This window comes from Schistocerca piceifrons, chromosome 1 (assembly GCF_021461385.2).
Source record: "Schistocerca piceifrons isolate TAMUIC-IGC-003096 chromosome 1, iqSchPice1.1, whole genome shotgun sequence".
Classification (NCBI taxonomy): domain Eukaryota; kingdom Metazoa; phylum Arthropoda; class Insecta; order Orthoptera; family Acrididae; genus Schistocerca; species Schistocerca piceifrons.
In genome coordinates, this window is record NC_060138.1 from 1081265020 (window position 1) to 1081337108 (window position 72089).

Consider the following 72089-nt stretch of genomic DNA (forward strand, 5'->3'; position numbering starts at 1 on the left):
TATTATTTCTCTTCTTATTTCCCAATTTAATATTCATTGTCGCACTGCCACCTATTTTTCTGTGGATTTCGCATATCTTGCACCATTTTGTATTGTCGAACTGTTTTGTTACACACATCAAAGACCGTTTTTCATCACCCCGGTTCCCAGAACTCCTGAAGACAGACGTTGACTGTGGCTATTTTATCACACACACATACTCCCTTTGACTGTTCAGAGATGTCACTAAACCCGTCCAAAGATGTAAACAACCATGCATAAGCAGCGTTTATTGGACGGAGGGAGTCCGACAGTCCGCAGCTCGTGGTCGTGCGGTAGCGTTCTCGCTTCCCACGCACGGGTTGCCGGGTTCGACTCCCGGCGGGGTCAGGGATTTTCTCTGCCTTTGATGACTGGGTGTTGTGTGATGTAGTTAGGTTTAAGTAGTTCTAAGTTCTAGGGGACTGATGACCATAGATGTTAAGTCCCATAGTGCTCAGAGCCATTTGAACCATTTTTGGGTCCGACAGCCGATCAGTTCCAGTCATTCCGCCAGGAAGGAGGTACACGGCTCGTGTTGTTTGTATTTCAACCGTGCCTAGACAATCAATACCGCGGTTCGACCGCGTCCGCATTGTTACTTTGTGTCAGGAAGGGCTCTCAACAAGGAAAGCTTCCAGGAGTCTCGGAGTGAACCAAAGCGATGTTGTTCGGACATGGAAGAGATACGGATAGACAAGAACTGTCGATGCCATGCCTCGCTCAGGCCGCCCAAGGGCTACTACTGCAGTGGATGACCTCTACCTACGGATTGGCTCGGAGGAACCCTGACAGCAACGCTACCATGTTGAATAATATTTTAGTGCAGCCACACGGCGTTGTGTTACGACTCAAGCTGTGCGCAACAGGCTGCATGATGCGCACCTCCCGACGTCCATGGCGATGTCCATCTTTGCAACCACGACACCATGCAGCGTGGTACAGATGGGCCCAACATGCCGAACGGACCGCTCGGGACTGGCATCACGTTCTCTTCGCCGATGAGTGTCGCATATGCCTTCAACCAGACAATCGTCGGAGACGTGTTAGGAGGCAACCCGGTCAGGATGAACGCATTCGACACGCTTTCTAGAGAGTGCAGCAAAGTGGAGGTTCCCTGTTGTTTTGAGATGGCATTATGTGGTGACGAGGTACGCCGCTGGTGGTCATGGAAGGCGCCGTAATGGCTATACGATACGCGAATGCCATCCTCCGACCGATAGTGCAACCATATCCGAAGCATACTGAAGAGGTATTCGTCTTCATGGACGACAATTGACGCTCCCAACGTGCACATCTTGTGAATGACTTCGTTCAGGGTAACGACATCGCTCGACTGGAGTGGCCAGCATGTTCTCCAGACATGTACCCTGTCGAACATGCCTGGGGTAGGTTGAAAAGGGCTGTTTATAGACGACGTAACCCACCAGACACTCTGAGGAATCTTCGCCGAATCGACATTGAGGAGCCGGACAATCTGGACCAACAGTGCCTTGATGAACTTGCGGATAGTATGCCACGAAGAATACAGACTTGCATCACTGCAACAGGACCTGCTACTGGGTATTAGAGGTACCGCTGTGAACAGTAGTCTGGATCACCACCTCTGAAGGTGTCGCTGTATGATGTACAACATGAAACGTGTGGTTTTCATGAGCAATAAAGAGGGCGAAAATTATGTTTATGTTGATGTCTATTCTAATTTTCTGTACATGTTCCGGAACTCTCAGAACCGAGGTGATGCAAAACTTTTTTGATGTGTGTAGATATACAAATTCTATGAAAGTAACTTGATTTTGGATGGTTCTTTTGCCTCTCCTAAAGTAAAACTGATCTTCGTCCAAACAATCCTCAAATTTCCTTCATATTCTTCTGGATATTATCCTGGTCTGCAACTAGCATCCTGTCAGACTGAATGTGCAGTTAATCCCCTTTTCTGTCCTTGGGGCTCTATGAATGGTATTGCTCCCAAAATTTTGGTTCCCCAAAGCGTGGTAGTGTGTCTGTAGCACTGTGCAGGATGACCATTATTAAGACGGACAAACTGCAAGGACGGATTCCTGGCTGGAAATCGAGGGAAATGATCCTGTGAACATGTGCCCGGAAATGGACAGTGTGCTTGCATAGACAACAAGTCGTCCCGGAACAGATCACAGAGCAGCATCACATACACATCACTACAGTTTCTCATAGTGACCTCCATGGGATGTACGCATTCACACATCGCATTATGGTTTGCCACCTCTCTCCGAATAACATCATAGGGTTCCTGAACACGCTGTTGAAGGGCCTGCACTTCAGGAACTGGTTCAGAATATAAAAATTTTAGACAGCATTCTGTAATTGGAGCACAGCGGTTGGTATAAAATGCTAAAAATCAAATAATAACGGCCTCGACCGTGTTTTCAGATTTTTTACTTGTTAGTAACCGCTTTCATCAACATCTACATCAATACTCCGCAAGCCACCTGGCGGTGTGTGGCGGAGGGCACTTTACGTGCTACGGTCATTACCTCTCTTTTCTGTTCCAGTCGCGTATGGTTCGCGGGAAGAACGACTGTCTGAAAGCCTCCGTACGCACTCTAATCTGTCTAATTTTACATTCGTGATCTCCTCGGGAGGTATAAGTAGGGGGAAGCAATATATTCGATACCTCATCCAGCAACGCACCCTCTCGAAACCTGGCGAGTAAGCTACACCGCGATGCAGAGCGCCTCTCTTGCAGAGTCTGCCACTTGAGTTTGCTAAACATCTCCGTAACGCTATCACGATTACCAAATAACCCTGTGACGAAACGCGCCGCTCTTCTTTGGATCTTCTCTATCTCCTTCGTCAACCCGACCTGGCACGGATCCCACACTGATGAGCAATACTCAAGAATAGGTCGAACGAGTGTTTTGTAAGCCACCTCCTTTGTTGATGGACTACATTTTCTAAGGACTCTCCCAATGAATCTCAACCTGGCACCCGCCTTACCAACAATTAATTTTATATGATCATTCCACTTCAAATCGTTCCGCACGCATACTCCCAGATATTTTACAGAAGTAACTGCTGCCAGTGTTTGTTCCGCTATCATATAATCATACAATAAAGGATCCTTCTTTCTATGTATTCGCAATACATTACATTTGTCTATGTTAAGGGTTAGTTGCCACTCACTGCACCAAGTGCCTATCCGCTGCAGATCTTCCTGCATTTCGCTACAATTTTCTAATGCTGCAACTTCTCTGTATACTGAGCTTTCCTCATACCACCTTCAGGCTTTTCACCTCAATTATGGCTGCTGGCGGCGGCAGACCGAGCGAGATCCTTAGAAGTACAGATAAATACACAACGCTTCTCAGATGCCCTAGAGGTAAAAATACATGGGCTTTAAATATGGTGATCCAACAGGCCATGCTACAGGGCCTTCGCATCATATTCAACGCTCTTGGAAGATGTTGTCGAGGCGTCGGCAAACTGTAATGAGGAAGTGAAGTGGTGCTCTCATGCGGAAACCACATAGCTTGCATTGCCAAAGGCACAGTCTTAAGCATCCCAGGCAGAGTATAGCGTACTACGTACAGGTAAGTTTCTCCGCTATGGCGTTGTGGAATAATAACCTGTCCAAATATGTGGTCGCCAAGAATCTCTGTCCACACAATTATGCTGAACCCAAGCCGCTGAGGCGCCTGAATCATTGTCCGAGGATTGTCTCTAGCCCACAGATGACGATTATGCAGGAAGATGATGCCAGTTCTGGTAATCTACATCTACATCTACATCGATACTCCGCAAGCCACCCAACGGTGTGTGGCGGAGGGCACCTTACGTGCCACTGTCATTACCTCCCTTTCCTGTTCCAGTCGCGTATGGTTCGCGGGAAGAACGACTGTCTGAAAGCCTCCGTGCGCGCTCTAATCTCTCTGATTTTACATTCGTGATCTCCTCGGGAAGTATAAGTAGGGGGAAGCAATATATTCGATACCTCATCCAGAAACGCATCCTCTCGAAACCTGGCGAGCAAGCTACACCGCGATGCAGAGCGCCTCTCTTGCAGAGTCTGCCACTTGAGTTTATTAAACATCTCCGTAACGCTATCACGGTTACCAAATAACCCAGTGACGAAACGCGTCGCTCTTCTTTGGATCTTCTCTATCTCCTCCGTCAACCCGACCTGGTACGGATCCCACACTGATGAGCAATACTCAAGTATAGGTCGAACGAGTGTTTTGTAAGCCACCTCCTTTGTTGATGGACTACATTTTCTAAGCACTCTCCCAATGAATCTCAACCTGGTACCCGCCTTACCAACAATTAGTTTTATATGATTGCTTCATCGGTAAAGAGGACTGTTGGTGAAGAAACCGTTGACAAAATCCTTCCCGAAGAGTGAATTCGCTGCTAGTAATCCTTTCACACGTAGTTAGTGAAAGGGATAATAGCGGTTATAATGCAACATACACAAAATGGTAATTTGGCTTACACCTTCGGGTGCTGTGGCCGAGCGGTTCTAGACGCTTCAGTGCGGAATCGCGCTGCTCCTACGGTCGCAGGTTCTAATCCTGCCTCGGGCACGGATGTGTGTGATGTTCTTAGGTTATTTAGGTTTAAGTAGCTAGTTCTAAGTCTAGGGGACTGGTGACCTCAGATGTTAAGTCCCATAATGTTCAGAGCCATTTGAACAATTTTTGAGCTTACGTCGTGTTGGCGGCCACTTGCCTGAAGCTTTTACTACGGTTCGTCTCTGTATCTTGAAGAACACGGTACTCCAACTCTTGTGTACACACAGTCCGTCGCCTCCCTGCACAGATTGTCTGTCTGCAAAGACCTATGATCACAAAAACACCCAAAAAGGGATTAAAATGTCACGTGATGTGAATTGTGTCTGTGATGGTACTAGTTATGGTACAGCCGAGCTGCCTCCAGACCATTTCCAACTTCTTGGCAGTACAGAGACACCATCTCAGCTTGTTCCCGACGTGAACACCTGTCTGTTCTGCTGCTTGGAACAAGCTGCGTCAATCACACTACCTGCAGTGCACAAGGAACACGCTTCACGGTGTCAAAGGAACTTTCATTCGTCAGCGACATCTACCGTACAGCGACGCATTTACGGACACATGTTAATGCGACCTTTTTTCTTCCATTTCCAGTCAGGAACCCGCCTCTACATTTGTCGATTTTATAAATGATCACCCTGTGTATTAGTTAGGTTGCTGCTTCCTTACAATAATTTTAGACTTTCGGTCCTTCAAATTGACACCCATTTCTTCCTATCACATTACCAGTGAGTTTCATCAAGTCGCAGGGGCACTCAATGTGCTGAGTCCACTGAATAGCTCTTTCTCCTCCGCATCTGACAGTGGAATTTCCTTCACACTCTAAATGCTGACACCTTACATTTAAATTATCAATCCATATTTTTATTTTTTTATGCTTAATCAAACCAACCTACGATTATTTCTTCACATTTTTTCCACAGCCATTTCGCTTTACCCTCCCTGCAATTCCCGTTTATTTTCTTTCCGAGTCACTTACATTGCTATATTTCTGACTTTTCTGGATAGTTTTGCACTTCTGACTTACGTCGAACCGTTGCTGTATGTCTTATTTTACCCACAAATTACCCACAAACCAGTAATCACACACAAATACATCGAGATCTGGACTTATTGAGATCAATCTCTTGCTTTTGTTTTTTGGACACTATGTCTAAAATTATCGAGCAAAATATAAACAACCTGTGGAACCACCGAACAAGGTTACCCATGCGGCTCCAACTGTCTAACTGCTACCGGTCACGATGAAAGCGGAAGAAATGTGTGAAACTGCACCTTCACATAACCTATCTTCGGACTGCACCATGCGAGCTTCTCCGCTTAACATCTCCATTCGATGGAGGGATTGTGTTTTTAACACAGCCGAGATTTTTGTGATTGACCCTACGATACTGGGTTGAAGCTGTACATCCGTAAATCTCCTTTCGTTCCGAACGAGACGACTTGGAAAATTCATCTCAAATGTTGATCATCCCAGTTGAGCTGCACTACTGTACTAGTGTTTGATGCATGCTACCTAAGTCACACTGCAATTTATTTCCCTTTGTTTTATGTATGCGCATAGAAAAATTCGTTTTGGAGGAGAAAACCTCTTACAGTGAGTCATAAAAAATCCAAGGACCATTTAATCACCTTTTTCAAGGGCCTGTTGCTAAGTATTTTAGCTCTGACAAACATGCTCACTGCAGCTTTCGTTATAACGAATGAATAATCCCATGCGCAACCAATGCTATTTGTTTTAGAGCTACAAATAAATTAGATTGTCACTAAACGAACCCCAAAAAGAAAAAAAGAGGTTCATATTATACAAAATAAGCTCCACCGTACTGGAAACTTTTGCCCATTTCTTCCTTTGTTTTCAATACTTCTAGTTTCGTTATTTTCTAGTAATACGAAGCAATTTTTTGGTATTCTGTTATCTTCAGATCACATACTAGCGTCAGCTAGATGTCCCGATTTTCCTGTATCACTTTTATCATCGGCATACTGTTATCGGAGCTGAAGTACTCAAGTCGTAGTAAATTTATTGTGTTTTTGTCACGTTACACCATGACTACTAAAAAATTTGTCCCGCCACTTTACTCGTAAGCTTTGCTGAAGGCACCATTGAATTAAGCTTCAAAACAAAACAAAAAAAAAAAAGAAGAACTACGAAGGAATTATTCAAATTATCCGAATGCGACGGGTATTGGTAGATGTGAGGTACATGTACAAACAAACAGATGATTAGAGTCTCAGATAAATTGAATGATTTATTAACGGATAGAGTTTCACAAATTGAGCTAGTCAAAAGTTTGTTGGTCCACCTCGGTGTTTATGCAAGCAGTTGTGCGGTTTGGCATTGATTGACAGATTTGTTGAGTATCTTCCTGAGGGGGAGCGTGCCAAATATTGTCCAATTGGTGCGTTAGATCGTTAAAATACCGAGCTGCTCGGACGGCCCCGCACATAACACTCCAAGCGATCTCGAGTGGGTGGAGATCCGGCGACTTTGTTGGGCAAGCTAAGGTTTGCCAGACACGAAGACAAGCAGTAGAAACTCTCGCCGTGTGCGGGCAGGCATTATCTTGCTGCAATGTAAGCACAGGATGGCTTGCCATGAAAGGCGACAAAACGGGGTGAAAAACATCGTCGATGTACCGCAGTGCTGTAAGGATTCGGTGGATATAACCAAATGGATCCTGCTATGAGAAGAAGTGGCACCCCAGACCATCACTCCTGGTCAAGTTGGTACCCCTTCACTGTCTGGGGTGTCTCCAGACACGTCTTCTCTGGTAGTCGGAGCTAAGTTCGAAGTGGTACTCATACCTGAAGACAATTCTACTTCAGTCAATGAGGTTACAGGTCGAATATGCCACGAAGAGCGTCTCAGTACACGTCTTCCACCAAAATAACACAACAAAATTACGTATATCCATCATCATGTGAGCTGTTCAATTTAGCATCCCAGTTTGGGCATTTAAAGGCTGCCCGTTGTGTATCTGTCTTACACGCTTACCTCAGTTATCTACAGGTGCTTTAATGGTTCATGCATAAACCATGGACCTTGCTGTTGGTGGGGAGGCTTGCGAACCTTAGCGATACAGATAGCCGTACTATAGGTGCAACCACAATGGAGGGGTATATGTTGAGAGGCCAGATAAACGTGTGGTTTTTGAAGAGGGGCAGCAGCCTTTTCAGTAGTTGCAGGGGCAATAGTCTGGATGATTGACTGATCTGGCCTTGTAACATTAACCAAAACGGCCTTGCTGTAGTGGTACTGTGAACGGCTGAAAGCAAGGGGAAACTACAGCCGTAATTTTTCCCAAGGGCATGCAGCTTTACTGTATTGTTCACATCGAGTATAAAGTGTCGGGAAGTCGTTCCTGAAAGTATTCATATGGGGTGTAGCCATGTTTGGAAGTGAAACGTGGACCATAAATAGTTTAGACAAGAAGAGAACAGACGCTTTCGTAATGTGGTGCTACAGAAGGATGCTGAAGATCAGATGGGTAGATCACATAAGTAATGAGAAGGTGCTGAATAGAATTGGGGCGAAGAGAAATTTGTGGCACAACTTGACTAGAAGAAGGAATCGGTTGGTAGGAAATGTTCTGAGGCATCAAGGGATCAGCGGTTTAGTATTGGAGGGCAGCGTGATGGGTAAAAATCGTAGAGGGAGACCAAGAGATGAATACACTAAGCAGATTCAGAAGGATGTAGGTTCCAGTAGGTACTGGGAGATGAAGAAGCTTGCACAGGATAGAGTAGCATGGAGAGCTGCATCAAACCAGTCTCTGGACTGAAGACCACGACAACAACAATAACATTGATTAATGTCATCATCGCTGTATTCCGTCTACTTGTGAATCTAAATTGTTTTAATATTTCTACTTCAGTCAATGAGATTCCAGGTCGAAGACGTCTCTGAAAACGTCCGGGACAGCAGTAGGATATCAAACTGAATGCCACGCGCCATACGCCTCGACAATCAGGAGTTCTAGGGTCCATTTCATTTCATAGTTGGACCTCTGTGGCTGTCATCTGTGGCAGCTTTACAGCAAAGCGGCCCGTCGATGATATCTAAGCCCCATTTTGCTGCCCTTCATGGCAAGCCAGCCTCGGCTTACATCTCAGCAACACAACGCCCAACTGCAAGTGGCGCGAGTTTCTACTGAATGTCTGCGTACTTGCCGCACCCTGCTTTGACGAGCAAGGTCGCCGGGTCTCTCCCCAAACGAGAACGTTGTCACCATTGTGGGAAGAGCCCTCCAACCTTCTCGGAATTTTGATGATCTAACACGTCATCAGGACTGAGTGATTGTGTTGAGAAATAAATACACTACGCCAAAAAGAGAAGATAGAAATACGACTCACCATGGAAGAATTATCAGGGTGGGATGCACATACAGCATAAACAAGCGATTACAATTTCAGAACAATTGCATGATTTATTCAAGGTAACGAGCTTCACAAACTGAATAAGTCAGTAATGAAATCGTCGATCTCTGGTCCTGATGCAAGTAGTTATTCGCGTTGGCACTGACTGACAGTGCTGTTGGACGTCCTGAGGGATATCGTGTCAAATTCTGTCCAACTGGCGTATTAGACAATCAAAATCGAGAGATGGTTGGAGGGCCCTGTCCATAATGCTCCAAGCAGGTGGGCATTATGTTGCTGAAATGTAGGCCCAGGATGGATAGCCATGAAGGGTAACAAAACGCGGACGTATCTCTTCGCTATAGAGGAGCAGCGGATGACATCGAAGGAAACGCTGACATGAAAAGAAATGCTAACTCAGACCATCACTCTTTGGTGTCGGGTCGTATCGCAGGCGCCAGTCCGGTTGGTATCCCACAACTATCCAGGGAGTCTCCGGACGCGTCTGCGACCTGGAACCTATCGGACTGGAGTAGACTTATCTTCACGATAATCCCTGCTTCTAAATGAGCCCTGATGACCACACGCCTCGGACAGTGTTGGGATACTATCCTCAATTTTCAAATAACTTCCGGGAATTCAGCCAGGTAACACTTTCAGCGACCGCCGATATTTCGGTGGGAGAACACCCCACCATTTTCAAGGCAAACTGCAACGGACAGACGACGTACACGCAGATTTAAAACCTCGGTTCTCGGACTGATGCAAGAAAGATAACACACACACACACACACACACACAAACGCACTGAACACTAGTGCCACCAAAGATGGCCAAAGTCAGAGCTATCGATAGTGAGTCTACCAACTCGCAAGTGAGGCAGCATTGACTCTGTCCCTGTGTTTTTTGACAAGGGAGAGAGCCAGGTTACAAACAGAGTTTAAACAAAAACCTCCATCCCTGTTAACGAGGTTGCTCGCTAATTTCATCTCAACTGCCTCCTTAATAACACTGCCCCAATAGCTGGACGTGCATGCCAATATCTCAGTGTTATTATATAACATGGGGTGTCCACTATCCAAGCAAAGTTCGGCAATAGCAGCTCTAAGTGGCTGCTGTAATCGTGTGTGCCGTTTATGCTCAGTACATCGGACCTCAGTAGATCGGACCTCCACTTTTGACCAATACATGCCATTCCGCAGGTACAAGGAATTCGATATACACCCGCCTGACGCAGACCTAGATCGTCCTTAACAGAACTCAAAAGCGCTCTAATTTTAGATGGAGGTCAGAAAACACATTTGACATCGTATTTTCGTAAAATACGACCGATCTTGTTGGAAGTATTTCCTACGTAAGGCAAAAAGGCAGGAGACTTATGTGTCGACTCAGAATTATCATCAATCACCCGATAGCGCAACGCACGTTCAATATGTTTATCATTATAACCATTTTGAAGAAACGTAACTTCAAGATGGGACACCTCAGCCGGCAAAGATGCAGCGTCAGAAACGACATGTGCATTGTCTACCAAGGTACGAAGTACCCGTTCACGCTGAGCCGGATGGTGACAACTATTTGCCGGTAAGTACAGTGCGGTGTGAGTACGTTTCCTGTAGACTGCATGTCCCAATGATCGATCATCCTTCCTCCTAACCAACACGTCAAGAAAGGAAAGGCTACCATCCTCTTCCACATCCATCGTAAAACGATGAGTAATGTAACAGCAGCAGAGAGGGCTACTTTACGCTCTCTCAGAGTAGATCCTGATATTGTTACTTTACCTGTGGACAAGGGTAATGCCACCGTTGTATTAAATAAACAGGATTATGTACAAAAGATGAAACGTTTACTACCTGATTCAGCGTATCGCAGAATCTATGCTGACCCCACAAAAAGTGTTGAGAGAGAGACCAACAGCCTCCTGAAGAAGGTTTGTCGTGGAACACTATCAAGAGTCTTAACACCTATAGTGCTATTCCCCCTTGGTTATATGACCTTGCGAAGGTTAACAAGGAAGGGGTTCCTTTCCGTCCTATAGAAGGTAACATCGGCGCTCCGACATATCTTGTAGCCAAGCATCTTGCTTCTCTATTGAATCCACAAGTAGGTCCGTGTGAACATCATATCAGGAAGTCAGCTGATTTTTTACGTCGTTTGGAGGGGCTGCGGTTGAGTGACTCTGACATTTTAGTAAGTGTCGATGTGGTCTCTCTCTTAACTCGTGTTCCTCTGTCTGATTCGTTGTGGTTAATTGAGGCTAGGACTGGGGCTGAATTAATTAATCTCTTTCGGCATGTGTTGACATCCACCTATTCTTTATTCAGTGACCAGTACTACGAGCAGACAGATGGAGCCGATGGGTAGACCGTTGTCTCCTGTGATCGCTAATTTGTTTATGGAAGACTTCGAGGAAAGTGCATTGGAGTCGGCGCCTTTGAAACCCGCCTGTTTCTTTAGATATGTTGACGATAGCTTTGTTGCTTGGCCTCATGGTAGGGAGAACTGAATGCCTTTCTAGAACATCTGAACTCGATCCACCCTAACAATCCTATTACGACGGAGGTGGACGAGGACGAGGATGGTTGCCTTCCCTTTGTTGACGTGTTGGTTAGGAGGAAGGATGATGGATCATTGGGATACGCAGTCTACAGGAAATGTACTCACACCAACTTGTTTTTTTTTTTTTTTTTTTTTTTTTTTTTTTTTTTTTGTCATCAGTCTACTGACTGGTTTGATGCGGCCCGCCACGAATTCCTTTCCTGTGCTAACCTCTTCATCTCAGATTAGCACTTGCAACCTACGTCCTCAATTATTTGCTTGACGCATTCCAATCTCTGTCTTCCTCTACAGTTTTTGCCCTCTACAGCTCCCTCTAGTACCATGGAAGTCATTCCCTCATGCCTTATCAGATGTCCTATCATCCTGTCCCTTCTCCTTATCAGTGTTTCCCACATATTCCTTTCCTCTCCGATTCTGCGTAGAACCTCCTCATTCCTTACCCTATCAGTCCACCTAATTTTCAACATTCGTCTATAGCACCACATCTCAAATGCTTCGATTCTCTTCTGTTCCGGTTGTCCCACAGTCCATGTCTCACTACCATACAATGCTGTACTCCAAACGTACATCCTCAGAAATTTCTTCCTCAAATTAAGGCCGGTATTTGATATTAGTAGACTTCTCTTGGCCAGAAATGCCTTTTTTGCCATAGCGAGTCTGCTTTTGATGTCCTCCTTGCTCCGTCCGTCATTGGTTATTTTTCTGCCTAGGTAGCAGAATTCCTTAACTTCATTGACTTCGTGATCATCAATCCTGATGTTAAGTTCCTCGCTGTTCTCATTTCTACTACTTCTCATTACCTTCGTCTTTCTCCGATTTACTCTCAAACCATACTGTGTACTCATTAGACTGTTCATTCCGTTCAGCAGATCATTTAATTCTTCTTCACTTTCACTCAGGATAGCAATGTTATCAGCGAATCGTATCATTGATATACTTTCACCCTGTATTTTAATTCCACTCCTGAACTTTTCTTTTATTTCCATCATTGCTTCCTCGATGTACAGATTGAAGAGTAGGGGCGAAAGGCTACAGCCTTGTCTTACACCCTTCTTAATACGAGCACTTCGTTCTTGATCGTCCACTCTTATTATTCCCTCTTCGTTGTTGTACATATTGTATACGACCCGTCTCTCCGTATAGCTTACCCCTACTTTGTTTCAGAATCTCGAACAGCTTGCACCATTTTATATTGTCGAACGCTTTTTCCAGGTCGACAAATACTATGAAAGTGTCTTCACTTTTCTTTAGCCTTGCATCCATTATTAGCCATAACGTCAGAATTGCCTCTCTAGTCCCTGTACTTTTCCTAAAGCCAAACTGATCGTCACTTAGTGCATTCTCAATTTTCTTTTCCATTCTTCTGTATATTATTCTTGTAAGCAGCTTCGATGCATGAGCTGTTAAGCTGATTGTACGATAATTCTCGCACTTGTCAGCTCTTGCCGTCTTCGGAATTGTGTGGATGATGCTTTCCCGAAAGTCAGGTGGTATATCGCCAGACTCATATATTCTACACACCAACGTGAATAGTCGTTTTGTTGCCACTGCCCCCAATGATTTTAGAAATTCGGATGGAATGTTATCTATCCTTTCTGCCTTATTTGACCGTAATTCGTCCAAAGCTCTTTTAAATTCCGAGTCTAATACTGGATCCCTTATCTGTTCAAAATCGACTCTTGTTTCTTCTTCTGTCACATCAAACAAATCTTCACCCTCATAGAGGCTTTCAATGTATTCTTTCCACCTATCTGCTCTCTCCTCTGCTTTTAACAGTGGAATTCCCGTTGCACTCTTAATGGTACCACCGTTGCTTTTAATGTCACCAAAGGTTGTTTTGACTTTCCTGTATGCTGAGTCTGTCCTTCCGACAATCATATCTTTTTCGATATCTTCACATATTTCCTGCAGCCATTTCGTCTTAGCTTCCCTGCACTTCCTATTTATTTCATTCCTCAGCGACTTGTATTTCTGTATTCCTGATTTTCCCGGAACGTGTTTGTACTTCGTCCTTTCATCAATCAACTGAAGTATTTCTTCTGTTACCCATGGTTTCTTCGCAGCTACCTTCTTTGTACCTATGTTTTCCTTCCCACCTTCTGTGATGGCCCTTTCTAGAGATGTCCATTCCTCTTCAACTGTACTGCCTACTACGCTATTCCTTATTGCTGTATCTATAGCGTTAGAGAACTTCAAACGTGTCTCGTCATTCCTTAGTACTTCCGTATCCCACTTCTTTGCGTATTGATTCTTCCTGACTACTTCTTGAACTTCAGCCTACTCTTCATCACTACTATATTGTGATCTGAGTCTATATCTGCTCCTGGGTACGCCTTACAATCCATTATCTGATTTCGGAATCTCTGTCTGACCATGATGTAATCTAATTGAAATCTTCCCGTATCTCCCGGCCTTTTCCAAATATACCTCCTCCTCTTGTGATTCTTGAACAGGGTATTCGCTATTACTAGCTGAAACTTGTTACGGAACTCAATTAGTCTTTCTCCTCTTTCATTCCTTGTCTCAAGCCCATATTCTCCTGTAACCTTTTCTTCTACTCCTTCCCCTACAACTGCATTCCAGTCGCCCATGACTATTAGATTTTCGTCCCCCTTTACATACTTCATTACCCTTTCAATATCCTCATACACTTTCTCTATCTGTTCATCTTCAGCTTGCGACGTCGGCATGTATACCTGAACTATCGTTGTCGGTGTTGGTCTGCTGTCGATTCTGATTAAAACAACCCGGTCACTGAACTGTTCACAGTAACACACCCTCTGCCCTACCTTCCTATTCATTACGAATCCTACACCTGTTATACCATTTTCTGCTGCGGTTGATATTCCCCGATAGTCATCTGACCAGAAATCCTTGTCTTCCTTCCACTTCACTTCACTGATCCCTACTATATCTAGATTGAGCCTTTGCATTTCCCTTTTCAGATTTTCTAGTTTCCCTACCACGTTCAAACTTCTGACATTCCACGCCCCGACTCGTAGAACGTTATCCTTTCGTTGATTATTCAATCTTTTTCTCATGGTAACCTCCCCCTTGGCAGTCCCCTCCCGGAGATCCGAATGGGGGACTATTCCGGAATCTTTTGCCAATGGAGAGATCATCATGACACTTCTTCAATTACCTGCCACATGTCCTGTGGATACACGTTACGTGTCTTTAATGCAGTGGTTTCCATTGCCTTCTGCATCCTCATGTCGTTGATCATTGCAGATTCTTCCGCCTTTAGGGGCAATTTCCCACCCATAGGACAAGAGAGTGCCCTGAAACTCTATCCGCTCCTCCGCCCTCTTTCACAAGGCCGTTGGCAGAATGAGGCTGACTTCTTATGCCGGAAGTCTTCGGCCGCCAATGTTGATTATTTATCAAAATTCAGGCAGTGGCGGGGATCGAACCCGGGGCCTAACACGTTTTGATTATGAATCAAAGACGCTACCCCTAGACCACGGGTACACCTAATTCGTACTTACAGGCAAATAGTTGTCACCATCCGGCTCAGCGTGAAGGGGTACTTCATACCTTGGTAGACAATGCACACGTTGTTTCTGACGCTGAAGCTTTGCCAGCTGATCTGTCCCATCTTGAAGTTACGTTTCTTCAAAATGGTTATAATGATAGACAGATTGAACGTTGCGCTATCGACCAACTGTACATCTGTTGATTGATGATAATTCTGAGTTGACACCTAAGTCTCCTGCCTTTTTGCCTTACGTAGGAAACACTTCCAACAAGATCGGTCGTATTTTACGGAAATGCGATATGAAATGTGTTTTCCGACCTCCATCTAAAATTAGAGCACTTTTGAGTTCTGTTAAGGACGATCATGGTCTGCGTCAGGCGGGTGTATATCGTATTCCTTGTACCTGCGGAATGGCATATATTGGTCAAAAGTGGAGGTCCGATCTACTGAGGTCCGATGTGCTGAGCATAAACGGCACACACGATTACAGCAGCCAAGTAGAGCTGCTATTGCCGAACTTTGCTTGGATAGTGGACACCCCATGTTATATAATAACACTGAGATATTGGCATGCATGTCCAGCTATTGGAACAGTGTTATTAAGGAGGCAGTTGAGATTAAATTAGCGAGCAATCTCGTTAACAGGGATGGAGGTTTCTGTTTACACTGTTTGTAATCCGGCTCTCTCTCTTGTCAAAAAACACAGGGACAGAGTCAATACTACCTCACCTGCGAGTTCGTAGTCTCACTATCGATAGCTCTGACTTTGGTCATCTTTGGTGGCACTAGTGTTCAGTGTGTGTGTGTTACCTTTCCTGCATCAGTCCGAGAACCGAGGTTTTAAATCTGCGTGTACGTCGCTTGTCCGTTGCAGTTTACCTTGAAAATGGTGGGGTGTTCTCCCACCGAAATATCGGCTGAATTCCCGTAAGTTATTTGAAAGTTGTATACGACAGGAGAAACTCAGGTCTCACATCCTGAACGTGTCCTAACAACTAGGATTGCTGGTTGGTGGTGTGGTTTCGTTTCGTTGCAGGACCCCTTTGGTCGTCATTCACGGCACCGCTACAGCATAGCGCTACGTCGACGATATTCTACGCCCCGTTTGTTGTCCATCACGGAAATCCGTCAGGTAATGCCGGCCCGAATATGACGAGAGTTTCTACTGCTCGTCTTCGTGCTTGCCAAACCCCTCCTTGGCCACTAAGGTCTCCTGAGCTCTCACCAGTTGAGACTGTTTATGCATTATGCGCAGAGCCCTCCAATTACCTGGGAATTATGACGACGTAATGCGTCAACTAGACAATATTTCGCATGTTATCTCTTAACAGGAGATCAACAGCTCTATCAATGAACTCTATGAATCAACGTCCTCAGTTTGTGAATTTCTCTTGAATAAATCATCTACATTTTCCGAAATTGTAATCGTTTGTTTGTCTGTCCCATTCGGATAATTTCTTCGTCGTGCGTCGTTCTTTTTTTGTCTTAGAGTGTATGTAGATATGACGAATGAAGAAGGTGACCTTTAGTACAGTTTGTTTTACTTAGAAAGCGTTTAAGAGTTTTCACATAAGAAATTGGGAAGCTTTAGTACAGTTTGATTTACTTAGAAAGCGTTTAAGAGTTTTCACATAAGAAACTGGGAAGCATTACTTTTCACCACGCCCCGCAAGTATCTCAGAAGTTTCCTTACCATCCCACGTGCTCGGTACGCCACAAGGCAGAAAAATCTAAGAAATTTTGATCTTATGTCAAAGCGATAGGTGGATCAAAACAAAATGTCCAGATACACTGTGACCAAAATGATACTGAAACAGAGGATGACAGACTAAATGCCTAAATACTAAATGTCTTTTTTGAAAGATGTTTCACAGAGGAAGACTGCACTGTAGGTTCCCTCTCTAGATTGTTGCACAGATGACAAAATGGTAGATATCGAAATAGACGACAGAGGGATAGAAAAACAATTAAAATCGCTCAAAAGAGGAAAGGCCGCTGGACCTGATGCGATACCAGTTCGATTTGACACAGAGTACGCGAAGGAACTTGCCCCCCTTTCTTGCAGCAGTCTACCGTAGGTCTCTAGAAGAGCATAGCGTTCCAAAAGATTGGAAAAGGGCACAGGTTATCCCAGTTTTCAAGAAGGGGCGTCGAACAGATGCGCAGACCTATAGACCTATATCTCTAACGTCGATCAAATATAGAATTTTGGAACACATATTATGTTCAAGTATAATGACTTTTGTGGAGACTAGAAATATATTCTGTAGGAATCAGCATGGGTTTCGATAAAGACAGTGTGAAACCCAGCTCGTGCTATTCGTCCACGAGACTCGGAGGACCATAGACACGGGTTCCCAGGTAGATGCCGTGTTTCTTGACTTCCGCAAGGCGTTTGATACAGTTCCCCACTGTCGTTTGATGAGCAAAGTAAGAGCATATGGACTATCAGGCCAATTGTGTGACTGGATTGAAGAGTTCCTAGATAACAGAACGCAGCATGTGATTCTCAATGGAGAGAAATCTTCCGAAGTAAGAGTGATTTCAGGTGTGTCGCTGGGGAATGTCGTAGGACCGTTGCTATTCACAATATATATTAATGACCTTGTGGATAATATCGGGATTTGACTGAGGGTTTCTGCTGGTGATGCTGTAGTGTATCGGGAGGTTGTAACAATGGAAAATTGTACTGAAATGCAGGAGGATCCTCAACGAATCGACACATGGGGCACGGAATGGCAATTGAATCTCAATGTAGACATGTGTAATGTGCTGCGAATACATAGAACGAAAGATCCTTTATCATTTAGCTACAATATAGTAAGTCAGCAACTGGAAGCAGTTAATTCCATAAATTATCTGGGAGTAGGCATTAGGAGTGATCTAAAATGGAATGACCATATAAAATTAATCGTCGGTAAAGCAGATGCTAGACATATTCATTGGAAGAATCCTAAGGAAATGTAGTCCGAAAATAAAGGAAGTAGTTTACGTTCGCCCACTGCTTGAATACTGCTCACCGGTGTGGGATCCGTACCAGATAGGGTTGACAGAAGAGATAGAGAAGATTCAACGGAGAGCAGCGCGCCTCGCTACAGAATAATTTAGTAATCGCGAAAGCGTTACGGAGAAGGTCGATAAACTCCAGTGGAAGTCTGTGCAAGAGAGACGTTCCGTAGCTCGGTATGGGCTTTTGTTGAAGTTTCTAGAACATACCTTCACCGAGGAGTCAAGCAGTATATTGCTCCTTCCTACGTATATCTCGCGAAGAGACCATGAGGATAAAATCAGAGAGATCAGAGCCCACACAGCGGCATACAGACAATCCTTCTTTCCACGAACAATACGAGACTGGAATAGAAGGGAGATCCGATAGATGTACTCAAGGTAACCTCCGCCACACACCGTCAAGTGGCTTGCGAAGTATGGCTGTAGATGTAGATATACAAGGCGGCATTTCATCGCATGCTGGGTGGTGGTCACAATTGCTCATCAGAGCGCACACAGGTGACAAGAATGGACGAACACAGCGATGCGAAACAAGGTAAAATGAGGGGTAATCAGAAGAGAAGGTGTCTTCTAAGAACTTCATATATAGTGAGAGCCTTGTTTCAGACGTGATAACCGACACAGCACATCACACGCTCGGTACAACAGTGTACAGGCAGTTCACGATAACGCACCGGCTGGTCAGCTGCTGTTGACGGACGTGTTAATCCGTCCAGAGTATTAACCCTCGGGCAGAGCTGCCGAGCGCCGCCGTGGCGGCCCTGGGTGGCCCGGGGTCGGATCCAGCTCTGGGGGTCGGGCGGTCCCGCGGGCGGCGGCCCTAATCTGCGTGCCGGTCGACCGGTCGCCACCCGCCCCGGCCCCCGCAGCTGCCGCCACCCCTGCGCTGTTGCATATTTATGAACGCTGCACGGCGCGGCCCGCGCGCTCGTCTGCCGATGCCGATGCCGGCGCTCCAGATTACCGAACGGCCTTCCTTCCGCCCACTGGAAACACCGCGCCGCTCGCCACAGGCACCGTTCCCCAGACGCAGCCGCAAATTTTGGCCCGTCCGCAAATCCGGCTTCTGCAAACCAAACGCCCCTTGTCTACCGAGGTAATCCCGATAACAGTGTATCGCAGTTTCACAGTCGATGGCATTTCATTCCCCGTTAGTCAGTCTCTTGTACACACTGATGCTCGTTGAGACACGCGCACCTCCCTCCAATACTTCAACAAAGCCTTAATCAGTCTTATATCAAACAATTAAATATTATATCCGGAGATATGAAATCACGGAAACAACTGCAATAGCGCATCACTTCACTGCGATTTGCATTTATTGTAACATTTGATAATAGACCAAGAAAAAGATAATAGTACTTGAGCAATATTAAACACCTGATTCAGTTTTCTGCACTTTAGTTAATGTTCAACAGGCGAACACAGTTTAAGTTCTCCCATAAATATAAATATGCGCGTAGGAGCGTTAAATAACTGGTTATGAAACAGTCACTTATAACATCAAGGCAGGCATACTCCATTTAAACGGAAAATAATTAGTAAATTTACACATTGACTAGAACATTAAGGTGAATAACAGGAAAGTGCACTGTGCACAACACCTTACGGCAACAGTTAACCTCCAAAATGTTTCTTTCTTTACAATATCACACTAAGTACAGCTCAACAGTTACAATGAAAACATTTGCATTCTACCGATATATATAATATCATTCCCTATGTTTGCTAAATAATATGCCGAAGGTAATCAGCTCGGCTCCCTTTGGCAGCTGGGGTTGTATGAGTGCGTTACCGCCGGCCGGGGTGGCCGAGCGGTTCTAGGCGCTACAGTCTGGAACCGCGCGACCGCTACGGTCGCTGGTTCGAATCCTGCCTCGGGCATGGGTGTGTGTGATGTCCTTAGGTTAGTTAGGTTCTAACTTCTAGTGGACTGATGACCTCATAAGTTAAGTCCCATAGTGCTCAGAGCCATTTGAACGATTTTGTGCGTTGCCTGCATTTCAATTTACTCTTTTACAACTAACCCGCACTTTCGGGTCTGTCTTAACCAAAGTTATTTTCCTCAACGACATTTTGGTCTATACGACATAGTTTGGTATTACATGTCGGTTGATTAATAAGTGAAGCATTAATTCTTTCTTTCTTCAGACAAGAATTTTTTACTGTTGCATTATGTGCCTGCCTTTACCTTTCCAACGTTGTTTCTGAATTTACTTTTTACGTTCAAACCTGATTAAGTAATAGAAAGACATTTTGGCTAAAGCTGTGTTGATGAGAGAGTATTTACTGAGCTGTTTTGTTAAGTGATTCATATAAATGAAGGCTTGAGTTCATTAAGTAATTTTGGCTTGTTCTTAAATTCATATATATATATGAGATAAAATGTTTCTTACCGTTTTAGTCAAGTTTAGTGTTGTCTCCTTCAAAGTAGTTCCCTTATGATTGCACACACTTTTTCCAGCGCTTCTGCCGTTGATGGTAACATTTCTGGAACTCATCTTCTGTAATATCCTCCAAGACCCTCGTCACAGCTTTTTGGACATCTTTTCTTGTTTGAAAATGGAGTCCCTTTACCGCTGTTTTGACGCTTCGAAATAGAAAAAAGTCGCACGGAGCGATATCTGGCGAATAAGGTGGCTGTGGTAGTACTGAAATCTGTTTTGAGGTTAAAAACTGCTGTACTGACAGAGCTGTGTGGGAAGGCGCATTATCGTGATGCAGAATCCAATTATCGGCAATGTTGGCACGGACACGTAGAACTCTTTTACGAAGTCTTACTAAAATTTCTTTGTAGTAATATTGGTTAACTGTTTGTCCAGGAGGCACCCTCTCTTTATGAACAATTCCCTTGGAATCAAAGAAGCACACAAGCATGCATTTCACTTTTGACTTTGACATGCGAGCTTTTATTGCTCTGTGTGATCCCTTTGAGCACCAATGCGAACTTTGGTGTTTTGTCTCTGGATCGTACTGAAAAAACCAACTTTCATTACCAGTGATAACACGGCTCAACAATTCTGGATTGATTTCCGTTTGCTCTAACAGATCGGCTGCCACATTTTCCAGTGTTTCTCGCTATTTTTGCACAAATCTTTCTCATACCAAGATCTTCAGTTATTATTAAACGAACCATTTCTCGATTGATGTTCAGTTCATCTGCAATCATTTTCACGGATAATCTTCGATCAGATCGTACGAGTTTACTCACCCTGGCCAAGTTGACATCCGTCTGTGAGGTTGATGGTCGTTCACTGCGGTCTTCATCTTCGACATTCGTTCTGCCTTCACTAAACATTTTATGCCAACGAAAAACTTGAGATCTTGACATAACCTCTCCGAAAGTCTTCTGAAGCTTACCGTAAGTTTCCGTCACGTTTTCACCCAATTTAACTCAAAAAGAAATGGCATGCCGTTGTGCAATATTACGCGGTTCCATTTCCATGACGAGAGACACAAACACGTGTTAACTTACTGTAGCACAACTCACGACTGAGCGGTTGTATCGATGTGCCGCTCGGACTAGAAGCAGCTTATAGACCAAGATCAAAGATATTGTGCCTATGCAAGCCTGCAGGGTCGCCACATCTTGCAAAGAAAATCAGTCTCATTCCTATATTGTCGCAACTCGGATATGCGCTTAAGCACGATTAAAGGTGGTGGAAAAACACTAAAGTGGAAATTGACAAATCTATACTCAAAGGAGCCGCACTCCATCGAAACACGCCAAAAATGGCAACTTAATGGCTATCTAGAGTAATAAAATTAAGAATATCATGCTTATAAATTGACTAGAATAAAGGAATAAATAAATCATACACCGCTACTGACAGCCGACAAACTGTGTTGGGCTATTGAGCAGTGATTAATTTAAGCTAGCCACAACATACGCTAACCATGTTAGCGGCGGATTTAAAGACAAGCGTCGAGCAAGAACCCTAGGCAGAAGGTAATAGAACCAGTACTAATTTACAACTAACTACAGCATTAAAATCAACTGATGACAGGTTGACCATTACCGATGTGGCGTACGATGGACAGTCAATGGACTGAACACTCAGCTAAATCCCAAGTATAATGCCGAGGAGCGAAATGCCCAGCCCAAAGCATGTTTAGGGCAAACACCTAGTTTGAGAACAAAACAACCATGAAACAACAGAATGATGTTGCAGCTTGCAGTACAAATGCCAGATCCCCAATATAGCCATAACCCAAGTCTGGACTAAGGCACGCTAGTTTCTCCCTCGATTAAAGTATCCAAAACAATAAAAACTAGCATGATTCCCTTACACGACAGACTTGCCAACACTTCCGTTCATACCCCGGAATAAACTAGCGCAACATAAATCATTGACACATTTCAGATAATATTTTAAAACAACATACTTAAATACCTTTGTTTACCACCAGCCTTAATTAGTTAACAGGTTAGGATCTGTCATTGATGCCACGTAAATGAGGTAGCAAGTTAAGGCCTACAATTCTACTTTGCCATTTAACACACGTCGTGACGAGGAAAGAAAGAATCCAGCTAATTAATTGAAAGTCACTACTTGAATTCAGTATTTGACGATGCGCTTAAAATCAACAGACAAAGGTGAGAGTCAAGTCTACACGCGCAAGCAGCACACGCAGAACACGAGCATAAGGTGAACATTAAATAAACTGCTCCTTGTTCAATCATTTACACACCGACAGCAAAAATAACCTTCGCCGAATTACTGCAGACGCCGGAATCCCCAGTTGCTTGCCAATGACGCAAATAACAATCAAAACGTCTTATTTATGTCTGCTGACATCCGTAGCATAGGAGTTACAATAGACAACCAGGCCTCATCCCCTTGGATTCACTTGCGACCAAGACAGTAACAGTGTCTACTGTCACGGCTTTAACGATGCATCACACCTGACACGAGTCACGCCAAACCATCAACAAAACGGCCTGGCCTCCTGTACGCTCCCAGTCGTCCGCAATCAGAGTCCCTCCTCCCGAACGATGCTCCCCCACAAACACGGCAGGCAGCCGGCTGCAGCAAGGCCACAGTGCACTCTGGCTACGGTAAGAAAACAGCAGAGAGCGAAGCGGGAACTTCAAAAGGAACGCGCTACCGACAAGGAGGAAACGCAGAGAACCAACTGTGACATTTCGCCACTGTTCACTCGTTGCAATGGCAACACCTTCAAGACGGCATGCAAAAAGCGTCCAATTGGCTCGAAGTGCGTGCCGTGGTTGGCACTGTTTCAGCGTGTGACCCAAGTTGGCAACACTTCCACCGTCCACGATTTACGGGTCTTGGCCACAAAAAGTGTCTATCTGTGGGCCAGCAAGGAGGAAGTAAACGGTGACAGTATAAAACGGGAGGGGGTAACAGACAGTGCGACGGCCTTCCTCGTAAACACACGTCAGCAGCTGGTCTGGAGTGTGACCTTAAGTTTATGTTCTGAAAGGCTGTATATGGGACGTCGCTATCCTCCTGGGCGTGTAGGATGGAAGAGTGTGCATCTGTGGTGTGTGTAACGAGCCTGGGCTGCACTTGTTCTTCGTCTCCTTGTTGAGTTCCGTCTTGGATGGTAGTGAGTTCCATTGAGTACACCGACGAACTAAGTTCCTGCATTAAAGCACACAGTGTTTCTTGGGGCACTGAGAGTTCTGCTCAATATTTTCTGAATTCTAACTGCAGTCACGTGATTAACTATTAAATGCTGGGATGTGTACTGATATTTACGCTGACCAACAGTTGTAGTGAAACGAAGAAGTATTGAAGTCCCTTGATGTTAAGAACAGTGATTAACAGTGACTAATAATAGTCCGTTGAGGTTTCATTCCCTTCACACTTATTATTTGAAAGAATCGATGCGCTGAATGTCTACCACACGTGGAAAAGGAGAGTGGCGCTGGTGCAGCACGCATTGCACGGGAGAATCTAATGTTGTTTACGCCTTGTGTTATCACGAACGTACTGTATCTATTATGATAGAAGTTTCTAATTTTAGCTGCACATGTTGAGAGATAGTTTTCCGAATGATTGCTGTAGCAGTCTCTATGCAGCTTCATTCCATATGTTTTCTAAATAATATGCCGAGGGTAATCAGCTTCCTTTGGCAGCTGGGGGTTGTATGTGTGCGTTGCCAGCATTTCATTTTACTCTTTTACAATTAGTCCGCACTTTCGGGTCTGTCTTAACTAATGTTATTTTCCTCAAGGACGTTGTGGTTTATACGATACAGTTCGGTATTACTTGTCGGTTTATGCATAAGTGAAGCATTAATACTTTCTTTCTTCAGATAAGAATTTTTTACTGTTGCATTACATGCCAGCCTTTACCTTTCCAATATTGTTCCTAAATTCACTGTTCCTGTCAAACCTGTTTAAGCAATAGACATTTTGGCTAAAGCTATGTTAATGAGAGAGTATTTACTGAGCCGTTTTGTTAAGTGATTCATATAAATGAAGGCTTGAGATTCTTAGGTAATTTTGGCTTGTTCTTAAATTCATATTTCTTTGAGATGTGAGTCCATGTAAGTTAGCTTTGGCATGTTCAAGTGCGTTGGTGTTGAATTCAATAAAAGTTTCAATAAATGTGTTATGTAAAACGTACGAGCCCTAAGCTCGATCAATCGCTCTACCCTTTTCAATCGTGAGACCGCAGCAGTCTGCAACCGAAGTACCGTAATCTAGGAAACTCATATCAGTACAATAGGGCAAACTAGGTAGAACGCATGCTTCTCATTCACAAATGGAATTTAAATGTTGGTTCTTTGTGAAAAGATGGTGTTATGTCTCGGTACGAACAATTCTGAACTAGTCGGAGGAAATCGGAGCTGCAGGACTGTGAATATCGAGACTATGGTTTATTATGTCACGATATGTCGCTCGTGTTGGCCGGGATCCCACGTTTGTGATGTGGATATATAATCGAAGAGTGTAGAAGAGCCTTGCACATCGCCTTGCGGGAATTCAACGGACCTATCAGAACAACAAGCGTGGCGATATGAATAGTACTAGATATATTTATGAAACGCGTTTTCCCTTAATGCTGACATGAATGTAAACCTAGGTTATTTGTGCTATTTCTACCAGGTCGCACGTTTTAAAATTTCTCTTAGAACTCGGCTTTTTTGTGAGGTCTTTATGATGCATGTTTAACCAGTGGCCTAGCACTTGGATGGCTGACCGATCAGGTCTGTCGATCGCTGTTGGGAAGTGAGACGCACTCCTTGTGAACGTGTGAACTCAGTTGAGGGACTACTTGATTAAGAAGTAGCGTCTCCGGTCACGAAAGCTGATAACGACGGAAGAGTGGTGTGCTTCCCACATTTCTCCTCCCCCCCCCCCCCCTCCGTAGTTGCATCCAGCGACGCCAAAGGTTGAGTATGACACGGCGGTCGATAGGTACCGTTGGTCCTTCCGAAGCCTGTTCCAACAGAGATGTATGTTTCCTTATAATTTTTTATCTTGTGCCTAAAAGGAGATCAATGTTGAGAAGCATTAGATAAATCAAGCTAGAATATGTTAATAACAAATATAACAAATATGATTATGGAGACACTGAATGTAAGTGCTTATCAGCTGAATAACTGATGTTTAAATTTGAATATTTAATAACCTCACAGATGTATGCTACCTTTGACGAATCACTGTACAAAAAGTGTGGTCGAGGTGGTATAGCGAGTAGAGCACCGGGCTCCAGTCGTAGAGGTCCTAAGCTCAGTGCCGGAAAGAAGCAGGGCCTTTACCACATAGCAGTTCCTTCAGGATGGCCCCAGATCCACTCAGCCATCAGCCGGTTATCAAATGTTTTCTGGGTACCTTTCTTGGGATTAGAACGGTGACCATGACACTAGTATAACCCTCCTCCACCCCCCTCCCCCGTAGTTCTGCAGTGAATAAATGCCGTACTCCACCTGTAGTAAGCCCAATAGCCCACTCACAGATATTCCCTTTTACCTTTTACTATACTATAATTAGGCTTGCGTGCACCCTTCCCACCTCCTTTGGCCGCTGATGGTTCAAATGGTTCAAATGGCTCTGAGCACTATGGGACTCAACTGCTGAGGTCATTAGTCCCCTTGGCCGCTGAAGTAAGGGGACTGTCCAATTACAGATACAATGGTTTATGGCCATTTTGGAAGTAGGCACCACCTGTTACTTTCATGGTCACCATCCACTCCATAGTTCCACTCCCAGCTGTTCACCTGTGCTCGTATCAGTCTTTTTATCTAATATATTACCTAATTATCTTAATGGCTATAATTTATGAACCACAACCTAAACCACTCTTATCTTTATTGCTACAGTCTATGACCTCATTTATCTTAAGTACCAGAATTTATGGCCCAAAAAATGGCTGCTGTATGTATTTAGACTTACATTAATTTCACAATGTATGAGGCAAAAAGGCCACCAAAGACTTTTTGCCCCGCCAGTCCAAAATAATTCTTCCAAGTTCTGTGGCGCTGTATTCTCTTACCCCAACACTTGCACAATTGAATGTAAGTATTACTAACCCCTCTCATTGCTCATTATTGTTCATTTTTATTTTTTATTATTTCACCCTTTTAGCAAAGGATCCCTAATGTATTGGGGCAGGACACACAACAACTATTCTCAGACACTGAATTACCGGCGTCCACACCTGTCGAGTTGCAGCACAAAGAAGGTTTATCAGAGCGGCACCCAGCTGTCTGAGTTTCCAATGCCTGCACCACATTCACCCATCAAACTGCAGAACACAGATGGCCTACCTGTTAGAATGAGGTGACGTAAGTCGTGGGATACTTCTTAATATCGTGTCGGATGTAGAAATGGTAAGAACTCAAGTCGTAGGAAGTCCCCTAAAGAAGTATTGAACGGTATGGCCTCTATAGCCGCCCATATTGCAAAGCGTTGCCAGTGCAGGATTTTGTGCATGAACTGATCTTCCGATTATATCCCATGTCGTGCGATCTGGTTGACCAAACCATTCACTCGAATTTTCAGGATGTTCTTCAAACCAATTGCGAACAATTGTCGCCGGTGACATACAGTCACCAAAAGCTTTCTCAGTGCGTTGTTGACAACATGAGTCCATGGATTGTTGAGGTTTGTTAGAGGCTCTAACATTACTGCCATATATTACTAATTGAAGTCGGGACTCATCTGACCAGACCACGGATTTCCAGTTGTCTAGTGTCTTTCTTGTACGTGTTCTGCACTCAGTGTCGTTGTCTCATTGCATCTCCTGCGTATTCTTTTTGCCTGTCGCCCTCATCTTCTCACACCCATCAGAGAATACTGACGTCGGATATTTTGGCACACGTCGCCATGTGTGATCTTTCTGGGGCACTATTGTGCCCTGTTGCCACCAAGTCAGCACCATCCACAATTGTTCACGTAGCCTCCATTGGACACCTACAGGACTTCTTATTCAGCCTCACACCATGTTTAGAGAAATTCATGCTCATGCAGAATGGTTCTGACAGACTCATCGCTAATTAAATACGCAAAGCCGAGCGGGATTAGCCGAGCGGTCTGAGGCGCTGCAGTCATAGATTGTGCTGCTGGTACCGGCGGAGGTTCGTGTCCTTCCGCGGGCATGGGTGTGTGTGTTAGTCCTTAGGACAATTTAGGTTAAGTAGTGTGTAAGCGTAGGGACTGATGACCTTAGCAGTTATGTCCCATAAGATTTCACACACATTTGAACATTTTACATACGCAAATGGAATGGGAAGGATGGAAAAGTTACAGGTACACATAGTGCTGCAGCATAACGATTATAGTTGTATATCCCAGGATTTCAACCCTCTAATATTTTAATCCTTCAAACGCCGTCCGTGAAGTTGATTTCACATGTGGATGTTATTACATAGCGACTCGTACTTTTGTACCTACATATTTAAACAACGTGGTAGATTCTCAATTTATCACTATTATCGTAATATTGTATCATCACGTTCTTTTTCTTGTTTAAGCACGATATCACATGTCTCTTTACATTTTGCAAGTATTAAGTATTAATACCGTGACAGCTGTTGCATTTACTAGCTGCCATCCGGTGATGACTTATTGCTCTAGAACCTCGTCAGTGAACTATTTGACAGTACTAATGAAGTTTTATTGTAGATAGTGGAAAACTTAAGCCATTTAATTCTGCTGCTTCCGTCTCCGTTTAACATCCACGATCCAGTAATGTGTGCACTATCCTGTTATTAGAAAATTATTCATTCTAATTACATAACTGAGAATACATAACATATAACTCCATCTTTGCTATTAGTGTGATGCGGTGTTGAACAATTTTCTGAAATATAGGGTAATGATATCTACCTCTCTGACTGCATTTACTTTTTACAAGGTACCGTGTGTGAGAAAGACATCTAGTTTCATTTAATTTGAGTTTTAGAAAGCCCGCGCTGATGCTTTAATAAACTTTTTTTTTCCTTGATAGACGTCATTAATTACCTTCGAGCTAAGAATATGTGCTACCATCATGCTACAGAGAGGTGTTAATGTATGTATGTATGTATACGTTCAACATATCCTCCTAAACCACTGGTCCGATTTCAAACACAGTTAGTACAAATATCATTTGCCGTCTGAAAATAATCACTGTGGAAGTAAGAAGTAACCACCTGTCAAAGGGAGGCGAGGGGGTTGGAACAGCAGTGTAGCCCACGACGCGAGAATACTCGTACTTCAGTCGTCCAGTATTTGAGAATGAGAAAACTGGAGACTTTCAACACACTTAATACGTTTCTGGAGGACGACCCACACGAAGTGATGAAAGGAAAAACTTATCGATTACTAGACTCTCGTTGTTCATGCTGTAAAACTACCACATGTAGCGTGACGTTTTAATTTATTACTTCTTTACTACTTACTGTATCGTGGCGCATTTTGCAGTCAGTATTCACATATACCACTTAATGTATCAGAAACATTACACCATTGTACGACATTTAGTTCAACAGATATGACATAAACTTTGACACACGTGGAAAGCTAACGCCTCATGAAAGATGTTTAAATTTATTACTTCGTTGCTACTAAATGTCTTCCCAACATTTCCGCAGACAGTATCCACGTATGCCGCTGAATGTACCTACAAAAATACATCACGCAGTTGGAGTGAGAAAAAACCTCCTCTTAATTTGGTCAGGAAGGAAAACGACGCCGGGCTAGACCAATGGGATTTCGTCACGGTTCATTCACTGGTTCAATGTACAATTTATTTTGAATACGGAACAATAATCTGTAATGGCTGAAGATGTCAGCTACAGCTTATACGTAGTCACTCTTTGCCAGACCATAAGGTAAAACAGTAATGATACAAAGTTCAAACCAAATGTAATCAACCATAAAAATTACCAAAACTTTATGAGCAGAATATACCAATAACCTATCACATAAAAGGCAATTGCCAAAAACGTTCTTATACTATAATCCAATGTGACCAAAGAATGAGAACAAAATATTTGAAAACTCGTAAAACAGACATGATAGCAAGGCCTACAGCGTTCCACAATACTATTCAAATCATTAAAATTAACATAAGAACGACTGTTGAGATCTTAGCCACTAGTAAAATGTTTAAATAATTCAAAAAGCAATAAGGTTATAAAAAAAGCCTCTTTCAATCAACAAATAGACTTACTCAGGAATCCTCTAAAATTTCAACTTAGCTTTAAACGGCACCATTAAAGGCTGTGTGTGCGCTTGGAAGACTTGTGCACAGAATCGTATAAACAGGCGGCTGCGTAAGCCAACAGGACCCATAATAAGTGGCCAGAGCACAAGTAGTCTTAAGAAAACGCCCTACAGCACAATAAATTCCGATAAGTGCAAGCTCAAGTCACAGCCAAGACTAGAATAACTAATAGTTACGCTCCCAATACTTAATGCAATTTCTTACGGAGTGGTACTCTAAATTTAACAATGTGTTTAAGAACGTAGCAACAGATTTAAGATAAGAGCTGCAGTTGGCTTAAGGAAGGCTTCAGAATTAAATAGTTATACCAAATCCTGCTGGAACAAACTATTTAGGCAACCCCGAGCCAACTGTCTTTAATTCTGCGGCTTCTGAGCGCGTACACAGTCCTAGCCAAGCAATGTGTCCTAAAACCTAAATGTCCACACAAACCACTCAAATTAGACACACGGTATACATGACTTGAAACAGAATAAGCAGTACATTAGCCTCAATGAATAAGACACAGTGGAGCCAAGTCCAGAAAGACATTCCGTAAAACGACAACTACAAATACAGCAGAAAATCTACACAAAATGTTCAAGTTAAACGTAAATCACACGATTTTAAAACTGACGCTCATAACATTCGCGTAACACGAAAGTACACTTTCACAATAGGTATAAACAGTCTGTAGTAATACACCGATCAATACCGTGCGCCACGGGTAATATCAAGTGTTACTTACTTATCTCAAGCAAGGCGAGTATTATGACAAGCAGGCAGAAGCACCTAAACACCCATATGTACTACACTGCCAACGAACTTCACAACAAGCTCTCTTGTAGAGGCGGACACTAAAATGAACCCTGATTAAAGCGTCACGGACACTTGAAATTCACAAATCAAACTTCCAGTAAGATGCAATGTACAAACCAGCCGCTGCGACCAAGCGGTTCTAGGCACCTCAGTCGGGAACCGCGCTGCTGCTACGGTCGCATGTTCGAATCCTGCCTCCGGCATGAATGTGTGTGATGTCCTTAGGTTCGTTAGGTTTAAGTAGTTCTAGGTCTAGGGGGACTGATGACCTCAGATGTTAAGTCCCACAGTGCTCAGAGCCATTTGAACCATTTTTGCAATGTACAAAGATGTAATTAAAATATTTAACGGACGCTTTTATCACGTACAATTCAGCCTACAAATTCCATGGAGGCACGGACTTCAGTACCAACAGACAGAATCGGAGCATCCAGAAATTCCGGTAAACGTGCCTCTGACACCTCGGCGGGTTTTGAGTAATACACTCTTGAGGTTCATCGGCACTGAAAGCCAAACACAGGCCAACATGACCCCTGCCATATCCTTCCCAGTTTACGCCAACACAGAGACAGGTGATTGGCTATGAAAAGTCACCTTTCCGCTACGTTCCTCTGTTCTCCCCTCACGATGCTAACTCTCGTACTGTCCTCGCCGATGCAGTAAGCTCGCCCTCCACGCCAGTGCGGATGGAGTTGAGCTCGTTGGGCACCGTTATAGAGCCAAACATAAGAGCATATCGATATCGACACAGTACGACAAGCCGCCGCGCTTAAGTATGACACATAGTGCAAGAATTACGACGCTTCCCGCGCCCGAGTACCCGGGCTCGATTCCCGGCGGGGTCAGGGATTTTCTCTGGCTCGTGATGACTGGGTGTTGTGTGATGTCCTTAGGTTACTTAGGTTTAAGTAGTTCTAAGTTCTAGGGGACTGATGACCATAGTTGTTAAGTCCCATAGTGCTCAGAGCCATTTGAACCATTTGAAATACGGCGCCATAATCACTCAGATGCGTGAAAGCGGCCATGTCTCGCATGATGTTTTAATTTATTCCTTTTTTATTACTATCTCTATCCACAAGGCATTTCGCAGATAGTGGGCAAGTATACCACTGGATACACCTGTAAAATTCCATACCATTGTACGGCACATAGTTCAAGAGATACCACGTCATAACACTGATCTGGATGAAGCTGAAACTGCTGGGCAAAATTCGTTAGACATTCAGGTGAAATCTGTACACAAATACGAGTGAGATTCGTTAAATACGTGTGATATATATGTGGCACAAGTTTCCCGGCAGTCACCGGAAAATTAGTTCATTTTGTGCGAGCTCTGATTTCTCTTATTTTGTTATGATGATCACTGCCTGAGGAGAAAGTTGATGGTTGAAATTTCATGATAAGATTCTGCCACAAAGAAAAATGACTTTGTTTTAATGATTCCCACCCCAATTAACGTATCATATCTTTGGCGCTCACTCTCCTATTTCGGGATAGTACAAAACTATCAGCCCTTCTTTGAACTTTTTCGATGTCCTCCATCTATCCTATCTGATGCGGATCCCAAACCGTACAGTCTCTTTGGTAGTCCTGAGCGTTTTCTAAGTGTTCTGCCAATAGATAGTAGATTTTGGTTTGCTCTATCCACAACATTATCTATGACACCGTTCCAATTGGTTACTTATAATTGTAATCCCTTTATATTTAATTGAATTTATAGCCTTTAGATTTGTGTGATTTATCGTGTAGCGGATTCGTTTTGGTTCTTATGTGGATGACTTCGCGCTTTTCATTATTTAAAAACGATTGCCACTTTTTTCGCCATACAGGTATCTCGCCTAAGGCGTTTTGTAATTGTTTTTGATCCTCCCATTCAATCTGTATATTGAGCAAGCAGTGAAGGAAACAAAAGAAAAATTCGGATTAGGTATTAAAATCAATGGAGAAGAAATAAAAACTTTGAGGTTCGCCGATGACATTGTAATTCTGTCAGAGACAGCTAAGGACTTGGAAGAACAGTTGAACGGAATGGGTAGTGTCTTGAATGGAGGATATAAGATGAACATCAACAAAAGCAAAACGAGGATAATGGAATGTAGTCGAATCAAGTCGGGTGATGCTGAGGGTATTAGATTAGGAAATGAGACACTTAAAGTAGTAAAGGAGTTTTGCTATTTGGAGAGCAAAATAACTGATGATGGTCGAAGTAGAGAGGATATCAAATGTAGACTGGCAACGGCAAGGAAAGCGTTTCTGAAGAAGAGAAATTTGTTAACATCGAGTATAGATTTAAGTGTCAGGAAGTCGTTTCTGAAAGTATTTGTATGGAGTGTAGCCATGTATGGAAGTGAAACATGGACGATAAATAGTTTAGACAAGAAGAGAATAGAGGCTTTCTAAATGTGGTGCTACAGAAGAATGCTGAAGATTAGAGGGGTAGATCACATAACTAATGAGGAGGCGTTGAATCGGATTGGGGAGAAGAGAAGTGTGTGGCACAACTTGACTAGAAGAAGGGATCGGTTGGTAGGACATGTTCTGAGGCATCAAGGGATCACCAATTTAGTATTGGATGGCAGCTTGGAGGGTAAAAATCGTAGAGGGAGACCAAGAGTTGAATACACCAAGCAGATTCAGAAGGATGTAGGTTGCAGTACGTACTGGGAGATGAAGAAGCTTGCACAGGATAGAGTAGCATGGAGAGCTGCATCAAACCAGTCACAGGACTGAAGACCACAACAACAACAACATGCCTTTATAGGACGGTATTTGACAACATCATCTGCAAACAATCTGAGAGTGTTACTCATATTATCTCCCAAATCATTTATATAGATCACAAACAGCAGACGTACTGTAACACTTCCTAGGGGAACGCCAGAAATTACTTCTATTTTACTCGACGATTTTCCGTGAATTAACACGAAATGGAGCCTTTCTGACAGCAAATCACGAATTCAGTTGCACAATCGACGTTAGTCCATAGACGCGAAATTTAATTAGAAGTCGCTTATCAGGTAAGGTGTCAAAAGCCTTCTGGAAATCTATAAATAAAGAATCAATTTGACATGCTGTGTCAATAGTACTCACTACTTCTTGAGGGTAAAGAGCTACTTGTGTTTCACAAGAACGATATTTTTTAAATCTTTGTTCCATATTTGTCAATAATTCGTTTTCTTTGAAACAATGCGTAATGCTCGAACACAGTATATGTTCCAAAATCCCACTGCAGATGGGCGTTAGCGATGTAGATCTGTGATTCAGCGGATTACTCATATTTCCTTTCCTGGGTATTGGTCTCAACGAATTGTGTATGACTGTTAAATATGGAACTATTGTATCAACGAACTCGGAGAGAAACCTGACTTGTACACTACTTGGACTGGAGCCCATGTCTTTATTAAGTGATTTAAGCTGCTTTGCTATGCCGAAGATGTCTGCTTCTAAGTTAATGATATTGACAGCTGTTCTTCATTCGAATTATGGAGTATTTGCTTCGTCTTCATAGTGAAAGAATTTCAGAAGACCACACTTAGTAACCCTGCTTCTGTGGCACTTTCATCGCCAACACCACCATTACTACCGCACAGTGAAGGTATTGAATGTCTTTCCGCTGTGTACTTTGCATACGAAAAGGTGGAGAGAGAAGGGAGGACGAGGAGACGAACTGACACCAAGGGGGGTGGGGGAGGAAATAACCACAGATGGGAGGAAGAAGAGGAGGGGGAAACGGACAGCAAAAGGGGGGGATGATGTAAGGAAAGTGAAAGGAAAGAACAGAGGATGTACAAAGAGTGGGGAAATAAGTGGTAGGCAGAGAGATGGGGGAGGAGGAGATGAACAGAGGGGGAAGAGGAGATGAAGAGAGAAAGGGAAGAGAAGGAACTGAACAGAGAGAGAGAGGAGGAGATGGACACAGACAGGAAAGGGGAGATAATGAACAGGGAGAGGGGGGCAGGAGATTAACAATGACAAGGGAAGAGGACTTGGATTTAGAGGGAGAACTGGAAATGGATAGAGGGGGAGGAACAGATAGATAGAGGAAGGAGGAGGAGACTGAAAGAGACAAGCGGAGAAAGAGATGGACAGAGCGGAGCGGCAAGAGGAGATGGACAGTGGGGGGGTGGAGACGGTGGATAGAGAGAAGGTGTGGTGGAAATGAGCAGATAGACGGGGAAGGAAGAAATGGACTAATAGAAGTCTAGAATAAATAGTACTTGTGCAATGCCAGATACTCAGCTGGTTAGTCTGTAGTTCAGTTCATCCGTTCTCTTTCCTTTCTTCTAAAAGGAAGTAAGGCTAACTTGTTTTCCCCCGTCCATGGGTAACCGTCAGCAATGATCTAAATACTGACAACTTATACTGCAAACCATTCCTTTTCCAAGGCCACTTCGTTTTAATAAAACTTATATTAAGATGAAAAATTCATTCTAAAGACGCCTTCATATCTAAGACCGCTTACAGCTACGAAAATGTTGTTCACTTTCCTTACAGTAAAAGGCTAACTTTAATGGACCTGCACTGTAATGGAGAGTATGAGGTCACACAACTGGGTCGCTCGTTCTGCTGACGGATTCTGTTTCATAAGCAATGTGCGGCAACGAGGCTTGTGCGAGTTAATTTTTTGCGCCTACAAAGTATTTCATTCTCAAGAGGTCCCTTCCTTTATGAATTACTAACGTTACAATTTCGAGTGAGGTTTTTTTATGAAACACGGCCAGCTTCTGTCGAGTTTATAAATAAGGAAAAAAGGTTGGCAAGTCCCGTGCGAACGCTCTTGTTGCTCCTACCATCTTATTTGTAAGGCAGCGAACATTGATTATACAAAAACTACAGCTATTATTTAAACTATGGCGTTTAGGTCAAAATTATTGTGCGCTTTCATTTATTTCCCTTTCATGTTTCGAGAATAATGTCTGAATATTGCGAATGGAACAATATAGAATGAATTTTTTCTGTTGTCTTCTCATCAAATCTTCTGTAACACCTGGGGAAATGTGTACAATAAGAAAGAATTATGCACCTTTCTGGGCGCTTAAGGAGAGACTATAAGTACTGGTTGACAGACAGAGCTCATATTCATGAGAAAAGGGTTAAGGGCTCGTCTGGCAGTCTTCATTTATGTTTCCTTTGCGGTCCAGTGGTACACTGATAAGTTAGTTGATCTTGTATGAAGAGTGGAATGGCCACCCTCTCTAACAAAAGAACTTTCTTACTGACGGAATTTCAGAGGTGTCATATGACATTCACACAGAAATGATGACGAAAACTAACGAAAAAGAAGATAGACGGAATGACAAGAAAAAGGGTAAAGTGCCAGACTATACATCCAACGGCCTCGGGTACGATCCCTAGTGAATCCGAGGATGGTTATGTGTCACCTATCTCCTCTTTCACATAGCTGTTATCTTAAAACTGACACGACGACTTCTAGAACAGTTCAGGATAACATTTTAGACATAAATTGTTTAGCAACACTTACTGAACTGAAGGAGAAGATTGTATAAGTGTGCTGCTATTCTATGTATTGCATATTTTACATATAATTATGTGCGCTGTTGTGTTAGTTGCTGCATCCTAGCATTTTCGGTCCCAGCTTTTGGAGATCCGAAGATGGCAACAGAGAACTGCCGAAACCAGTTATCAATATGAATACATGATTTTAGCAATCTTGCCAGCTGAAAATTTATCGAGTGTTCATAATACTACAGATCGCCCACATGCTGACGATGTCAGAGGTGTATTTCTGTTGATGTTAAACATTCCGAGTGAATTTAGTTTCGGTATCCATGTTAAACTGCATGCCCTCCCTCTGTAACTAGGTGGGTCGAATCAGTTCAAAGGTTGGAGGAAAGCAAGGCCATTTTGCTGTGACCGCGCACTTGACATCGTAATGCCTACTGCATCGACATAGCACTCCACGTCCAACCAACAAGGGACGCCTTCATCATAGGACGTATATTCAACAGGAAAACCTACGTCGTCTGTGTTGTCAATACAAATATTTACCGGCGGTCACAACACAATACAACACCAGGTCTCCACCAAAGGCCGCCGGGGACCGCTAACCGTTCGCAGAGCCTGCAAAACAGTTTCACCAGAGGTCGCAGCTAACCCGGGAACTGCTCTGTTACGCTAGGCACGTGATCGAATCCGCCAAACGGACGGATACATCCGCCAAACTGGCTTTATAGGGCGGCGCACTCCTCAGGGTGGTCATACGTAGCCTTCCAATGACGATGGAGCCTAGCCACCTCAAGGAAGAACTGGAGGCACTGACCTATGGTGTCCGACCGACGAGCGTGATGAAGTCTCCGAGGACGCACAGGGACACGCCTCTGTTCTGTGTTGCCCTGGTCGACAACGTCAAAACTCGTAAGACTTTCCAGCTGCAGTACGTTGCCCGAGTACGAGTGACAGTCGCGCCGCGCCGAGCTAAGACAAGACGGGCTCAGTGCTACTCGTGTCAGGGCCTAGACCATGTGGCGCAGTACTGTTTCATGCCGCCTCGCTGCGTCAGATGCGCATCCCTCACCAGAGTAAAGAGTGCTCTCTGAAGAAAGAAGACGCACCACGATGCTGCAATTGCAGTGAGCCTCATGTGGCAAGCTACAGGAGCTGCAAGGCGTTCAAGAAGTCGAACGACAATTAGCGAGGAAAGGCACAGCCGTCTAAGAAGGTCCGGTCTGGCTCCACTTTTGTGGATGCCGTCAAGAGGGGAGCACCCACCGCAAACCCACACCAATAGCCGCAGCCTACCGTAGCAACCAAGGCACAGCCAGACAAAGAAGCAGCTGCTCCGCAAACAGCACCCAGAAGGCGAGGCCAACGCGTGGAGCGCTGTCCTCCCCCCCCCCCCCCCCTCATTGCGCCATGGCCTAATAAACGAGCAACGTAACAGCCAGCAGCCGCCGCCCAGTCGCAGTGCGCTGTTCCAGCCACAGAGAACGCCACCATGGCTGCCCCTGCCCAGAGAGAGAGAGAGAGAGAGAGAGAGAAGACGCCAGAGAACTGCGATCACTCCTGATATCACTCAACGAGCTCCTACAGCAACTGCCAGTCCTGGTGACGGCAATTTCTTCAGCCCTCCAGGTCTGTGCCGTTCCCATGAAGAACCATCATAGATAGTCGTTACGTCCATGGTCTCACAGTTGACGGCTTCAACACAAACTGTCTACAGCAGCATGAATTTCGCCAATTCCTCCACAACGAGGGAATCGACATCGGTCTCGTGTGCGAAACTCACCTCAAAGCTGGAGTCACCGTGCGAGCCGCAAACTAACAATGCTGCCGAAACGACAGGCTGACGGCTGGCGGCGGCACTGCCGTATACATTAAGAGTTCGCTGAACCACCACTTGGTGCATCTGCCTGCGCTGGACAGCATGGAGGCAACAGGAGTCCTTGTCAATACCACGGTAGGGTAGATCATCTTCATTGCGGCCTGCCAGGCACTTAAATGTGATTTGCAGAGTATCTATGTAGATGTAGATGTACCGACCGCCGAGGGGGAACTTGGAGGCTGCTGACATTGAATCATTGGTGACGATGGGGAGGAGAGTGGGGGGCAAGGTCTTCATTGCGGGTAACTTTAACGCAAAGCATATGCAGTGGAACTCCCGCCTCATAAACGTCAAAGGTCGCCGCCTCCCTCGCGCAGTCCAGCAAAACGGCGCCATTATACTAGTGCCGTTTGACCCGACGATGTAAGTAAATTTTCGTAAACACAATTAATTAATTAAGTCCCCAGCAACTATAAAACCTACAAAACCAATAAGCACAAGAGTAACTGTTCTGTATGTGGGAGTGTGACTCAACGTCCACATCTGGCACGGTTCTTCTTCAACAAGACAAGAATTTTGATACCAATTATACTGACGTGACAAAAGAAATTTAGAAAAACTATAATTACGCAAAAAAACCAGAATTCACTCTAATACAAGAACACAAGCTAGATGCTTTGTTGACTGAACCTGTAGTGACGCATTATTTCATACACACAATTAATAAAAGAACATTGGAGTTTTTACCTTCATATATATTGACGAAATGCACTCATTACAATAACATCTGCTATCTCTCCCATCCAAATAACTGCATAAAACATGGAACAACACTCTTTACTACCACATCTCACTCCGACTTTACGACAAGCAGTGCCCACTAGCACATCTCGGCACGAACTCTTAACACACACTGACCTCTACGGGCTCTCAACAGGCACTGACATCCACGAGCTCTCTCTAAGCACTGACCTCTACGAGCTCTCTACTAGCACTTACTGCTACGAACTTTCAACAAGCACTGTCTCTATGAGTTCTTAACACACACTGTCCTCTACGAACTCTCAACAACCACAGACTGCCACGAACTCTTAACACGCACTGTCCTCTACGATCTCGTAACAAGCACTGACTGCTACGAACTCTCGACAACCACTGTCTTCTCCGATCTCATGGAAATGGAAATGAGCGTTTGGCGTCATTGGCCGGGAGGCCCCTCGCGGGGCAGGTCCGGCCGCCATATCGCAGGTCTTATTACATTCGGCGCCACATTGGGCGACCTGCACGCCGGATCCGATCTCATGACAAGCACTGACAGCTATGAGTTCTTAACACACACTGTCCTCTACGAGCTCTCGACAGGCACTGTGGAGGCGGCTTAATAGTACTCTTTGGCGCACTCTCTGGCGCAGTGGCACAGTGTAGCCACCTTTCATATGCCCCTCCTCCACAGGCCAGAATTTGATGGTATTTTTGCCAGCATTGGTGGTGAAAATACCACCAAATTCGTCCAGAAAAATACAGACAAAAATAAAAGATAATATTAATACCTAAATATCACATAATTAGTTAAAATTTTTGGCTTTGCACTGACCTTTTACTAACCTAACATATGAAATACAGTAAGCAATACAACTTCTTTTCATGCATGTGGCTTTACATAATAGTTTACACAATATACAAAAAATCAGTTTATACAAATGTTCACATAAAATGCTTTCAATGATTAGTTTATACAAAAAAAAGACACCAACAGGTTACATGTTTTCAGTAGGAGCAGTCCATCAGTTGCACCCAGTAAAGTTTAGCAGGTACAGACACCAACAAGTGACACCATTTCAGTAGAAGCAGTCCATTAGTGGCATCAGCAATGTTGATCAGGTGCACACAGCAACAGGGGACATCTTTTCAGTAGAAGCAGTCCATCAGTGGCACCCAGCAATGTTGAGTTGGTGCAGACAGCAACCAGTGACTTCATTTCAGTAAAAATAGTTCATCAGTTGCACCCAGCAATGTTGAGAGCAGGTGCAGACACCGACAAGTGACACCATTTCAGTAGAAGCAATCCATCAGTTGCACCCAGTAAAGTTTAGCAGGTACACCCAGCAACAAGTCACATTAGTTCAGTAGAAGCAGTCTATTAGTGGCATCAGCAATGTTGATCAGGTGCACACAGCAGCAGGGGACATCTTTTCAGTAGAAGCAGTTCCATCTGTGGCACCCAGTAAAGTTCAAGAGGTACACACAGCAACAAGTCACATTAGTTCAGTAGAAGCAGTCCATCAGAGGCACCCAGCAATGTTGAGTTGGTGCAGACAGCAACCAGTGACTTCATTTCAGTAAAAACAGTTCATCAGTTGCACCCAGCAATGTTGAGTAGGTGCAGACAGCAACAAGTGACATCATTTCAGTAGAAGCAGTCCATCAGTTGCATCAGCAATGTTGATCAGGTGCAGACAGCAACCAGTGACACCATTTCAGTAGGAGTAGTCCATCAGTTGCACCCAGCAATGTTGAGCAGGTGCAGACAGCAACAAGTGACATTATTTCAGTAGAAGTAGTCCATCAGTTGCACCCAGCAATGTTGAGCAGGTGCAGACAGCAAGAAGTAGAAACAGTTCTAACAGTGGCACCCAGCAATGTTGAGCAGGTGCAGACACCAACAAGTGACACCATTTCAGTAGAAGCAGTCCATCAGTTGCACCCAGTAATGTTGAGTAGGTGCAGACAGCAAGAAGTAACATCATTTCAGTAGAAACAGTTCGATAAAATTCACTAGCACTGATCACACAGTTCATCATAGTTTATGAGCACAAATTAAACATGTCCTAGTGGCACCACTCATGTAGAAAAGGTACCAGTAACAGTCCATGATTTTTTTTTTACAATTACTGATCACACAGTTCATCAGCAGAAATTAAACACGACCAAATGTCACACATCATGTTGAAAAAGTGCAGGTAACAGTTCAGAATATTTATCTTCACTAATCAGACAGTTCAGGCATGAACAATAGTTTGAATACACATACAAATGCTTTTACAGTAACATACAAATCATAACAAACACACAAATGATGTCAGATAATTGTCCTATTAACTATTACAAATACTCAAATATCAGAAAACCTATAATATTTATAAGTGTCAGTGCAAGCCACTACAAACAAATAAAATAATATTTACGAGATAGGTGGTTAGGATTAGGAAAGGAAACACACAAAACACACTCACTCATCTTTCATCCACATTAGTGCTACTGTGTAACTGAATAGTGTTAATTGTGTAAATGCAATTCTGTCTAAATCTGATGTTCATCATGTGTATCAAGTAGTACTGGCAGCAATGTATAACAGTCAATAATAGTTAGTCAACGTCATAGTCATCATGTCAAGACCAAAGTTTGCCAAGCCAGATCAAAATGTACTGTTGTTGAACAACTGTCAGTAAGCCAAGATATGCAATTACTTCCTCTCTCCAAAAAAAAAAGTATATACTGCTTAGTTATTTAACAAAGTGTGTGTATAGACTATCTTCCTTCTATTTTAGTGTTCTAGTCTGCTATCTTCATCCTCCTTGTTCCATAAGACCAACAAAAAAAAAATATGCTCCTCACTTACTTTACCTCTTATCCACCAAAACTCCAATAATCATCAGCTTCATCTCAATACGTCACTAATACTTCTTCAATACGTCGATACATATAACTCTTATCATCAATATCATTTACCTTATCTCTTGTCCACAAAAACTCCAATAATCATCAACTTCATATACTCTCAATACCTATAATAATACGTCGATAAATATAAACCTTAGCACCAATATCATTACACTTCCATAACAACTCTTTCCTCTAGTCAGTCTCCTCGAACAAGTACAGATAAAATCCTAATGCAACTTCAATTCAGCATCCCATACAATCCGAAGACACAGTGTCCACACACAACCTCTGTGTAATCCATCTGACCCAAATTTTCTACTCATTATAAATTATAAGATACATTTTGGTTCCTTGTCCATCATTAAATAAAAGAAATGCATACCTGACCTCTAACAGACTTAGTTCGAATAACTCTCAGTAATTAAGTACGATTACGGAGTGTGAATGATCATAATATTTCACAGTGTGTACACCACTTCAAGAATCATAGCAGAAGCAAACATGTGGAGTATTTTTTGTGTCAAGTGTCACTTCCTATTTCAATTGCTTACGATAAATGCAGTCTAATAATTGTTAATGGTCTAAACCTAGTTTTGGTCTGTCATGTCGTTAGCTTCCTTCCTGTTAGCATAAATTTATACAGCTTCCATAAAACCTCAGCTCATGTGACTTCAATGACTTTCTTGTACTAATGTCGTTCGTCAATTGATAGCAGTTAATTTTTTTTTATCTTAAAAATATAAGGCACTGAGCGTAAGCAAAACATGCAATAGCGAGTAAATATACCAGTAGAGAACAGAATGTCAACAAGTGGATGCAGCACAATTCCTACAACGAGGCTCTGCCAAGCGAATAATCTATAATTAATACAGTAGTGTGACCTAAACTCTATGTTTATACACAGTATATCAGCATTTCTATACACCAAATTAAAGAGCAGTTATGGCAACAAAACAGAAATGTATAAATATGCAATACATACGCATAGCAGCAAACAGGCCATTAGCATCATATCAGCATAAGCAAATAAATGTTCATATGTCATCTTAATAAGTAAACATGAAGGCGCAAGCAGATAAATCACAAAGTATAACTTACATACATAATCACAGTCAGCACAATTAATCAGGTTACAATTATAATTTAAATAAATAAGCACAGCAGGCACATAATTAAAAAATATGACATCAATGAAATAGCAGTGCAGCCAAGCGATGCATAATATATACAAGTCACAACCCAGTTCATTAATAATCATTGTCAAAATCAGTTAACGTACGCAAGCACGTCGCTTCACACGTAAATTCATAGAACACGAAATTTAGCACAAAGTATGAATCACGTAATCGCGAGCAGCAAATTACGTCTAAAGTACGTACCTAAGTGGAAATATGTTACCTGAAAAATGAACTCAATTAATAGTTACCTTTTTTAGTTAATTAGTTTCTTCTTTGAAATTACATTCTTCCTGAAAATTTCTCGATAGCAGGTCGTCTTAACGTCGGACACGCACAGAATTTACCTGAAGTTCTCAAATATTTTACACAACCGTATCCTGGAAAATACTGAATGTTAATAACAAAATTCATCAAGTCACTATAGCTTTATACTGAATTTAGTCGGAGAAATTAGACTGTGTATTTGTTTACGGCTGTCAGTGCATTCGCACTGAGCGCTCGATCAGCTGTAGGCGCGTGACGTAGGAAGCTATTGTTCGCGGTCAACGACTGCCTTGTGCAGCGCGCAGACTTGACTGTTGCTTTGAGTATGTGCCGCCGCCAAAACACAGCGCGGTATCCTTGTACTCTCCTCATGTTTACATCTAGCTGTTAGTTTCTCACAAGTATGTCATTCCACAAAAATTTTAAGGTTTGATATATGATGTATTCCTTTAGAGCGTCGAGATTTAAGAGTTTCTACTTCGACAGTGTTATCATGAATAATTTTGCGAATTCTATATGGACCGTTATAAAGCAGAAAAAATTTGCGACACAAGCCTTTTCCTTTGTGAGACAAACGGTGGGACTTAATTAATACCTTTTGACCAACTGACAAGATTTTTAAACGACCAGGACGTTTAGCTGATTTCTCTCTTCTAGTAGCCGCTGATGCAATATTTCGTAGAGCCATGTTCACAACTTCAGAATGTCGTAGTTTCCGTGAAGGCGGAAAAGGAACGATTTCAGATACGCGATTTGTCGGTGCTTTATTTTTTTATGTCAGTATAGGCGGTAAAGAAGTTGAGTCATTAGGAAGTTCATTCAGAATGTTTTGAAAAATATGAAGATACTGATCCCAAGTTCTGTGATTCTGATGACAATAAAGACGGCACAATTTATTGATTTCCTTCATCCATCTCTCTGAAGCATTAGATTGAGGGTGAAAAAGTGAAATGAAGATTGGTTTAATTTTACGACGCTGTAGTGTACGAACCCAAATTTTAGAACGAAACTGTGATCCATTATCTGATATTACCTTATCAACATGACCGACTTCTTTAAGAAAATGTTTGATGAAAGCGTTAGATACTGAACGAGCTGTTGCTTTGCGTAAAGGTGTAAAACATACATATTTTGACGTCAACTCCACTGCTACGAAAATGTACGCAAAACCATTAGTAGAACGAACCACTGGACCGAACAAATCGACTGCAGCCATCTCCGCCGCACATAATTTCTAATTTGTGACTTAGTGGCAACTTTGGCGGAAGTGTGTACGCAAATTGACCTGACCTTGAACATGGATGTATGTCATTCTTAGCATTGCGGAAGATCTTAAATTTCCGAACAGTTAAGAAGTGTTTATAGTCAAAGTTTTCGCCTCGTGGCGACAAAGACCTACCGCGTCTGTACCAGTCTGAATGTCGATTATTGTTAAGTTCGCGCGCCTGGCGCTCTCTTGTCGCATCCCGTAAATGAAACAAATTATTTTCTTCACACCCTTCTGCTAAACTAACACTTGTCAATTTATCTGAGATCTCCTCAACTCTTTCCGATGAGTCACTTAATTGTTCTTTCTGTTTATTTACGTCTTCTGTAAATATCGCGACTCGGGTTTCGGTGTTGTCACATTTAGTAGTTAACTGTTCACACTGTTGCGTTAAGTTATTTATTCTGTCATTTGGTACGGATTCCTCGATTCTTTCAATTATTTCTTCCTTATCGTTTGCACGTTGTAAATTTAACTCTGAAAATTTCTGTACTATCACGCGATCTTTTTCTTCCTGTTCTCTGTCCTGTTCCTCTTGTCTGATTTCTGTTGAAATTAAGCTATTATTGTGAGCCTTCAAAATCGGTTGTACTTCTTCTCTAATTTCTTTATTTGATTCGTCTTTCATGTATTTGAAACATGTCCCTGTTCGTGAGCCTGACTGAGTTTCCATTGTTCCCCTATCAGTTTCTAATTCAGATCGTAACTGTGATCCCACTGCTTTCATCTCGGTTTTAGTTGTTCCTATTTCTGTTCCAATTGTTCTTATTTTTGAGCATAACCGTGTTGTCATTGCTTCCATCTCAGTTCCAAATGTTTCTATTTGTGATCCCAAATTTAATATTGCACTCATCAACTGCTCCATAGTAACCGGTTCGCAATTCTTTTCGCGCCTAACATTTCCCGCAAAACCAGTTTCCTTCGTCATAGCTGTAAGACTATCTGTGTTCGATACTACTTCAGAATCTTCTATCGTTGATCTCGTATTCTGTGAATTTTCTGATTGAGAAAAATTTTGAAATGGTTCCGGACTATTTTCCCGACTTATTACATTGTTTTCAACTCCATTATTCATCGCACAGTTTTCCTGTGTTGGCGAGTTCGCCATGTCAACAATTTCGTTATTCTGACTATTCATCATTTTTGCCTGTTTCATTGATCGCGTAATCATTTACAAAACAAAAAAAAAACAAAAAAAAATCGTCACTGTTCGAAAATCACACACAATGACTCTTCATCTCCAACAATACTATTCACATGCAATGTCTCCCTCAAACACGATCAATCGAACAATTGAAATAATTGCACAAAATTGTCAAACGCGTATACAAGGCAATAAAAATTAAATTTTGAAAAATACGATTAGAAGAATGCCAATTACCAAATCTACACACTCAATACAGACTACAATCACTAAACTCAAAATTACTACAACAATACTACAGTCTACAATTGTCACAATCAGAAAAATTCCAAGGGACGATCCTGGCAGGGTCGCCACGTGCATGGGGGCTTAATTAAATAAATGATTGAAAATGATTTTTAGTTTTAGTAGCTGTATGTCCGATTACGCAGTGTCTCGTAATCGGCTGGCCCTGACTAGTATATTTACGCTATCTGACTGCAACAAACAATGTAAGTAGATTTTCGTAAACACAATTAATTAATTAAGTCCCCAGCAACTATAAAACCTACAAAACCAATAAGCACAAGAGTAACTGTTCTGTATGTGGGAGTGTGACTCAACGTCCACATCTGGCACGGTTCTTCTTCAACAAGACAAGAATTTTGATACCAATTATACTGACGTGACAAAAGAAATTTAGAAAAACTATAATTACGCAAAAAAAACCAGAATTCACTCTAATACAAGAACACAAGCCAGATGCTTTGTTGACTGAACCTGTAGTGACGCATTATTTCATACACACAATTAATAAAAGAACATTGGAGTTTTTACCTTCATATATATTGACGAAATGCACTCATTACAATAACATCTGCTATCTCTCCCATCCAAATAACTGCATAAAACATGGAACAACACTCTTTACTACCACATCTCACTCCGACTTTACGACAAGCAGTGCCCACTAGCACATCTCGGCACGAACTCTTAACACACACTGACCTCTACGGGCTCTCAACAGGCACTGACATCCACGAGCTCTCTCTAAGCACTGACCTCTACGAGCTCTCTACTAGCACTTACTGCTACGAACTTTCAACAAGCACTGTCTCTATGAGTTCTTAACACACACTGTCCTCTACGAACTCTCAACAACCACAGACTGCCACGAACTCTTAACACGCACTGTCCTCTACGATCTCGTAACAAGCACTGACTGCTACGAACTCTCGACAACCACTGTCTTCTCCGATCTCATGACAAGCACTGACAGCTATGAGTTCTTAACACACACTGTCCTCTACGAGCTCTCGACAGGCACTGTGGAGGCGGCTTAATAGTACTCTTTGGCGCACTCTCTGGCGCAGTGGCACAGTGTAGCCACCTTTCATATGCCCCTCCTCCACAGGCCAGAATTTGATGGTATTTTTGCCAGCATTGGTGGTGAAAATACCACCAAATTCGTCCAGAAAAATACAGACAAAAATAAAAGATAATATTAATACCTAAATATCACATAATTAGTTAAAATTTTTGGCTTTGCACTGACCTTTTACTAACCTAACATATGAAATACAGTAAGCAATACAACTTCTTTTCATGCATGTGGCTTTACATAATAGTTTACACAATATACAAAAAATCAGTTTATACAAATGTTCACATAAAATGCTTTCAATGATTAGTTTATACAAAAAAAAGACACCAACAGGTTACATGTTTTCAGTAGGAGCAGTCCATCAGTTGCACCCAGTAAAGTTTAGCAGGTACAGACACCAACAAGTGACACCATTTCAGTAGAAGCAGTCCATTAGTGGCATCAGCAATGTTGATCTGCATCTGCATCTACATAGGTAATCCGCAAGCCACCGTACGGTGCTTGGCTGAGGGTACTCTGTACCACTACTAGTGATTTCCTTTCACACTATTCCCTCCTAATTCTGATCAAATCCAAATAGTGTTCCTTTCCGTCATACCAACTAGTGAGGAACAAACCGTTTTGATCCAAAATAAGCATCAAAATAAAAATGGGGCAGTCGCTTCTGTCTCATCACAACAGCGAAAATAAAAAAAAAATGGCTCTGAGCACTATCGGACTTAACATCTGAGGTCATCAGTCCCCTAGATCTTAGAACTACTTAATACATCTGAGGTCATCAGTCCCCTAGATCTTAGAACTACTTAAACCTAACTAACCTAAGGACATCACACACATCCATGCCCGAGGCAGGATTCGAACCTGCGACCGTAGCGGTCACGCGGTTCCAGACTGAAGCGCCTAGAACCGCACGGCCGCGAAAATAAAAGGCTCTGTAAATTTCCAGTGGTTGCGTACAACATAGTTTGTTGGCGATCACATACCAATACTTACATAAAACGGACATTTCTCGGCTAGACAACGGCTCAATTGTTTATACTGTAGATATAGGTCACTATTGTGCGTGTTTTCAGCTGAATTTTTGTCATTCCTTTAAGCAAACGCCGGCCGTTGTGGCCGAGTGGTTATAGCCGCTTCAGTCTGGAACCGCGTGACGGCAGGTTCGAATCCTGCCTCGAGCATGGATGTGTGTGATGTCCTTAGGTTAGTTAGGTTTAAGTGGTTCTAAGTTCTAAGGGACTGATGAGCTCAGATATTAAGTCCCATAGTGCTCAGAGCCATTTGAACAACATTTTCAGTGGTCTACAAAGAAATACTAGAGGTGAAAGTTCTTGTTATCAGTAAATGTTCTGAGTCAATTTTCGATTATCTTACTATCTGACTAATTCAGAAGTACAATAATGTATTTTGCCACTTTATTTATATGCTGTGTATGTGTGTCTGTTGGCTCTTGCATCTCTTTTGAACTCAAATTTGTTTGATAAGATTCAGTCATTTGCACGTGTCAACCCTGTAATTCACTGCACATAAACTTGCTTTTTCAGGCTTGCCTTTGCGCAACACTTTATGTTACAGCTTGGTTAACTGGGAATAATGGAAACTATAGAGGACAGAAATATAGTACCGAAAGCTGACAACTAAGTTTCCTTCATGGCGGAGGTCTTTTTCAGGATCGCTGGCACATTTCATCACTAATATAGGCTATGATACAGATACAATAGCGTGCGTCAGAGAGTTGAGCGGTGTGGTGATTAAATAGAACTGCCGGCCTGGCCCTGAAATTTACTGAATATCATTCGTATTGTGCACATCTCGTTTGTCATTAAAAGTGCACTCAGAGTTCACAAAACACTTCCTGTACTGCGCTCCAGCGATATGGTTACCAGCAGAGCGAAATGAACACATTACCGTGTTGGTAGCACGTTCAGACCAGCGAAACAGGGAGGGAAGGTAATACCTATACTGATACATCTAAAGCGCTGTCACAACCAACACGTCTACACACCAGTTCCTTGAATGTCACAACAATTACAGAGCAAACGCTAGCAACTTGACCTATTTTTAGAAGTAAAAAGCACATTTGAAAGATGACAGCCCAAGCGATTGATGCCACGTGAAAATTTCGACCTAATTCGGAAATTACGCTGTTGCGATTGCTGCCGACTAATGTCCAATCACGAAGTACGTACAGCAGAGGGAGAAAGAGATTTGTACTCATAATGTCAATGAGAAAACAAGCGGCAGTGTTTCGTTCATTGTGTCAAAGATCGAGATGTCTAACCCGTAACTGAAGCCAGAAATCCCTTTGCTTTGGACACTTTTATGTTGCGATTCGCAAATGCAGCGTAAATTAATAAAATAAATGCATGGGTCGTTAAAGACTTATGATAGCGCTATTTAATTCTTAAAGTCGCTACTCTGCATTATTTTCTTTGGATTGAAAAGCTGACACCGTTAAAGTACCAATTTCTTATAGTTAAACTGACTGCCTGTGAGTGGACATGTGGCCACTCCTTCAGCAGGGTCCGAGCAGGCACGCGGGGGGAGGGGTTTATTAGTGATTGGGATCTTCAATGTTAGTCGGGTGACAGAACCCCTTAGGGAAATAGCGGAAAGGTCGTGGAAGAACGCCAGTGTTCACTCTGTCTGCTTGCCGGGGGTTTCATCCGAGAAGTGGAGGAGGCCCTGCCCGCGTCGATAGAGAGCACTGGGCGCACCCGACTGCAAGTTGTTGCTCATGTCGGCACCAATGACTCCTGCCGTCTGGGTTCAGAGTTTGGCGGAGTTGGTGATGGCGGAAAGCGTCGCTCGCGGGGTGGAATCTGAGCTAGCTATTTCTAGTATCGTTCCCAGAACCGACGGCAGTCATCTGGTTTGGAGCCGACTGGAAGGCTTAAACCAGAGGTTCAGACGATTCTCCGGAGATCTGGAGTGCAAATTTCTCGACCTCCGCTATCGGGTGGAGAAATGTAGGGTCCCCCTCAATAGGTCAGGCGTGAACTACACACAGGAAGCGGCTACAAGGGTAGGCCCGACAAGACGCCTCCTGAGACGCGACAACGTAGCAGCAGTCAAATCACAACAGGGAATGATAATATTAATGTAAACTGCAGGAGCGTCTATAGGAAGGTCCCACAACTGCTCTCATTAATAAACGGTCACAATACCCACCTAGTGCTAGGGACGGAAAGTTGGCTGACACTAGATGTAAGCATAAATGAAATTCTAAACTCAGATTGGAATGTGTACCGCAGAGACAGGCTGGACAGTAAAGGGAGGCGCGTATTTATAGCTATAAAAAGTGCAATAGTACCGAAGAAAATTGAGGGAGATCCTACATATGAAATAATTTGGGTGACGGTCACGGTTAAAGCAGGCTCAAAGATGGTAATTGGATGAAACTTCCTGGCAGATTAAAACTGTGTGCAGGACCGAGACTCGAACTCGGGAACTTTGCCTTCCGCGGGCAAGTGCTCTATCAACCGAGCTACCCAAGCACGACTCACACCCCATCGTCACAGCTTTACTTCCGCCAGTACCTCGTCTCCTACCTTCCAAACTTAACAGAAGCTCTCCTGCGAACCATGCAGAACTGCATGCAGAACACTCCGCTGCAGAGTGAAAATCTCATTATGGTAATTGGATGTCTCAATAGGCCCCCTGGTTCAGCAGCTGTTGTGTCAGAACACCTGAAGGAAAATTTGGAAAATATTTTGAGTAGACTTCCCGACAATGTTATAGTTTTGGGTGGAGATTTTACTTTACTAGATACAGACTGGGAGACTCAAACGTTTATAACGAGTGGCAGGGACAAAGAATCCAGTCAAATTTTTTGAAGTGCATTATCTGATATACCTTGAGCAGTTAAACATAGACCGACTCGTGGCGATATCAGACCTTCTGGTGACAAACAGACCCGAACTATTTGGAACAGTTAACGTAGAATAGGGAATCAGCGATCATAAAGCGGTTACAGCATCGGTAATTTCAGCCGTAAATCGATATATTAGAAATGGTAGGAAGATTTTTCTGCTAAGCAAAAGTGACAAAAAGCAGATTTCAGAGTACTTGACTGCTCAACACAAAAGTTTTATCCCAAGTACAGATAGTGTTGAGGATCAGTGGACAAAGTTCAAAACCATCGTACAATATGTATTAGACAAGTATGTGCCAAGCGAGATCGTAAGAGATGTAAATGAGCGACCGTGGTACAACAACCGAGTAAGAAAACTGCTACGGAAGCAAAGGGAACTTCACAGCAATCATAAACATAGCAAAGCCTTGCAGACAAACAAAAATTACACGAAGCGAAATGTAGTGTGAGGAGGGCTATGCGAGAGGCGTTCAATGAATTCGAAAATAAAATTCTATGTACTGACTTGGCAGAAAACCAAAGAACCTTTGGTCTTATGTCAAAGCGGTAGGTGCATCAAAACAAAATGTCCAAACTCTCTGTGACCATAATGGTACTGAAACAGAGGATGACAAACTAAAGGCCGAAATACTAAATGTCTTTTTCCAAAGCTGCCTCAGCCGGCCGAAGTGGCCGTGCGGTTAAAGGCGCTGCAGTCTGGAACCGCAAGACCGCTACGGTCGCAGGTTCGAATCCTGCCTCGGGCATGGATGTTTGTGATGTCTTTAGGTTAGTTAGGTTTAACTAGTTCTAAGTTCTAGGGGACTAATGACCTCAGCAGTTGAGTCCCATAGTGCTCAGAGCCATTTGAACCAAAGCTGTTTCACAGAGGAAGACTGCACTGTAGTTCCTTCTCTAGATTGTCGCATAGATGACAAAATGGTAGATATCGAAATAGATGACAGAGGGATAGAAAAACAATTAAAATCGCTCAAAAGAGGAAAGGTCGCTAGACCAGATGGGATACCAGTTCGATTTTACACAGAGTACGCGAAGGAACTTGCCCCTCTTCTTGCAGCAGTGTACCGTAGGTCTCTAGAAGAGCGTAGCGTTCCAAAAGATTGGAAAAGGGCACAGGTCATCCACGTTTTCAAGAAGGGACGTCGAACAGATGTGCAGAGCTATAGACCTATATCTCTAACGTCGATCAGTTGTAGAATTTTGGAACACGTATTATATTCGAGTATAATGACTTTTCTAGAGACTAGAAATCTGCTCTGTAGGAATCAGCATGGGTTTCGAAAGAGACAGTATGAAACCCAGCTCGCGCTATTCGTCCACGAGACTCAGAGGGTCATAGACACGGGTTCCCAGGTGTTTGATACAGTTCCCCACAGTCGTTTAATGAACAAAGCAAGAGCATACGAACAGTCAGACCTATTGTTTGATTGGATTGAAGAGTTCCTAAATAGCAGAACGCAGCATCTCATTCTCAATGGAGAAAAGTCTTCCGAGGTAAGAGTGATTTCAGGTGTGCCACGGGGGAGTGTTGTAGGACCGTTGCTATTCACTATATATATAAATGACCTTGTGAATGACATCGGAAGTTCACTGAGGCTTTCTGGGGATGATGCTGTAGTATATCGAGCGGTTTTAACAATGGAAGATTGTACTGAAATGCAGGAGGATCTGCAACGAATTGACGCATGTTGTAGGGAATGGCAATTGAATCTCAATGTAGACAAGTGTAATGTGCTGCGAATACAAAGAAAGAAAGATCCTTTATCATTTAGCTACAATATAGCAGGTCAGCAGCTGGAAGCAGTTAATTCCATAAATTATCAGGGAGTAGGCATTAGGAGTGATTTCAAATGGAATGAGCATATAAAATTAATCGTCGGTAAAGCAGAGGCCAGACTGAGATTCATTGGAAGAATCCTAAGGAAATGCAGTCCTAAAACAAAGGAAGTAGGTACAGTACATTTGTTCGCCCATACTGCTCACCGGTGTGGGATCCGTACCAGATATGGTTGATAGAAGAAATAGAGAAGATACTATGGAGAACAGCGCGCTTCGTTACAGGATCATTTAGTAATCGCGAAAGCGTTACGGTGACGACAGATAAACTCCAGTGGAAGACTCTGCAATAGAGACTCTCAGTAGCTCGGTACGGTTTTTGTTGAAGTTTTGAAAACATTCCTTCACCGAGGAGTCAAGCAGTATATTGCTCCCTCCTACGTATGCCTCGCGAGGAGACCATGAGGATAAAATCAGAGAGGCATACCGACAATCTTTCTTTCCACGAACAATATGAGACTGGAATAGAAGGGAGAACTAGTAGAGGTACTCAAGGTACCTTCCGCCACACACCGTCAAGTGGCTTGTGGAGTATGGATGTTGATGTAGATGTAGACGGCAATGCATGCTGCGTACTTCGCAGAACATTGAAACATTGCAAGTTTGTTCATTAGTCGTTGCTCTCGCCGAGTATGCTGAAAAAGTTCCACTTTTTGTCACCACGTTAAAATATGGCTCTGTAAGCAGTCCAAATATGGAGTAGTTCCAGGAAAAGAGACGAGCGATCAAACACATTATAGATGTCGTTTTGACACGTTTATTGTGATATGGTAACAAGTTACGATATGTGTTCAGTATAGTCTTCCGGCTCAGTGACATGTTGCATCTGCGACACGGCAAGATCGAGAGGTGCACGCATCTTATCTGGTGTAATCGTAGTGATATGTCATCCTATGCTATCCTTCAAATTTCGTCCCTGATAGACAAGACAGTCCACACAACCAGAAGTCGCATGGACTCAGGTCAGGGGATCTGGAAGGTCAAACGTCTTGTAATGGCCTGTAGATGTTGATGTCGTTACCGAAGGTCTCTCGAAGCAGATCTCTCCCCTGTCATACGACATGTGGTGTCTCCTGATCTTGCGAAAACAGTGGTGTGGATGAAATTTGGACGTTCATATCTTGCTTCTTCTTGCTCTTTTTGTTTTGTACAGCTAGTTCATCAACAACTGCCACTGGGTTGGACATCATCCCTTACCCTGCTGCACCGGCTGTTTCTTCAAATTTCTTGATCGTATTATTTAGCCCATTTACTGACGTGGGGCCGGTTCGCATCCGCTCCTGTTGGCAATATTCCCACAAAGTATCATTGCTATTACTGCCATTCTGTTAAAACAGCTTTAGGAGCAGTGCACGGTCTTTCTTCTCAACAGCCAATGGGTTTCGCACGGCAAACTTCAGCCTTCTTTAATCTGTATAAACCAAAACTAAGCTCCTCCAGATCAGGCCATGAAGGCCCAAAGGTATCGACCGGCCGCCGTGTCATCCTCAGACCGTACACGTCACTTGATGCGGATATGGAGGGGCATGTGGCCAGCACACCGCTCTCCCGGCCGTATGTCAGTTTTCGAGTCCGGAGCCGCTACTTCTCAATCAAGTAGTTCCTCAGTTTGCCTCACAAGGGTTGACTGCACCCTGCTTGCCAACAGCGCTCGCCAGACCGGATGGTCACCAATCCAAGTGCTAGCCCAGCCCGATAGCGCGTGACTTCGGTGATCTGACAGGAACCGGTGTTACCGCTGCGGCAAGCCCGTTGGCCTTTACTCTTTATACCAAAAGTAATTTAACAAAAGACATCAATACGCGTCGCCAAGTGACAAGCTGCAGGAAATATTGTCACAATCTGACTGCTTGTATTTTCATGTTTTCGCCTGGTGGCAGAAAGTGGAGCTATTATTTTTTTCAGCATACTCGGCGAGCCCACCGATTAAGAAACATATCTATGATACTTCAGCGTCTTGCGATGCATCCACCCTGCACTGCAGCACCCGGGACACCGTCAGTTTAACTACGTATAACCACACAGTGTGGTTTTAGGAGTTTCGTTGTTCGTCAGAATGTTTGACATGATTAAACTGTGAATCTAAATTAATTAGCTTCATTTTACGATAATTCTCCGCTTGCTTAGGTTTATTCAGTTCGATTTTCAGGAGCATGCACAGGCTGTACGTTTAAACTGAAAACACTGAAATATCTAGAAAAATACACATCCGTTCAAAAAAAAAGGTATAATTCTTCTTGGAGGGGGACAGCCAATGACACCACACTCGACTTCTCACCCAAACCCTTGCGTGGATGGCGAGGGGGAAATTTGAAATCTTGTAGGGGAAACACCGTCTTTTTAGTTGAAGAACCGCCGTTTTTTTATTGCCTATTGCGATACTAGAGAAAAATCTACATAGGTTTCGTTTGGACCATTTTATTCGTTTCTCCACAGATGGCGCTGTAATTTGAGGAATAGAAGTGGGTACGCAATTGTAATTTACGACGTGCTACTTAATGGACCTTGAATATCCAATGGCACGTGCGACCCGACCTCCATGCTGGGAGGTTAGAACAGGCCAGTATTTCCTAACTACTAATTTGAAATGGAGATACTAAAAGGTATCAGATAGATCTGTAAAGAATTCGCGTTAGTATTTTGCAGCTATGACTTATTAAACTGATTGTTCGGTAATTTTCACATCTGTCAACACCTACTTTCTTTGGGATTGGAATTATTATATTCTTCTTGAAGTCTGTGGGTATTTCGCCTGTCTCATAAATCGTGCTCACCAGATGGTAGAGTTTTGTCAGGACTGGCTCTCCCAAAGCTATCAGCAGTTCTAATGGAATGTTGTCTACTCCCGGGGCCTTGTTTCGACTCAGGTCTTTCAGTGCTCTGTCAAACTCTTCACGCAATATCGTATCTCCCATTTCATCTTCATCTACATCCTCTTCCATTTCCATAATATTGTCCTCAAGTATATCGCCCTTGTATAAACCCTCTATATACTCCTTCCACCTTTCTGCCTTCCCTTCTTTGCTTAGAACTGGGTTGCCATCCGAGCTCTTGATATTCGTACAAGTGGTTCTCTTCTCTCCAAAGGTCTCTCTAATTTTCCTGTAGGCAGTATCTATCTTACCCCGAGATAAGCCTCTACATCCTTACATTTGTCCTCTAGCCATCCCTGCTTAGCCATTTTGCACTTCCTGTCGATCTCATTTTTGAGACGTTTGTATTCCTTTTTGCCTGCTTCATTTACTGCATTTTTATATTTTCTCCTTTCATCAATTAAATTCAATATTTCTTCTGTTACCCAAGGATTTCTACTAGCCCTCGTCTTTTTACCTACTTGATCCTCTGCTGCCTTCACTACTTCATCCCTCAGAGCTACCCATTCTTCTTCTACTGTATTTCTTTTCCCCATTCCTGTCAATTGTTCCCTTACACTCTCCCTGAAACTCTGTACAACCTCTGGTTCTTTCAGTTTATCCAGGTCCCATCTCCTTAAATTCCCACCTTTTTGCAGTTTCTTCAGTTTCAATCTGCAGTTCATAACCAATAGATTGTGGTCAGAATCCACATCTGCCCCTGGAAATGTCTTACAATTTAAAACCTGGTTCCTAAATCTCTGTCTTACCATTATATAATCTATCTGATACCTTCTAGTACAGAATGCTTCCATGTACACAACCTTCTTTTATAATTCTTGCACCAAGTGTTAGCTATGATTAAGTTATGCTCTGTTCAAAATTCTTGGACACAATAATGCGTTCACTATGCTGTTTGTAGTAGCTTACCCGCACTCCTATATTTTTTATTCATTATTATACCTACTCCTGCATTACCCCTATTTGATTTTGTATTTATAACCCTGTATTCACCTGATATTTACCTGACCAAAAGTTTTGTTTCTCCTGCCACCGAACTTCACTAATTCCCACTATATCTACCTTTAGCCTATCCATTTCCTTTTTTAAATTTTCTAACCCACCTGCCCGATTAAGGGATCTGACATTCCACGCTCCGATCCGTAGAACGCCAGTTTTCTTTCTCCTGATAACGACGTCCTCTTGAGTAGTCCGCGCCCGGAGATCCGAATGGGGGGACTATTTTATCTCCGGAATATTTTACCCAAGAGGACGCCATCATCATTTAACCATACAGTAAAGCTGCATGCCCTCGGGAAAAATTACGGCTGAAGTTTCCCCTTGGTTTCAGCCGTTCGAAGTACCAGCTCAGCAAGGCCGTTTTGGTTATGATACAAGGCCAGATCAGTCAATCATCCAGACTGTTGCCGCTGAAACTACTTAAAAGGCTGCTGCCCCTCTTCAGGAACCACACGTTTGTCTGGCCTCTCAACAGATACCCCTCCGTTGTGGTTGCGCCTACGGTACGGCCATTTGTATCGCTGAGGCACGCAAGCCTTCCCACCAACGACAAGGTCCATGGTTCATGGGGGGGGGGGGGGGGGGGATTTTATTCGTATATCTGCTTAAGTTATTTCCGTGCATGCCATGTATGTAGCATTGTCTTTGTTTAGTGTTAGAACCGATACTTTCTTGCTTGGTACCTTACTTTAGTATGTTGTTATTATTATAACTGCATTATAGCATATTCTTATGAGGCAGGAGAGAATTAGACAGTTGGCTGAAGAACTGATAGCTGAAAGTGAAGCCGATGTTTCCGTAGATGGAGAATTTGATTCTGAAGAAGTTTAAGAAGCAGAATGTAAAAATGATTCCGACAACGAACAGGAAACGTCGAGTGATGAAACAGGAGAGAATGAGTATACTGTAGGAAGTAAACTGTTCGTCGGTAAAGACATTACAGTATATGGCAGTTACGTGCTCTGCCAAGGTACGAGCGCACACGCTTTCATACCATCGTAACTCGTCTACCGGGAGTAAAAACAGCTGCAAAAATTGCTACACATTATAACTATATATTTAGTTTTGTACGTCAACATACAGCTATAATCGGCGGTGGAAATATATTTGCAGAGAAAAGCACATAATGATATATATTGTATTTTAGGCCAATAGACATAACTAGTTATTGTAGTGGTTTTGAATACCTTTACTGGTCAGGGCTAAATCATTATTGTAAATATAATTGTTTTTGGATAGATAACATGAATTTCCTAAGAGACCGAAGTTTATCATGCATTTACCAGTAGAATAAGGTGCGAAGAAAATATTTCGCCGTATGCAACTTCCATCCGATTTCGATGAAACAATTTGTGATTGTGAACCATCAAAATTTGCAGAAATATAAAAGAAAATTAAATACGTATGGTCATGAAGTAGTGAGACATAGGTTGTACACTAAATAATTAGTCCATACACAAGTTCCATTTAACTTTGAATTTATGGCAGTCGATATATAACGAACTTACATCTTTTAACATTTCCAGATACACGTCGCACAATATAGCTTCTCTCATGAATCTGCTGCTATACAGTATGGCACTTTCACATTACACTAAAATAATGTTTTTTAAACAATAATAATACTGTGGCAAGACATGCGTGTCCGACACAAATTACGAGAGACAGATGAGTGACTAACTGTTCATCGAGAATATCTCGTACATAAAAAGAACGTGTAAAAAATGTTCTTCTTTTGTCCGCCTTTCGCGCAGCGGCTTTCAAAGTCAATAGCTCACAGCATCTCTGACGGCGCTTTCACCATATACACGTCACGTCACAGGACGTTGGTTTTTTTTTTTTTTCTCGCAACGTTATTTGCTATCTGTAGCTGATTCCGAGCGACGGCTCGGTCAGTGAATAATTTAAAATGATAGGGCAATCACATAATGTTACAACATCCCCTAGCACACCGGGAACTTTTTTAATGAACAAATTATGCCCATTCTCGTTCACTGTACTGATAGGCACATTCAAGGTATATAGAGGAACTTTTCTAGGAAGAGAGGTGCACCAGAAACCAATAAAGGTGAAATGAAAGCTTTGTTATCGTACCACACTTAATTCTTGTTCATCGATTAATGCTCAGCATAGGAGACGAAACATTTCATCTGTCCACTTCATAAAAATATTTTATTTTTTCCTCGGTACCTCAGATTGGACAATAAGGAAACACGGTGTGTGTGTGTGTGTGTGTGTGTGTGTGTGTTTGTGTGTGTGTGTGTGTGTGTGTGTGTGTGTGCAGGTTTTCAGCCTAATCATCGAAAAATTTCAGAAGGCTTATACAGTTTCTGAATAGTTCAAAACTGATGAAAAACTAGAAACACTCCGTGGAAGATGCAGATTCCACCAATACATGCCAAATGATCTAAACAGGTATTGCGTAAACATTTTTACAGCAGTGTATGGCAGAATGTTTTACACATTCAACACAGAGGTGTACGTTGGGCAACAGTGTGACGGCCTATGCCAAGAGGGCAACACAACAGCCCCAACTTTGCCGACCTACCAAGAATAAAGGCAGCAACATAACTTGCTACGGATGTTTCACAAGTTACGAGCTTGTAAACGCACAGAAGACGCAGAAAACGCTCATCATCGTTACTCGGGGGAAGAGTAAGTGATAAGTCCCCTTGGGATTTACTAAAACTAAAAACCCACAAGAAAAATCATCTAAGCTTAGTTTCATGAAAAAGCTCCTTAGCCTCTTAGTACCGAAACGAAACAGATTGGTGTTGCTTCTGTCTACAATGCATCGCGATGGAAATATTGATGGAAATAAAGGGAATGATAAAATATCGGAAATTATCACAATCTGTATTCTTACAAAGGGTGCAGTTGTTATGATAAAGCGGAATGAGTGGAACGTACAATGTAGTTAAAAATACACCAGGCTGGCCAATAGTCGTATTTTACAGTATCATGAATACAGCTGCGATAAATGATACTATTATTTTCAACACAGATAAGAAAGAACAAGTAAGAAGAGAATTCTCGAGGCAGCTATCTTTTTCGCTTTTGCAAGACCATCTTCAGCTAAGGGCAATGGCAAAAAGTTTGTCAAAAAAGGTAACAGAGAATAGGAGAGCTTTGTGGAGTCAAATGCTCTGAAGTGGAATGAAATGCGACCTCACGAGCAGGATGTGTGAACTGCAAAAGCCAAAACAAAATAAACCAAATATATTTCTCGAAACAATAAAGCGTACAGTTGTCTTTGACATTCTATGACTGTGTGCCGACACTATGTCTACAAAATACCCCAGTGAATCTACAGTTTGCATAAACCCTTTTCATCAAAATATCAAATTTTTCTTTTAAATAGGTGTATTAAAATGATTGCTAATGGTAGTCATTCATTTATCATTACCTCCCTCCATAATATATATCACAATGCAAATTAAAATAGTTGAAAGTGTAGGGACCTGCTGCGTGTACTGACGTCGAGATTTCTGGCGCGTGCACCGCCAGGCTAAAAAGGAAACATCATCAGCTCGACCTCATTTTTTAAGCGGAAAAAGCTCACGTGCAAGTTATCAGTTCCAGCAATCGATCCCACGCGAAAATTTGAGTAATAAATGTGATAGTACGCAGTTATGACTTTCAGAATGCGCGGCTTTTAAAATTCGTGTGCACAGATTTTTTTTTCTCTCTCTCCGTCCCACTGCAATCGTTGAATACCGGAGCCCGGAGTACTGTACAGCGGAGTGACAACCAGAGCCCTAATAGTCACGGCAAGTTGACGGCAAGGGAAGTGGATAGGTCAGGGGTCACTTCTTCCGAACGCGTCTTGAAACCTTGTTCGAGAAGATTTGTTTTACAGGAAAATAGTACCTAATATGTCAACCTCATCTATATTCAGTATGACTCAAAACAACACGTCGGATCAAAAAAAAGATGTAATTCCAATTTGTTTGTCTCGGAGACACCCAACGGCACCACAGTCGATCAGCCAAACCACCTCGTAAGTGGGTGGTATGTGTGTGTTGGGGGGGGGGGGGGGAGGGGGGAGAGGGGGGCGGTTGCATCTCTGAACTCTTCAGTGGAAACCCCTGCTTTTTATTGCAGGTTACGATTCTGTGGAAAAATCAACGTATGTTTTGTCTGAAGCATTTTATTCGTTTCAGCACAGATGTCGCTGTAATTGGAGGAATATAAATGGATACTCAGTCGTAATTTACGACATGCTACTCAATGGTCCTTCAATATCGAATGGCACGTGGGACCCGACCTCTATGCTGCGAGTGTAGGACAAGCCAGTATTTCATAACTTCTAATTGGAAACCACATTCGCAAAGTTGTATTCCTCCGACATATCGAAATGGGGAGAACTCGACGCTCCCCCGTGGCCCTGCAGAGAACTACGGCGGATCATAACAGGCAATACACTGGGACCGGAGCTCAGGTATCGTGCAGAAGTAGAACAGACAGGTGCTCCAAACATTACAATACTGGCGTAATGTTTATTGGCTGCCCACCAACCTATCATTTCGAGAACAGACGTGGAAGTGGACGATGAATGTTACAGCCACAGAGGAAAAAAAAAATTAAAATGATTCTGATTTACGGAGAACGTAGGAGAAATGTTGAGGCTGCTATCGCCTTGTATGCCGAGTGTTCTTCCAGAGAAAGTTCGCCCTTTTACGAGGTTGTGAACGCCTGAAATAGCTATACAAGCAGCAGTATACCACACACACGGATAAGCGCCCGACAGTTACACTGAAATTCCGGGATGTCTGGAGGTAGTATTGTCGCAATAATGCATTGTCATAAGTATCATCCATACCACATGACATTCCATCAAGAACTTCGTGCCGCCGATTTCTATACCAGCTAAAATTTTGTGAATGGGCACGTAAACAAATGCAGATGACCCCCACTTTCTTTGCCGAGGTACTATTTCCCGATGAGTCATATACAGGGTGAGTCACCTAACATTACCGCTGGATATATTTCGTAAACCACATCAAATACTGACGAATCGATTCCACAGACCGAACGTGAGGAGAGGGGCTAGTGTAAGTGGTTAATACAAACCGTAAAAAAATGCACGTAAGTATGTTTTTTAACACAAACCTACGTTTTTTTTAAATGGAACCCCGTTAGCTTTGTTAGCGCATCTGAACATATAAACAAATACGTAATCAGTGCCGTTTGTTGCATTGTAAAATATTAATTACATCCGGAGATATTGTAACCTAAAGTTGACGCTTGAGTACCACTCCCCCGCTGTTCGATCGTGTGTATCGGAGAGCACCGAATTACGTAGGGATCCAAAGGGAACGGTCATGGACCTTAGGTACAGAAGAGACTTGAGCAGCACATTACGTCCACATGCTAACACCTTTTTATTGGTCTTTTTCACTGACGCACATGTACAGTACCATGAGGGGTGAGATACACGTACACACGTGGTTTCCGTTTTCAATTACGGAGTGGAATAGAGTGTGTCCCGACTTGTCAGGCCAATAGATGTTCAATGTGGTGGCCATCATTTGCTGCACACAATTGCAATCTCTGGCGTAATGAATGTCGTACACGCCGCAGTACATTTGGTGTAATGTCGCCGCCGGCTGCCACAATACGTTGTTTCATATCCTCTGGGGTTGTAGGCACATCACGGTACACATTCTCCTTTAACGTACCCCACAGAAAGAAGTCCAGAGGTGTAAGATCAGGAGAACGGGCTGGCCAATTTATGCGTCCTCCACGTCCTATGAAACGCCCGTGGCCCGTGTTTGTTACAACACGCAACTGAACGTCGGAGGGTTCAAGCGTCAACTTTAGGTTACAATATCTCCGGATGTGATTAACATTTTACAATGCAACAAACGGCACTGATTACGTATTTGTTGATATGTTCAGATGTGCTAACAAAACTAACGTGGTTCCATTTAAAAAAAAACGTAGGTTTGTGTTAAAAACATACTTCCGTGCATTTTTGTATGGTTTGTATTAAACAATTACACTAGCCCCTCTCCTCACGTTCGGCCTGTGGAATCGGTTCGTCAGTATTTGATGTGGTTTACGAAGTATATCTAGCGGTAACGTTAGGTGACTCACCCTGTACACGAACAGTGAGGGATACAGGAAAAATATAAAACAATGAAAGCGCGCGAACTCAGAGCATTTAGGCTAGCCGAATAACAAAATGAGTGAGTGAGTGACAAACAGTTCTAGGACATCAGACCAGCAGCGTGCATGGCGCCAGTTTATTGATAGCTCCGCTTAGGTTATTTCCGTGCGCGCCATGTATGCAGCACTCGTTTGTTGAGTGTTAGAACCGATCTTTTTTTGCTTGGTACATTATTGTAGTATGTTGCAAGTATTATAACTTCCTTATAGCATATTCGTATGAAGCAGGAGAGAATTAGCCAGCTGACTGAAGAACTGATAGCTGAAAGTGGAGGCTATGATTCCGGAGATGGAGAATTAGATTTTGAAGAAATCTAAGACGTAGAATGTAAAAATGATTCCGACAACGAACAGAAAGGTTCGAGTGATGAAACAGCAGAGAATGAGTATGGTGTAGATAGTAAACTGTTTGTCGGTAAAGACAGAACAATATATGGCAATTACGTGCTCCGCCAAGGTACTAGCGCATGCGCTCTCGTACCATCGTAACCCACCTACCGGGAGTAAAAAGTGCTATACATCCCCTACCGCACCGGGGACTTTTCTAATGAACAAATTATGCCCATTCTCGTTCACTGTACTGATAGGCACATTCAAAGTTCAAAATGGTACAAATGGCTCTAAGCACTATGGGACTTGACATCTGAGGTCATCAGTCCGCTAGACGAATCCGCCGGGCGGATTTGTTCCGGGGACCAGTAAATACAAAACATGGTAGCGTTAATCGCATAACATGCATTATAAGAGCGGAGACAATCTCCACTGGTAACGGTAAGCTGAACATCAACGTCTTTTGTCGTTTTATGCATGTTGTGGCATTATGGGGAACAAACACACTGATTCGTATTTTATCGACGGCACGTTGAATGGACTCAAATCTCGAAAGTTTTTGGATCAAGAACTACCGGTAGTACTGCAGGATGTTGCCCTGGGTGCTCGATAACGTATGTGATTTTAGCATGACGTTTGCCCAGCGCACTACGCAACTGAAGCGCTGAAGGTGTTAGACTGTGTTTACACTGGTCGGGTAAACCGTATTAATTGGCCAGCTAGATCGTCGGATTTGACGTCGCCGGGTGCTTTCTGTAGGGATATTCAATAGCTAACGAATGTCAGCAAGTGCCAAAAGGTCGTGAAAACATCATCGACAGCATCAGAAACGCTTATGTAGACATTCCTGCAGATGACTGTGTTGACATTCCTGCTGATATGCTTCAGTTCTGTGTATGGTGATTTGAAAAGCATATCACTAAGTGTACTTCGTTTGAACACTTACTGTAACTGTAAAAGTACAGTAGCGTTCGCCTCGAGCCACTGTCAGAGTTGCGCACCGAAAAGTCTCCTGCTCAATATGTTGGAGTATACAACATTTCCAATTGTTGTTGTTGTTGTTGTGGTCTTCAGTCCTGAGACTGGTTTGATGCAGTTCTCCATGCCACTCTATCCTGTGCAAGCTTCTTCATCTCCCAGTACCTACTGCAACCTACATCCTTCTGAATCTGCTTAGTGTATTCATCTCTTGGTCTCCCTCTACGATTTTTACCCTCCACGCTGCCCTCCAATGCTAAATTTGTGATCCCTGGATGCCTCAAAACATGTCCTACCAACCGATCCCTTCTTCTAGTCAAATTGTGCCACAAACTTCTCTTCTCCCCAATCCTATTCAATACATCCTCATTAGTTACGTGATCTACCCACCTTATTTTCAGCATTCTTCTGTAGCACCACATTTCGAAAGCTTCTATTCTCTTCTTGTCCAAACTGGTTATCGTCCATGTTTCACTTCCATAGATGGCTACACTCCACACAAATACTTTCAGAAACGACTTCCTGACACTTAAATCTATACTCGATGTTAACAAATTTCTCTTCTTCAGAAACGATTTCCGTGCCATTGCCAGTCTACATTTTATATCCTCTCTACTTCAACCACTCCCTAAATAGCAAAACTCCTTTACTACTTTAAGTGTCTCATTTCCTAATCTAATCCCCTCAGCATCACCCGATTTAATTTGACTACATTCCATTATCCTCGTTTTGCTTTTGTTGATGTTCATCTTATATCCTTCTTTCAAGACACTGTCTATTCCGTTCAACTGCTCTTCCAAGTCCTTTGCTGTCTCTGACAGAATTACAATGTCATCGGCGAACAGCAAAGTTTTCACTTCTTCTCCATGAATTTTAATACCTACTCCGAATTTTTCTTTTGTTTCCTTTACTGCTTGCTCAATATACAGATTGAATAACATCGAGGAGAGGCTACAACCCTGTCTCACTCCCTTCCCAACCACTGCTTCCTTTTCATGTCCGTCGACTCTTATAATTGCCATCTGGCAGGAAGTGCCAAATGGCTAAGCAGGGATGGCTAGAGGACAAATGTAAGGATGTAGAGGCTTATCTCATTAGGGGCAAGATAGATACTGCCTACAGGAAAATTAAAGAGACCTTTGGAGAAAAGAGAGCCACTTGCACGAATATCAAGATCTCAGAGGGAAACCCAGTTATTAGCAAAGAAGGGAAAGTAGAAAGGTGGAAGGAGTATATAGAGGGTCTATACAATGGCGATGTACTTGAGGACAATGTTATGGAAATGGAAGAGGATGTAGATGAAGATGAAATGGGAGATACGATATTGCGTGAAGAGTTTGACAGAGCACTGAAAGACCTAGTCGAAACAAGGCTCCGGGAGTAGACAACATTCCATTGGAACTACTGACGGCTTTGGGGGAGCCAGTCCTGACAAAACTCTATCATCTGGTGAGCAAGATGTATGAGACAGGTGAAATACCCTCAGACTTCAAGAAGAATGTAATAATTCCAATCCCAAAGATAGCAGGTGTTGACAAATGTGAAAATTACCAAACTATCAGTCACGGCTGCAAAATACTAACGCGAATTCTTTACAGACGAATGGAAAAATGGAAGAAGCCGACCTCGCAGAAGATCAGTTTGGATTCCGTAGAAACATTGGAACACGTTAGGCAATACTGACCCTGCGACTTATCTTAGAAAATAGATTAAGGAAAGGCAAACCTACGTTTCTAGCATTTGTAGACTTAGAGAAAGCTTTTGACAACGTCAACTGGAATACTCTCTTTCAAATTCTGAAGGTGGCAGGGGTAAAGTACAGGGAGCGAAAGGCTATTTACAATTTGTACAGAAACCAGATGGCAGTTATAATAGTCGCGGGGCATGAAAGGGAAGCAACGGTTGGGAAGGGAGTGAGACAGTGTTGTATAGCCTGTCCCCCATGTTATTCAATCTGCATATTGAGCAAGCAGTAAAGGAAACAAAAGAAAAATTCGGAGTGGGTATTAAAATCCACGGAGAAGAAATAAAAACTTTGAGGTTCGCCGATGACATTGTAATTCTGTCAGAGACAGCAAAGAACTTGGAAGAGCAGTTGAACGGAATGGACAGTGTCTTGAAAGGAGGATATAAGATGAGCATCAACAAAAGCAAAACGAGGATAATGGTTCAAATGGCTCTGAGCACTATGGGACTCAACTGCTGAAGTCATTAGTCCCCTAGAACTTAGAACTAGTTAAACCTAACTAACCTAAGGACATCACAAACATCCATGCCCGAGGCAGGATTCGAACCTGCGACCGGAGCGGTCTTGCGGTTCCAGACTGCAGCGCCTTTAACCGCACGGCCACTACGGCCGGCTGAGGATAATGGAATGTAGTCTATTTGGGGAGCAAAATAACTGATGATGGTCGAAGTAGAGAGGATATAAAATGTAGACTGGAAATGGCAAGGAAAGTGTTCCTGAAGAAGAGAAATTTGTTGACATCGAGTATAGATTTAAGTGTCAGGAAGTCGTTTCTGAAAGTATTTGTATCGAGCGTAGCCATGTACGGAAGTGAAACATGGACGATAAATAATTTGGACAAGAAGAGAATAGAACCTTTCGAAATGTGGTGCTACAGAAGAATGCTGAAGATTAGATGGGTAGATCACATAACTAATGGGGAGGTATTGAACAGGATTGGGGAGGAGTTTGTGGCACAACTTGACAAGAAGAAGGGACCGGTTGGTAGGACATGCTCTGAGGCATCAAGGGATCACAGATTTAGCATTGGAGGGCAGCGTGGAGGGTAAAAATCGTAGAGGACGACCAAGAGATGAATACGCTAAACAGATTGAGAAGGATGTAGGTTGCAGAAAGTACTGGGAGATGAAGAAGCTTGCACAGGATACAGTAGCATGGAGGGCTGCATCAAAGCAGTCTCAGGACTTAAGACCACAACAACAACAACATGAATAAAATAGCGCCATGCACGCGGCTGGTCCGTGATATCCTATAACTGTCTGTCACCCACTCATTCACTCACTCATTTTGTCATTGTACAAGCCTAAATGCTCTGAATTCACGCACTTTTAATGTTTTAAATTTTTCCTGTATTCCTCACTGTTTGTGTATATGTTTGTGCCCAAGCATGTGGTGTGTGTCATCTGTATCGCTGGAGTACGTGTGTGTATGTGTGTGTTTTGTATGTATGTATTAAACCGGAGGCTTCGTCCCGCCGAAGCCCTCAGTTGTTCACAACCCTACAACAGGCCCCAGCAGTTCACCCAACCCACTGCCGCCCCACACCGAATCCAGGATTATTGGGCGGTTTGGCCCCCAGTGGACCCGCTCGGTAACGTCTTATACCAGAAAAGTTGTGTGGTAGAATAATCACGGTGTACGGTTACTAGAAACGGTGTTTGCACAGCAATCGCCGACTGAGTGTAACTGAGGTGGAATAAGGGGAAACAGCCTGCATTCGCTGAGGTAGGCGGATAACCACCTTAAAAACCATCCACAGGATGGCCGGTACACCAGACCTCGACACGCATCCGCCGGGCGGATTTGTGCCGGGAACCATCAAACCTTCGCGCTCGGGAAGCAGAGTCGGAAATCGTCACCATAACGAAATTTATTTACGTCGTAATGTGTCTGAATAGACCACTAGCTACTTTAATTCAGTTAATTATTTTTAATCAGTCTAATACAGTATCCCTTTTTTGAGACGATATTGTCTGTCTTTCGGATTTAATGAGTCATTTATTACGCCATCAAAGTCCCATAGAGTATTTTCCCCCACAATTTCCGGATTTCCTTGTTAGCCTAGACGTCCAGTTCTGTGCAACAAAAGATGTGAAGTTTTTGAAAAATTTACGTTCCTCCGTGTTGTTTAATATCGCATAAGTTGCTACCTAATAATGCTTTTACCCATATCGTCAAAGACATATCTACCGTGTGCACTTCGCCTCTTCACCTATGAGATATATACTTGAATCCCCTACACTCGACATCGTGGCAATCATTTGGTAATACGCACACCATCACCTTGCTCAGTTTTAAAATTTTGGTTTTGCATTGCTTCATCTTTTCCTTTAACTCTTTCTCTCTTTCTTATTACGTATAAATTTAATGAGGCGAACAGGAAGCCTTCACTGCTATTTGTGAAGAAATTTTCCATCATGTATTTCGTGGTTGCACTAACAGATAACGACACACAGTTTACTTTGTCCAATTTTAGGTACGTCACCGTATAAACACGGCTGTTCGGTGTTAGCTTTAACGCATTATTATGCAATGCACCATCCCTCTGGCACTGTATTAGCATTTCCACCTTGGATCTTATCTGTAACTTCACTCTTTTTCACTAAAAATCAAATAATAGCTGCTGCGTTTCTCTGTTCGTTCTAAACAATTCGAGCAGGTGCAAACCTCAGGTAACACATATTATTAACGGAAAAGTCGTTGTTGCATTAGAGCTAAATACTTACTTTGAGATTCAAGTCTTGAATTTACTGAAATACTAAAAGATCTCATAGCTAAAAATGGTACTCATAAGTAAATATGTCAACTTATTCCTCACAAAGAGTCCATGGATGGCTTCTGCACAAATGTAAGCCATAAATTTGGAACAACTCTCACCTTACTTTATGATCTGTACTTGTTTTCATTTTCATTTATTACCATTTTAGAAAGATAGCAGGGCAGTATTATGTCTTTGAGACAAGCGACAGAGCAACGTTCGAGTAGTACAAAACTGACTTCATTTGAAAACTAATTGGCTCAAGGAGCAATTACAATTTCATAAAACACAAATACCTCTGATAGTTGCTTTATAAACAATGTTACTCTTTTTCAGTGACAGCTGAGATCTAGTGCCGAAAATTAATTGTGTGGTGTTGAAGGTTCATGATTCTGAAAACTTACCACGTCATTTCCTTAACACAAGAGTAGTACGTTATATTACGTTTTCTCAATTCCTTGTGCTGTTTCCAGTAAGGATGACGATCACATGAGAGAACTACGCAGAGAGAAAAAGAAGGCACGAAAATGCAATACGTCTATAACGGAGAGCGAAATAAATGGCTACAAATCAGCTGAACACAATTAATTTATTCACATCATCAGTGGCCATCCATTTAACTTTTCGCCTCTGCCATTTTAATCCGCAGTCGAGGTACACGTTTTAGCTTTCATCCCGGCGTATCCATTATACCGACAACAGTGATTAATATCGAAAATGCTGTAAATAATTTCACAGAATTTCGATCCCTTTTTTTAAGAATTAGGAATTATGATACCTAATTAAGTATGCCTGCTCGTTAATTTAATTTGTGGAAATACCATAATGTGCACATTTGATGGTCCCACAAAATTAAATTACCGAAATGATAATATTTGCTGTTTTGGTCGTAACAAAAATGTTTCATTTGCGTTTCGTATATATATAGCTTGCTTTGAAAAGCATTTCAGTGGAGCTAATTTATGTTTGTGGTATTATAATATTGCTCTATGATGGTGTCTCGAAGCGTTACCTATGAATGGCAGTTTCATTCTTCTCGCGAAGTATGAAAAGTTGACGTGAGAATCACACGCTGATTGATTACTGTAATTGCATTGCAAGGTAGATGTCACACAGAATAAACACAGTTCGATTCTTTTGAAATTAAAAGACTTCAAGCATTTTGGTGCGAATAACAGTTAGTTAGAGACATAGCTCGTATGATTTCTACTGCAGCCACAATTACACTTCTGCCTCTTGAATTGAAGTGGTGGTCGAATACTCCACAATGTACGAGCGCCTATTATTTTATGAATGAATTGTTTCTCTTGGTCAGTAACCTAATACTTCTTATTAATTCAGAACTTGAAATTTTGACGGGCGACAGAAAAAATAGGCAGTTAACACTCGAATGGGGTGTCGTAAGCACTTAAGAATATTTTTGGTGTCATGAGTTTTCTGATCGTTTTGACGCGACCCGCAACGGATTCATTACGCCCGCCTCGTAATCTCAGAGTAGCACTTTGCCCTCGCCCTCAATCATAGGTTAGATGTCTTCCGTTTCCTGTCTTCCCCTACAGTTGATGTCCTCTAAAGCTCCCTCCAGTACCACTGAAGTTATCCCCTCATGCCTTAACACATGTCCTATAATCCTCTCAGTTCTTCTTGTCACAGCTTCCTTTACGTGCCTTCTTCGCCTATTCTGCGGAAATCTCCTGCTTCACGTTTTCAGTCCACCTAATTCTCAGCATCCTACTACAGCAACATTATCTCAAAAGCATCGATTCTCTTCTTTTCTGGTTATCATACAGTCCATTATTCACTACCATACAATGCTGTGCGCCAAACGTATACTCTTTGACATAAAACTCGACCGGCGGCCGGCCGCTTCAGAGGCCAAGTCCGCGCCGATCGCGACATGGGACAAAAAAAACTGGCCAACTCGCTAATTCTCTAAGTCCGGTTATCTGCACAATCTGGCAACACTGTAGACTGCGGCACTTCCGGGAGGAAAACTTGTCCCATGATAGAAAAACCTTAATCTGATTACGCCTGTGGTCTAGCGGTAGCGTGCGTTGTTTTTGTTCATAATGTGAGTGGATCGAGAGCTGCTGGCATAAAATATTTTTATAGCCTCTTCTGTCTGAATGCTGAAGACGTGAATGTAATGGTAGCGCAGATTCAATCTATTTCGCTTTCTGACACACCGACATCAAAATTTTATCCAGTAACCATTTTGCGGCAGATTTCCTGCAGACTGTCCTCTTCTGGACGCAGTATGCGGCAAAGCTCCGGGATCCACTTGCTGCCTACTGGCAGCGGCCGTGGCGACAGCAGCGGTGTTGCACTCCCCCGTTCTTTATCGAAAGCGCCTGCTACCGCTCATCGCTTTTGATGATTTAAAACGCTTTATTATTAAATGTTGCTCCACAGAAAATTTCTACAATTTCCATTCACGCTCAAAAGCAACGGAGACAGACGTCCTGATTAGTAGGCGGGTATTATATTACATTAATCGGCAAGAGCTGAGTATGGCCCAAAATTAATTTTATAGACTGGGACGAAATTAAACCACCTCACTACATTCGATGAATTTATAAATGCTTCATACCTCGTTTCTTTTCCTTTCAAACCCAATTACTTGTGCAACTTTTGGTCAATGTTCCGACGTTTTCGTCAAGCCAGAGTGAGCGTCTGTGGTGTAAAGTGTATTACAGTTCTTGTTTCATTCCTTATGGTAAGTCTATGCGATAAAATGTGTGAATACCTTGCAATGCATGCTCTGTAGTGGTGCAGGAACACTGCACATTTGGAGTTCCATGTATGGGTTCATGAAGTATTTAATGTTGATCGGAAGTGATAGTTAAGGTCATCAGATTTAAACCAGAAAAATTTGTCGTTTTGGAGGTTTCAGAGAACGGAAAGGAATTGCTAACGCCGGTGTTAGAAAACGTCTACAGTTAAATGCTATTGCAAAAATTTAGAAGAAGGGAACTATATTAATCAACATGTGCACTTCATAAACAACCTCCTGACATGTTAGACCTATATGACGAACAAAGCTCAAATTTATATCGTTGACAGTCGGTTTGAATCTTTTCAGGATTTATTTTACAGTGAAGCACCATGGTATTTGCAAACCAGACATCCATGATATTAACTTAATTTACTAAGTTGAAATCGGACGAAGATTGATGTTAAAGGCATTCTTCAGATTTCGTGTAAGGAATTTTTACTAGCAGTTTGCAACTCCATTAATTAAAATGGAAAATAAAAGGTTGTAGTCAGCGGCTTCCACCGGGATTGGAACTGCTATGTCATACAGTACGAGCAACGCAATGCCCAAGGGAACCTCTTTTTTTTTCAATTTTGCTTTTTTTCTTTTACTTTTTTTGACGATAACCCCGTTTTTTCTCTCTTATTTTAAAGCCCCTTAGGAAAATGGCGCTAAAAAAAGTAACTAAGTGCCACCGCCACTTTTCATCCTATAACAAAAACAAATAAAATCTTATCCACTTCCGGCTTTGGCTCCTGACTAAACCTTCCTCAGAGAGCTGCCTATATACCAGGGGAAATATGGGAACTCAAGGTTAGGGCTATCCTTACAAACAAAACAAAATCTTCCTTTTTCTGAATTTTATTTTTATTTTCATTTTTTTTTATCTTTGTTGTGTAATTGATCAGACGCCTTCTGCGCCCCGCTGGTAATATATTGAGTGACGTCTTCTCGAAATTGATGTGTTCCGTTCAATAGTTCAGAAATGATCATTGGTTCAAGCAGGAAACCTTCTTCACTCTTGGCTTAACACATTCCAGCTACGAGACGGGTCGTGGAAAGCACTCCGAAGGAAGATCGAGAAAAATCGACTGTATTTAGGGTGACGAACAAGGACTTAATGACGGTCGTTGAGGTATGTCCAAAAATCGA